General features: G+C 40.5%; 2 protein-coding genes across 2 annotated transcripts in view; both read left to right on the forward strand.

Moving 5' to 3' along the window:
• Mer (ezrin/radixin/moesin family protein merlin) overlaps positions 1-5793 on the forward strand; it is a 19120-nt gene extending 13327 nt beyond the window's left edge. Inside the window, exons 9-10 of the mRNA XM_080270678.1 lie at positions 4475-4718; positions 5650-5793. Of these exons, the coding sequence (XP_080126804.1) occupies positions 4475-4718; positions 5650-5793 (388 nt within the window). The remainder of the gene's footprint in view (positions 1-4474; positions 4719-5649) is intronic.
• Positions 5794-19302: 13509 nt separating this feature from the next.
• Positions 19303-55994, forward strand: LOC145397605 (uncharacterized). Its single transcript, XM_080270646.1, has 23 exons — positions 19303-19468; positions 21680-21837; positions 25942-26068; positions 26920-27029; positions 28271-28414; positions 28981-29124; positions 30329-30450; positions 32309-32423; positions 33130-33261; positions 33922-34044; positions 36058-36188; positions 38768-38858; positions 39644-39763; positions 41275-41365; positions 42473-42606; positions 44126-44212; positions 48214-48344; positions 48951-49078; positions 49563-49665; positions 51018-51161; positions 52072-52239; positions 54334-54491; positions 55790-55994. The coding sequence occupies exons 1-23, from the start codon at positions 19303-19305 to the stop codon at positions 55900-55902; spliced, it is 2940 nt and encodes a 979-aa protein (XP_080126772.1). The 3' UTR covers positions 55903-55994.
• Positions 55995-72089: the final 16095 nt, after the last annotated feature.

The raw sequence follows: 72089 nt of genomic DNA on the forward strand, positions 1-72089 counted from the left end.
CGCCACTTCCTTTAACAGCTCAGCATTCAATAGGGAGAGGTAGCAGTTTTCTGTCAGAGAGTAAGCCACCTACAATTAAAAGTTTTGCTTGGAGTGTGGGATTAGAGTTTTTTTATTATTTTTTTTTTTTTTATAATACAGCCTGGAGATTATTTAATTCACTTTGGGGAGCCTGCTTCTGTCAGGAGTTAATGAAGTTTATATGATATTTAAACTTTCCAATTCAGAAAGTCAGTTCATGTAAATAACATTGTCTGGAGGTATCAGTGTTCATCATCATCATCATCCTGACCTCTTTGCCCACCCAAGGATTGGGTGAGATTGGATCTTAAAAAAAAAATAATAATAGAAAAAAATAAATAAATAAAGAGGAAGAACCATTAAAAATTGCCAAAATAAATAGGCCACACTTCATCCACATGCCTTTCAAGCTCTTGGAATCCTGGCCGGAAATAGCAAGAATAAATAGGGAAGTTGTCATTGTAGTCAGGGGTTTAAGAAAGTACAGTATTTGGACTAAGACTGTTATAAATAACCAGTAATTCATGTTGGAGTTGTGAGAAGCTCCAAATGATAATAAGTTTCCTTTGCTGTTTTGTTTCAGTTTCTCAAGTTCTCCATATTCTCCATCAGCCTAGTAAGAATATAATTACATCTATTTCTGTTTGCTTTTTGTTTTGACTGCTCTAATATGCTTGCCACATGAATGAACTTGTGATGTTTTAAATGCTTGTCTGTATTGAACCTGCAGTGTTGCTCTTTATCAGTCCATCAGACAGCTTTTTTGTATTTCTCTCTAACTTTATCTACCAGGATTTATGTCTCACTTCATCTCTCCGTCTCTTGTCTCTGAATCCTTCTCATTTGTATTTGGTGTTACATCATCTATTTTTTCATTTGTCTGGCAGCAACAAGGAACCTACATGTAGTGGCACTGTGCAGTTTGCACCCTGGGTGGAGCAACTGCAGCATCTAGCCAGAAGGCAAACCTCCTTGTATTTTCCTACACCTTACCATGGGAAGGACCCTGGTCCTACCCTGTTGAGGTGCTGTGTAGCACAATAGGTTGCCTAATCCCTGCATGATGTATTTATTATACTGTACCAGTGGTTGACAGGTCTGCTTGGCCAGACAGACTGGAAGCAACAACAACAGCTCATCTGTCTGTTGAGGGTTCCACTAGGTAGTTTAGTAGCGTGTGTCCACCAGTCCATATGACATTCATACTGTCTCACGGGGGAGTGAACTCAATATTATCCTGTAATATGAACCTTCATTGGTAAATATTATCCTGTAATATGAACCTTCATTGGTATCACATGTTTTCACTCTCTCATGGTCTCCTCAGTGACATTTACAGACCCATTCACTCATAAACGCAGCCACTACATCAAAATTTCCATAACTTTTCCCATCTTACGATCCTCTAAAAGCCTCCACACTTATGCCCATACATGGGGCATTGGGTGGAGGCAGATCGCTCCTCCAGTGATGGAAAGTGGTGTTCCTTGGCCCTATGAATCAGTAACCCATCAGGACCTGTAAGACACAGCGTAAATGTGTATCAGGGAGGTTCCTGCACATATCAGACATGTGCAAGTCACCTGCTACAAAACATTCATACTGTACTTACATATCTGTCAATGTTTCCATGTGTATCCATCAGTGTGTGTGACTGTGTGTGTGTGTGTGTCTCTCTCTCTCTCTCTCTCTCTCTCTCATCCACTTCTTTGCCTACTCGAGCTTGTAAATTATTCACTTTTTTTTTTTTTTTTTTTTTTTTTTAATGCCCCCTTTAATATTGTTCAAACTCCTTTGCTCAGTTTAGCGTCATCGTCATCATCCTAAACATAATTACCACACAGAATCAAGGTGGTTAACTAGAAAATTGGGTGCATTACAGCCAAATGACCATACTACCTCAGTGTATCATCACCATACCTACCGTCCTGGATAGTTTTTGCTCTCCTTTTCCTTACCAACATCTTCATATGCCGTACGACTGAATATATTATCACTAAGCTTTACTCCAGTTAATCTGCTTCTGGTAAGCTTATCTCAGCATCTAACTTCCTTTTTTTTTGCTCTCACCCTTGCACATGCTCTGTTTATTTTGAGTTCTTTTTTAGCCATATCCATATATAATGATCATCTTCATCACCATCATAATCCAGCCTCTACTTCCCACTTAATAAATTGCGTGGGAATGATTTAGAAATGTGAAGCATGTGAATGTACAGTAAACCCTCATTGTACGATGAGGTTCCGTTCCTGAAAACCCCATCGTATAGCAATCCATTGTATAGTGAACCTATTATAAAATGTAGTCAATGGGGATACGTTCCCAGACCTGCCTAAACTCGCACATTCACACACCTTAACACTCACATACATGAAATATCCTTATGTTTAAACATGTAAAGTAACACATTAATAATGAATAAAGAGGGGAAAAACATGAAAATAACAGTATACAGTAGTTCTTACTATTACTTACGTAAATAGGATTGTTGATGTCCCCTCCGAGGCTAAGGGACAGTTAGGGCCTCACAGCCCTCACTCATCACTGGCAGAACTGGCTGACTGGGCAGGTCTGGCTGGCTGCACGGGGCTGGCTGATGAGTCTGGACTGGCAGATGAGACTGGGCTAGCTGGCTGGGTGGGGCTGGCTGATGGGGCTGAACCAATCGATAAGACTGGGCTAGCTGGCTGGGCAGGGCTAGCTAATGAGGCTGGACCGGTGGACAAGTGCGTGTGGTCTAATGCCGACAGTGTGAGGACATTTTTGTTGCATTTGCACATTCGCTGTTCACTGAGCCGCGGATGATCCATCGTTGTTGCAAATCGTTCCCATTGTATAGTGGGCATAGGGTACTAAAATTTTGACATTGTATAAGCGAAATATTGTACAATGAGGCATTGTATAATGAGGGTTTACTGTATATGGGTATGCCTGTGAGGTAGAGTCAGGATTCCAGGGGCTTGAACTGAATGGTAAGTGAATGAGGGAGTGATCCATTTAATTGGACTAACAATAAATGATTCTCCATCTGGTAAGTTTTTTCTTATACTCTTGTTCCTCCCTTCCCCATCCTTGGATGAAGATAGGGACCATGGTAATGATTACGATGATGATGATGATGAAAAGTGAGGCACAAATGTTAGGTAGCCATCAACAGAGTTCCCAGTAAACTTGGCATCCATCCATCAACATATAATTCATGCCTGTGGAATTTAAGCCTGTGAAATTCTTAGCTCCATCCCTCATGCAATTACTTTCTGAAAAAAAGTTTCTTTTATATGCATCTTTATAAATACAAAACATTGGTGACACAGCATAGCCATGGCTCAGAGTTAGCCTTTCCATTGCTGCTGGAGAGGACACCTTCATACTGTGGCGTGTCAGGTACTCAAATGTCCCTCAGCTTTTTTCCTCTTCCTGCATAGAAGGATGGTGGACTGCAAGAAAAGGGCAGTTTCAACCTGCAGTCCACCAGGTTTGCATCCAGATGAACCTGAAGTCACAACAACTTCACAGCAATGAGGTTTTTTGTTGTTTATTCCAGCCACTAGCAGATAATTTTAATTAGCTTAGGAGAGTCCCATGGTAGTGATAGGGATACTGAATGCTGTTACTAACCCCTCCAGATGTAAAAGTCTCTCCTGAGCTTGTAAAGGGCTTCTGGAATAGTTAAGAAAAAATTGTAAAGATATTCTAATGGAGAAAGAGTTAATGCCACGTTCGTCATGTTACCTGATCCCCCACACTCTTGATTCTTGTGATCATTTGTATCATTTGTTTAGTTTATAGAGGCTCCAGCATGCTTGCATGCCAGGCCTTGGTCACCTGATGGTGGCTCTCCACACTGCCCAGTCCCTGTCAGCCTCCCTATTCAGTCCCTTATCCCTGAGGTCACACTCTACGACCTTGTCTCAGGTCATTTTCAGTCTACCACACAGCCTTATCCCCAACATTCACACAAATTAAATATTGTAACTTAGCACTTATGCTCTGTACCAGACTTTGGGTTATTATAGAGTGCTGTAAATATAACAGGCGATGTTACAACCCATTGTACAGGTCATGAATGCCATAGTGTGTACATCATTGAAGGTTATGTGCCTTGCAGTGCTTATTTTGGTTCAGCCACTCGTGCCACATCCTGCCCTTTACAGAGTATGTGCTTGTTCCTCATGAGTATTGTGAGTTAATGATTTTTTGTCATTTCACTGGACACTCAGTGGATAGCTCTGTTGGGAAATAAGTTTTGGGTGAGTTTTACTTTTGTGCTTTCTTGTTCTTGTTGCTGATTACTACCCATCCTTGCTTGTTCCAAATCTTTAATCATTCCAGTCGTGTTCTGTAGTTGGAAGAAGAACAAGGTTGATGATGATGATGTGATGATGTTGAAGGTGATGACAGTGACTGATGATGATGATGATAACATTGATAATGGTGTGTTTCCCCTGACAGTCTTGTTGTTGGAGATGGGACTACCATGGGATCAACGGGTGACTTGCCGGACCTAACACTAGGGGGCAGCACTGACGCCCTCAGTACCAGCTTCGCCCGCCCATCTGCCCTCACCTCCTTAGACCTGCTGAATGACACTGATGTAGAGCAACTGAGTCTGGAGATAGAAAAGGAGCGTGGCGAATATTTAGAGCGCTCCAGACACCTACAGCGTCAGTTGCAGCACCTTAAGTCGGAGATAGAGGTTAGTGCCTTTGTCACATTATTTCAGGAAATGACACTGAAGTAGAGCAGCTTAGTCTGGGAAGAGAGGAGTGTGGGGAATGCCAGGAGTGTTCCAGACAGCCGCAGTGTCAACTGCAGCACTTTAAATCATAGAGATAAGAGTCAACTCCTTCCCTGTCCCCCAGGAGAAGGAAAGTTGACTGCAGGCCAAAGTTGCCCTTACCCTGCAGTCCACCAGGCTCATGTCCAGATGTGCCTGGAGGTGGCCACCCTCATGTGGTGGCACCAGTATAACTTGGCAGCTATAAAACGTTCCTTGTCTCCCTCTCTCTCCCCTGAAAGGAGGATGGTGAACTGCAGGAGGGCAGCTTCAGCCTGCATTCCATTAAGTTCACATTCAAATGAGCCTGGGGTAGTTACTGTCATCTCTGAATTTGAAGGGAATGGCCAGTTATTGTGAAATGTAGCAGTTCTGTGTTTGCTGGCAGTCTAACTTTCTCATGATAGCAACAGTGCCTGCTGAGGTCAGATGATGATACGTGACTGAGAAGAGTCAGAGGAGCCTGGGTGTTTATTACTGTCACCAATAACTCTCTCATGAAGAGAACTACTTAAGTATTGTGTTCCTGATGATGCCAGAAGAGTTTATTAAGAGTCAGTCAAAGGAACTTAAAAGAGTTGCTACAGCTAACAGACTGAAACAAAGCTTTCTCACAGTAGCAACCAGACTAAGAATTCAAAAGAATCATAACTCATAGAACATAGCAAGATGAAGTAGTGTTAGCTGGTGAACCTTTCTGACCCATGCTACATGGAAGACAGATGTAAAACTGATTTAGATAATGATGATAAGAGTTGGAACTGTAGTGTCAAGATTTACTCCTTTCTGCTTCAGTTGCTGAGGCTTGAAGAGAATAGGATTTGTTGAAATTTACTCTTCTTTCTTGCAGGTACTGAAGGTTGAAGAGAACGAGACTGTGTTGGATGCAGTGTATCATGAACAACTGCGTGCCGGGGAGACCAAATACTCCACCCTCCGCCGCACTCGCTCTGGCACCACCAAAACACGTGTGGCTTTCTTTGAGGAGCTGTGAGACATGTTGTGTAAAATACCACCAAGGGTGTAAGTCAATTTCATATTGTGAACTCCGCCGCCACATTCACTCCCAACACCCCGAAAACATTTGTGGCTTTATTTGAGGAGCTCTGAGACATGTTATGGTATGTTCAGTCCTGCAAAATGCTACTGTGGGATGTATGTTGGTCTCCCATCCTTCAGTGATCTGGATTATCGTACTTTAGCCTTGGACTGTTATTTCCTGAAGGATGTAGTATGAAAATGGCTGTTTTTTAATACTAGACTGTGGTAGTTTAGCCTTGGGCTTCTGCACCACTTTGCTTGGCATTCTGTACCACTTTATGTAAATGCAGTACCATGCAGTTTAAATCAGGACTTCATTGGCAGTCTAGGGCAGATATTCATGAAGCAAAAGTCCAACCCACTTAACCCCTTCAGTACAATGGTGCCTTTTCACAGTTTGCTCTTTCCACCCCGAAGCAATTTTGTTACTTTGAAGAAACCCTTTGTAGCGATGGGTTTACAAACGGTACCCATTTAACTCCTTCACTGCCTGATTTCTCTCACTAGATTGGGTGAAATTGTCTGAAGGTAGGAAGTAGAAAAGGAAAAATATATCATCAGACTGAAGGGGTTAATTATTATTGCTTACTTTGCAAGATCTCAGTAGGCTTTGACACTGTTTTTAGACAGAATGAAATTAACTGTTGGCTGCTTTTATGTGTAGCAAGTGTTTTGATGTGAACTCCTAGGTTTCTTTCTTATACATACTTATATATATATATATATATATATATATATATATATATATATATACATACACTTGGGGTAATGTTGAATTGGCTGTTACCCTTTGTATTTATTATGAACTAGTAATGTTGTTCTGCATATCTACTGTTCCATGAGCATTTATAACTGGTGAATTTTGAAAAAATATATATATATATTAAATTTAGATGACTCTCCTGTTTGTGATATATATACTGTGTGAGTGTCTTAAACTGTGCCTCAGACTTCTTTCTGTACCATCATGTATGTGATATTGATACATAATACTGTGCCTCACTCTTTACCTTTTCTCAGTCATCTGTCTTTTGTCTTCATTGAACTTACTGAATGACATACAAATGTGTGAAAATTATTTACCTGAGAGGAGTGTGTAGAGCTGCATGGCGAGAGAGAGACAGACAGACAAATGAGGAAAAGAGGGAGCATTGTGATGTTGATGTGGATGAGCTGGAAAGTTTAAAAATACTTGGAGATGGTTTGGCCATTTGGAGAGGATGGAGAATGAGAAACTGACAGTATATGCAGGTGATGTAGGGGGACAGAAACAAAGAAGAATACTGAGGATGAGATGAAAAGATGGAGTAGAGAGGTATATAAATGAGAGTGGTGTGGTGTGGAGGGTGATGTGCCTGATGGCAGAAGACAGTGACATGGAGGCAGTTTGTTCATGGCCACCCTTTTCGGGATGAACGTGTTTCACTGTAAATACGTAAATAGATAATGCCTGACTATGGTAACCCTGCATATCACTTCCATATTGGAAGTTTATGTTAATGGCATAGGGTTGCTATTTCATTTTAAAATCTACTGTATATTGTTGATGAAATGTAAAGGATTGATGTTTTTATCCTCGTCAAATATCAGCATAATGTAAGTACAGAAAGTCCTCATTATATGTTGCCTTTTTCTTTGTGTTATGTTTAGTAATCAAGTCCATAGTACTGTACAGCAATCTTTCCTATTGATTTTGTATTGCTATGTATAAAGTTGCTTTATCAGTTACCCATCATTTGTAACAGAAAGTAGTGATACAGTATTATGTAACACCTCCCATATATATAATGAGGGCTTTCTGTACCAATGCAGTTGATTATGATTGTCTTCTAGGGTTTGTGTTGGTTGTGGATCTCCTATCACAATCATCCAGGACCAGTGTGCTTTAAAGTGCCTTCCCTCATATTGCAGTGAGATTTGTTGGTTATCAGTAGTAGTAGTTGTGCATTTGAGAGCTGTAGTTTCTGGGTACCTTCAGCCCTTGTCCCTAGCTTAATGGAATTCATAGCTAGGGAGTCATATAATGCCTACTTGTTGGTGGTGATATGGTACTTTTCTAGACTGTCTCTCATTCAGTCTTACAAAGCTTCGAATTACCACCTTAACACAGGACGACGGATCTTTGTTTGGTGTGAAACCCTTGCTGTGACTTCCATCCAAACAGGGATAGGACTTGAGTGTGGATAGACACTTTGGTTCACAAGTCTGTAGTATTCACTGTATATCATGCATCTCTTAAACTTTTCACAGTTTTGGGTTTCTCTGATATGAATGAAATTGTCTGGCATTAATTTGAATGAAAATTTTAAAAAATACGGGAATTAGCACAATTGAAGGGTTGAATTCAAGAAAACTATTAGCAAAAATCATCAATAACATTTGAGCATTTCTTTGCCAGAGTGGCTTTTCCTGAGTGGAAGAGAATGGCTAGACATTACCAGAGTTAAAATGTAAAGTTTGTATATTGAAACGAAAGGGATAAAGCAAGGATGAACTCAGCAATTATGCAGTTTGATGAGTTCATCCTTGCTCTTTGAGTTGCCTTACATAGCTTGAGCTTATTTTGTAGAGATGTTACATTATAAGGTAATGTAGAGGTAACTAGCGTTTTTTCCAACGTATAATGCTATCAGGCGGTTTGCTACCCTTAAATGTTGTGAACCACAGTAACCTAGCCTTCATTCCTAGGATGTGATTTATGTAGTACAGTACAGACTTAAATATGAAAGGTTTGGGTTCAGAGGCTTTATGCAAAATGGAAAATTTTGGTATGTGGAATTATAATGATAACTACTGAGATAGTCACGTGATAATAGTCTCCAGTATCATTAAGAGTAAATACCATGCAGTTCCTTATACTGATTATTTAGTATCTGTACATATATGTGCCCCCGAAAAACTTTACCTCAAAATATGCATTAATTGTGTGAAGACTGGTGGTACTAACACATCCTGTTCCAAGGGAAAGCGTTATGGAAAGTAGAGGTTTTGGGAAATTGGTTTTTCACGTTTGTGAGTGCACTGTATGTATTTGCTGCATGTACAGTGTTTTAATGAGCTTATGATAGACATATCATATTGGAGGAGTTGAAGAAGGACGTATCTAACCTCTCTAGTTTCAAGAGTCTCTCCAGCACTAAATAAAATCCTTTTTATGTAGCAAATATAAGGTAGGAAAGTATGTCCCTGGATTAATGGGATTAACATCTCACATCTTCAAGGGATTGGCTGTTACTGTTATATTGTAGGGTAATGTACTTCATAAACCTTTTTAGGACAATATAAACCAACAGTTATCAGTAATGCCATGTAAATATATCACATTAGAGTTAACATAAGGAAATTTACAGGAATGTCTTTTTTTTTTTTTTTTTTTTTTTTTTTTTTATAATACTGTACACAGGGGTCCCCGATTTATAAGAATTTGATTTATATAATGCTGATTTTGACAGGTCCTGAAGCACACATTGACCCGTTCACACACACATATATATAAATATGTACAAGGACTGAGTTAACTTGCAGTTTTATTTTGGTTTATTTCTCTCATAGTGCCATTTTAGGCTGAGGACTACTACTTCTTGCCTTAAAATGTCTGGACTGATGTGCCAAGCCCTGAGCTCTTACTACACTCCTGTTGGGGCAACAAAGATGTACCATTGTATTCATTGTTACATACTACTGTATAGCATTTTTATGCAGTATGCACATTTGAGTGATATACAGAGTATTTTCTGGTGTTTCAGTAATCGTATGAATAATTTTCAACGTGGGTGTTTTCCACTTTATGTGCTGCCTTCTCAAACTGTTTTCTAGTGGCAGAAAGTGGTGTTCCTCATCAGCCCTTTGGATCAGATGCCTTTCAGGAACTGTAATGCACAGCTTCTGAGGCATGTGCAGATGTGCTGCTACAATATATACATATATGCAATCAGATAAAATTCATACCTAAGGTGGGGTGACCCCTGTATTCTGTGAAAATTAGGTGCTAGAAGTAAAGTATTTTGATATAGTTACTGTTTACAAATGATCTTGAGAAATGAAGAGCACAAATAGTGATGGTGTATATTGCCAAGTTTTTCTCAGCCCACTTGTTAATGATGATTGTTGCACTGCATTGTATTGTACAGGAAAGGATGTAAAACAAACTGGGTACTGTAGATAACAGTGTGATATTTAGTGTTGTGTCACAATCTGTCCCATGTCTTCTGCCCTTATTCTCAGTGCCTAGGAGGCAAGCAAACCCTCTTCCTTACCACATTATTTCTACATGTGGCATGTCATTTTTCTCTTGTATGCTATTAACCCTTGAGTTGGCTCCCTCTGTGTGTATTTCCTACTGCCTGTGGCCTCCAGTCTTTCTGATGGAATGTGTCTAGGCATCTTGAAATGAACTGATCTTGAATTTGGCTCTCTGTTGTCTTGTTTTTGTTTTTCTTGGAAGGAACAATCATGCAGGCCCATGGCCTTTGGTTCCTTCTTCTTGCCCTAAAAGAAAAAAAAAACTTTATCCCCTGTGAAATGCAAAAAAAATTGACGCCTGATGGGTATTAATCATCAGTTGGTGAGGATAGTAGTTGCCTGTTGTTGAACCAGTATTATTGATTGATGAAGTTGTCAGTTTAAGGGTTAATGGTGTATATGCCAGTATTTTAAAGCCAATTCCTCCATCAATCCCACAACAAGTTTTGCAGATTTATTGTTGCTACCTACAGGCAGTTTTATTCAGCTTTAGATGGACTTTGTATATGGAAAGGTAAAAGAATAGTGCATCTTACCTCTCCAGCTTGATATCTCTCCAAAGCTGAGTGTATTTGTCTGGAGGTAGCTTGAATAAAATGAAAGATACAGCATTAGATTAAAGAATAGCATACAAGAGAATGGTAAAATGTAGTGTGGGAAATACAGTAACTCAGTAAGGAAGAGATCTCAGAAATCCTCCGAAACTGATGAGAATACAACCCTTGTATACAGTACTCAGGATCAGTTAACCCCTACACTGTGAGAGGTCTGTCCTTAGCCTTAAATAATCATCACCACCACCACTACTAAAACTGTGACCATTTATTAACATCTGAAGATGGAGTGGGGTAGGAAGAAACAAAATGTAAGACATTATTCTAAGAAGATTTATGGCATTGTTTTGTCACTGTAATTCCATCACCACAAGAGCTAAATAATTTGGTGGTAGTAAGTGAAAGTTAAAAGCCATCATCATACTGTATTGAAGATGTTACTGTAGTGCTGAGTGGCATCCCAGTAATAGTCTCCAGGGTGTATTGTACAGCTGTATACCTTTAGTTTGAATTACAGGAAAGTTGCCCCAGACCCTAATTTTTTGTCAGTTGTATGTGGAATGCCTATTAGTATTAGATGTCACCAGCCAGCATCCCATATTACAGAGTACAGTAGCAGTTGCATTGTTTTTGTGGCCCCAGGTTTGAAATATTAGCTCAATGGGCTGCAGACTGAAGCTGCCCTTCCCCTGCAGTCCACCATTGTCATTTCAAGGGAATGAAGGAGTTGAGGGATGTTTATGTAACCAGGCAGGGGAGTTGCTTAGTTATGTCAGTGTACCATATGAAGGCATTCCTCTCCAGCACCTGTAGTAGTGATATAAGGAGGCCAAGAACATTAAGTCTTCATGAAGTGAATTTTATCATAAAATATTGGGGTGTGTTCCCCTTCACAGTGTGTAATGTAAACCTACAGCCTTTAATCTCATTTGCTCATGTGCCAAAGAATTTTACTGTAGCACTGTTAAGCTAAGAGTGAGAATGTGAGAAATATTTTTATTTCAGTTGCAGTGCTGTTGTTTCCATGTATTTTGAACCCTGTTGACATGCTATACAGTAGTTTTGCTCACCCTATGAAAAGAAAAGAAAAAATTATCATTATCATCATGCTAACTCACTGACCCATATTCACATATGGTTGGGAGAGCTGAACCAGTGTTTTATCACCACCTCAACTAATCAGTATAAAAGGACAATTAAATTAACAGAAGGTAGACTAAATGGAACACAGAACTGTGTTGCGTTAGCTCTCTGTCTGTGGCGGGTTTCTCTTAATGTAATAAAATCATTAGGTGTAGCTGGAATGCAGCACACAGTTTTCCTCTGCCGAAGCGGTAACTAAGGTAGTTTTCAGCGCGTTTTAGTGATAGGTGTGGACGCTTACCATCCACTCACTCGGTGTAGTACTACTCTCGGTTGACTGCCCTTTCCTCTCTTCTTTCCTTCCTTCCTTCCTCTTCTGTCTTTCCCTTATTCTTTCCTCTTCCTTCTTTCTACAGGTGACTCTGCACTGAGTAACAAGCCGAATGGTTTCCAGTACACCAAGAAACCTTTTACTATGCTGGGTGGTAACCATGTAACCAAATCATGGCGCCTGGTGATTTAGTGGGTAATTAAAGCACTCCAACTGGATTGAGCCTATGTAGATTTATATTCAAGGGGTGGTTGGGGTTTATTGCTTATGTAATGCCACTCAGGCTGGTCACTGTCATCTTAAATGTTAGGACCAACTTGCCTAGCCCCAGACTTGTACACTCCTCATGGGGGAACACAGGATTAGATGATGATGATGATGATGATGATTTAACCTGTTTGATCAGAGGATGTATTTGTTTACCATACTCTTTCTGCCTCCAGACGATTTTTTTAACTGTGGAAAAACTCTTTTGTAGTGGGGAGGTTAAATACTGCCTCCAATAACACCTTCACACTGAGATCTCTTCTTAAGCCAAGTAAAATCATCTAAATGTAACATGAGTAGCATTAGAAGTGCATCATCATATTGAAGGGGTCAGCTGGCAGGTTTCTCTGGGTGGAATGAAACTGTTTGATGCAGTCTGAAGTAAAATGTGTAATTCCAAATTGCCATAATGTATCATCATCATCTAATCCAGTGTTGCCCTATGAGGAGCATAGGAACCTGGGGCTAGGCAAGTTGGTCCTGACATTAAAAGATGAGAGTTACCAGCCTCACTCATCCCTGAGTGGCATTACATGAGCAATAAACTCATCAGTATACACTTTTTATGCCTTGATGTTGTACATTTTACCTAGCTAAATAAAATCATTTAGCATTAGCTGGAATAAAATGCCATTCATTGTTTGTGGCCAGAGGATTAAATAACATAATTGGTACAACACTGAGTCTTGATCTGGTTAAGCCCTTTAATTGGATGATGTATTTGTACTTTATTCTTGTGACCTTCGGACCATTTTTTCTGTTAAGGGGGAACATGTGCTAGTGGAGGCATTAGTTAAGATCATATGTAATTTCTCGGGTTTAGATAATCTCCTGAACTGAATGGCATCATGGCAAGATTAAGTAAAAGGTGTATTATAGGACTGAAGGGGTTAATAAACTCCATGATGTACTGTATAGGGACACTTTGTTGGCATGTAAGCACAAGATCTGAGTCTTTTTTAAGATTGTATTTAATAATGTAATTAATGTACAACAAGGCAGCTGATATACTGTATAGTGAAGTAGAGGATGGGGTGGCTTATTTTTATATGATGTTACGATAGTGTGTTTAAGATGGTGATATCAGGTGTTTATTGTATAGCTAAAGTCAGCCCCTTCCAGTAACATAACTTGTTAAGTGATAATTTCTCCATCCTGAAAGATATATTTTTGCATTATGCAGTTCATTATTTTCTGAGTTGACATTTATGTAGCTGTGGTTATCATAATATGGTTGTATTTATTGAAAGAAGACAGGAAACACACTGGATTTATAAGTGCACTGTAATATTGTAGTTAGGGTATTATCTTCTTATTTTTAAAACCACAAAAAAATGCCTTCCCCATTTGGCAGTTGACGTATTTCATTTTAAGAATAAATGTTGTATTACTGAACAGGCTAGATAGGTTTCTATGTTTAATAAATGTAATGCTTGTGTATAGTAGTAAGAGTGCTGAAGCTTACACAAACACTTTGTGGCTGATTTGGTGCTGAGGTAGTATTAATCATCTTGGTATTAGACACCGTTTTCAAGTGTTTAGGATTATCTGGCTTTACTTAGAGTAAAAGCTGCCAGTGTAATTTTGTACTTTAATGGTTAAAAGTAAAGTTTCATTAAGTGGAATTGTAGACCTTCCCAGCTTTCCATGCAGATGTTGTACAGTACAGGCGTTACAGCTAATACATGACCTCCATGAATGTTCAGTAAATGTTACTAGGAGGTACATCACTGTGTGATGACAACCCTTCTTAAATGAAACTACAACTATAAATTGCTAATGTAAAGTGTGCACTTAAAGGTTTATTACAATCCAGTTGACTCTTGTTTCTGAAACTGTAAATCTGCCAGGCCATATTGTCATGCAGTAGTAATATGCCGTATAGACTGATCACATGATGTGCTGGGAGGTATCACACCATCTTTAGAAGTACTGTACAGTCCTGTATGTTTGTAGGAGTAGGGAGAACAAGCCCCATTAGCAGTCTTATACATGTAATATCACTCCAGTACAATCCAGGCTAGAAGTACTGTTGAGTTATTAATAGGACAGTCATAGAAGAGTGATGTATAGAAACACAACATAGGGACAAAACTTCGGGACCATCAGGAATTAAGTTTTATCCCTAACTTGTGTGTTTGTACTTTACCCTCGTAGAAATACTTGTACAGTTAAGGAGTGACCTTAGAAAACAGTGGCTCATATGTCAATATTAAAGACTTAAATGCAGTAATGATAACGCATACTGGGCTGTATTACCACCCCATGTAAGCCATGTAAATATTTTGTAAAAGAATGCTTGCAGGGTTGTGGGTGACTTAAAAAAGTCTTAGGTTTTTATTGTGTAACCATTACTCTAATTTTAAATGGGCTTAGTTCCTAATGATAATGTGATCTCAGCAACTGATGTATGCTTATGTATGTCTTAAAATCTGTCAACATTCATAGTCCTTACTTCACTCAAGGTACATGTTAACCTTGATGAGTCTTATTTTCTTGTGAAAACTTGGCAAGTGATTATACAGTGTTAGGTTATTACTGAATACATAATACTCATCCTCAGTTTGCTAGTTGAGATTTTGACAGTAGTAAGACTCTTATGTTGCGGGTTCTATACTCAGTGATAGCACAATGCAGCATAAGGGAATTAGTTGCTAACAGGCCATGCCTACACAGCTCAAATGTTTACTGAATATTTGTGAGTGTGTGGTTGCAGCTTCTACTTTACAGTACGTGAAATAACTCTTTTTAGGTACTGTTGAATACATTGCAGAAAAGTTGAACCATCAGAAACACGCAACAGTATTGACACACTTCTCAGTGGGTCTCACATGTTTTATATATTGTAATCTTCAGGCAAGACTAGGATAATAGTTGTTTCACTGATTATAATCACATCAGGAGTTTGTTGACACCTTCCATCTGTTAGTGGTGATGGAAGGTATTGTATGAAATATTTTAGTGTAGGGTAGTATTACAAAGCACACAAGAAAACAGTGGTCGGAAGGAAGGATACTCTGCCTATTATTATTATTATTACACGTTTTATTATTATTGTTGTTATTTTTATCATTATTATTATTATTATTATTATATTTATTCACTTAAAGGCTGCCCCTCAGTGTCAAAAGGCCTGAAAATGAGTCATAACTCAGGAACTGGTGGCTCGATTGGACTGGAAATTGTTTTATTCTTCAACTTTGAGCATTCTAACGGTACCTTCCTATATAAACAATTGCACTACTTTCTGAACTTTCGACTGTATTATGGTAGCTTCATTGCCCACAGTGAAAGTGATCCGCCAAGAGGCAGCCAAGTAAAAGGCCAGAAATGAGTCATAACTCAGGAACTGGTGACCTAATTGGACTGGAAATTATTTTATTCTTTATGTTAGAATATTTTAGCGGTACCTTGCTCTAACAAAAATTGCACTATAGTGCGCCATTTTTGCTGTGTTATGGTCAAAAATGGACAAACCAACAAACATATAGAAATCGGATCATGATGATATAGATAACTCCTTAATGGTGGCGTAGAATTATGTCTTGCCTAAAGGTTTTGCATTTTGGTGTGTTCTCATCTGATTTGGAGGCCCTCTGGCACCTTTTTCATAGCAATTTATTTAACCTCTTTCAACTTAGTATGCTCTTCTGGCCTTTTTAAATCTCACTATCAACATAGATTGGATAAACAAAATAATAGAGAATATTAAGGGGACATATGCAGAAGTAATCTGGTAAGGAAGAGGTTCTTGGGAGCTTCCATAAGTGACCAGGGTACAGGCCTTAAAGTAATATTTTGTCTGCATGCTTTGTAAACCTTAAATGGGGCTGATTGTATTGTATAGAAACACAGGATGATTGCTGTTTTGGACAAGTAAAGTAGCTGTATAATTTAGGAATGCTCCATTTCATCCTTGTGTTGGTGCTGATGAGAAACCTACATGTGGTGGTGCTCTGTACCCTGGGTGGAGAAGTAGATGCTTTGTCCACCTAGGAGTAGGAGTCGAACCTCCTAATTCCCTGCACCTCTTCATGGAAACAGCTCTGGTCTCATCTGGGTGAGACACTGTCATATAAGTGTGTGTTCCTGTAGGATGACTTCACAGAAGCATTTGCCTGCTTGTGGTTGACAGGTCTGCTTGGTCGGACAGACCAGGGTTAAGCAGCATCAACAACTTCCGTATGTTACAAGGGAGATCCCCTAAGCTGAATAAAGTCATATGGTCATAGCAAGAAATATTGATAGACATCTTTGTACTGAGGGGGTTAATAAAGAATTTTTCCAACCATTCTCTTTTAGAGACTAAATTGGTAGATATAATTATGTGGTATTATTTGGATTTTTTTTTTTTTTTAAATAACCGCCTCCTGCAGTCTATCTTCCTTTTGAGAGAGAGAGGGAGTTGAAGGATGTATGTATAACTGTGCAGCTGAACCAACTGGCTATGTCAGTGCCATCATGAGTAGGTGTCCTTCTTCAGCACCTAAAGTGAGGATAAATACTTGGTATGACAAAGTTAGTTAATGGAGATACCAACATAACCCCTTCATTTGGGTGACTGTATTTTTGGTCTGTTCTTGTCGCTACCATGTGATGATACTCAGCTAAGTAAGGATCCCTTGTACTGTGGAGGATGTCTGTCCCTTCAGGTTTAAAAATTTGCCACAACCTGAATAAAATTATCTGGTGGCAGTGACAATAATATAATGACGACATCATTACGTGTATACTGAAGAAACTAAGTGATAAATGATTTTTTCTTTTTTAGGAATACAACACTTGTGCCTGTTTTTTTTTTGTTTTTTTCCCTAAAACTTGAAATTTATTAGGGACTTTGCTGTGTGTGTGTGTTTTTTTACCTTCCTACATAAACACACACACACACACACACACACATATATATATATATATATATATATATATATATATATATATATATATATATATATATATTATTGGCAACTCTGATATGTCCTCTCTGTGCCTTTTTTCACAGCTGCCAAAGAACCTTAAGTAATATGTGCTGCTTCCTGCATGTTTGTTTTAGCTATAGTGTACTCTTAACCCTTTCACTATGAGAAGCCTAAAAAAAGTAGCCTTTAGATTAAAAATATTATTGTACTGCATTGGTTGTTGTTGTTGTGGTCACAGTCTCATCTGGATGTGAACCCAGTAAACTGCAGACTTGAGTTGCCCTTCTAATGCAGATCTTATCCCCCTCCTGGAGGATAGGAAGGGAACTGAGGGTTATTTATGTGACATCTGTAGTAGAGCTGCCCAGTTGTATTGGTGCCTCCACATGAAGGTATCCCTCTGCAGCACTGCTCAAGATGAGTACAGTCATATTACTGTATCAAGAATGAAAAATATACGTTCATACTTCAGGGGTGATGGAAGATCAATATTAGCCCCATCACTAGGGAAGGTCCTCTCCAGAAACGAACGTCATAAAAATTACATCATATTGACGGGGTCAAGTTAGGGTATTGTTTACTCTCCTTGTATGAACAGCATAAAAATTACATCATATTGACGGGGTTAAGTTAGGGTATTGTTTACTATCATTGTACTATAAATAAATTTGAAGTGAAGATAGTAAACTTTATCCAGCTGATTAACTTGTATGTTTTATTCATCCCTTTCATAATGACAAGTGGATAACTAGGGTAAATGAGTGGCAACCCCAAGTTGAGAGGAAGGGACAGAGAAGATGGCAAGATGTGAATCAAAGTTTCATGTGGACTGAATAGAATGGACCAATATTATTCAATAGTTAAGAATAGGAGAGACCTTTGTCCGGATGATGATGATTCCTAATAATGAGGTATTTGGGGAAATGTACACGTGGATCCTTTTATGGTTATAATTTTTTGTTAAAGCATACAACTGCATCCGCAGTGTACTCCTGGGGACAGAGAGGGGGAGTTGATGAAAGGGGAATGGGAAAAACAAGGACAAGTAATACATCAAAAGATCTATGTCAAGAAAGGTAGGTGAGAAGGGTAGGAGCTGGAATGAGGAGAAATAGTGAGAGGGAGGGGAAACAGAGCTGGGACACATGGTATGTGAGAGATTTTGACCGCAAAATTATAAGACCCAAATAATTTTAGATGTGGAGGCTGATGAAGCTGACAGTCATGTTAATAATGTACAATAGTCTTTATCATTCTTCTTCTGTGCCTGCCCTCCTCTCTTCCTATTTCTTCCATCTTTCTTGTCATTTTTTATTGCTTTCCTTTCCTTTACAGGTGGCTCTACATTGATTGACAAGCCAAATGATATCCTGTAAGCCAAGAAAGCATTTACAACGCTGGATGGTAACCATATAACCAAACCATATGTGCTCCCTACATGTCAACGAGTGAGTTGGTGGAGGGTTAGTGCCTCTCCCTGTAAAACAAATAACTCATTGTCAAATGGCCACCCCTTACGGGATTATGGAATCTGGCAATAGATAGATAGAATTTTGCCAAGAACCCAGATCAGCTCAGGATATGAATAAGGAACTAATGGGTTTGCAAGTTGCTAGTAATATAAAACTGCGTCTGAGCATAAACCCAAACAACTTCACATAATAGCTGATGTGCTTTTATCTGGTGGAACAGGGCCACTCCGACAACTTGAATACTAAGTTGTGGATGCAGGAAATTCGATTTTATGATACAGGAATGAACTTAATGTTCAACGAAGCTGAAAAAGACTAGGGATCATCGTCAGATCAGAATATACACTATTATGGGGAAGTGATCAATTTGAAACATCCGCCAAAATGTACAACAACGTTTGAGCGTGTACGAAGGCTGCTGCGTGCTATGATGCAGCTACGATAACGCAAAACCAAAACATTGCCACGGCCATAGGGGTTGTGTGCCACTATTTTCGTCATTTATCCTGCCTCTGCGGTAGTGTCAGGAGATCCAAGTGTCAAGATCGGACAAAGGGACCCTTATTGTTCTTGGGGAGCTTGATGACTTGACCGGAGATGAGCACAGAGGGTCAGCAGATTTCAGCAAAGCTCCAGTGTGTCCTGAATCGGTTGGCAGAAACGCAGAGGGACGCGAAGACCCAAGGCTCTGGGGTGGAGGATGACACACTGCTACAGAAACTACACACTCATATACACCAGCAACTCGTCAAAAGTAAGAATGGTAAGTGTTGGTAAGAGTCAGGGCTTTGAGGCGGAGGATGACATACTCGTACAAAAATTACTCGTACACTAAGATGACCAGAGTCCCTCTTTTTTTTATGTATGCCCCGCGTATTGAATTGCGATTAAAATGTCCTGCTTTTTTAGCAAATTATCTTACGTGTCCCACTTTTAGAAAATTACTATTAGATATAAGATGATCTTTAATGAAGGTATGATGAATTAGTGAAATTATGCATAATCCAAACCAAATGCAATACCGAATTGTTAATATAGATTCTGTTATACTCACTGACAACTTTGGTCGGCCATTCACCATACCATACGGTATGTTCGGAGTTTGTCTAAGACTTAGGTGTATGATTAGCACCCTCAGGGTGAGGTGGTGCTGTATATACTATATATATATATATATATATATACACACACACACACACACACACACACACACACACACACACATACACACACACACACACACACACACACACACACTTGACAATGTCCCGCTTTGAGCTCGAGTAAATCTGGTCACTTTACCGTACACATCAGCAGCTGTGGCAGTCAGAAGTGAGGATGGTAATTGTTGGTAAGTCAGGACTTTTGACACATACAGATTACACACCCATACGCATCAGCTCATGAGGAGTGTGGTAGTTCAGTGGTGGGGTGTTGGGCCTGAGACCATGAGGTTGAGAGTTCACACCCGGCTTAGGTAACTGCTGTGCTGGGAGGGGTACTGTAGTGCTCTCCCATCACCCTAGCAGAAGTGAGAAAGGAAGTGGGACTAAGAGATTTGGTACATATTATTCAAAAGATATGGTAAATGCTGAATAGTTTTTTTTTCCCATTTCTTCGCATAATTTCTTTCAGATGCTTCCAGTACGATAATTCAGTTTTTAACATGCTGTCACTAAATTTTTTTTTTTTTTTTTTTTTTTTTTTTTTTTTTTGCAGTAAAGAACTACTCAGTCAGCTAAGGAGTAACTGTCAATAATAGCTGAATAAGATCATTTAGGGGGAGGCGTGGCTGAATCGGTAGAGAGGCGGCCTGCGGTCCTAATGGACCCAGGATCGAATCCCGGCTGGGGCAGGGAACAGTTTGAGGATTTGAATTTCCTAAAAGCAGACTTTCCTGATCTACCAGATGACCCGCCGACATGTCATAAAAATACCCCCGCTAATACCAATACACTAATCCTGTATGAGACAGCCCTAGCATGTATTCAATATGGATGGTGGGTGTTAGCGCCGAAGTGGTGACATGTGGAGGTGTAGGAGGACTACTGGGCCTTGGGATAGGTCAGTGCCCCCAAGCAATAGGCTCTGAAGCCTTTGCCCAGAGTCAGACACATTAAAAAAAAAAAAAAAAAAAAAAAAAAAAAAAAATTGGCGTTAACAAGAATGAAATACAAATGCATGCTAAGACAAATACATTATTATATTATGTTTTTTGTTAGTGCAGTGTCAACTGTAAGTTATATCTTGGTAATCGACCTGAACAGACTGGTCATAACTACAACTAGCAACCCATACTTTTTTTTTTTTCCATGTGGCTCAGTGGGTTAGAGCTCTGCTCAGGCCTAAGGGTCAAAGGTTCGAGTACACCCAAGGGTCATTGGTAGACATCAGGAAGGGCATCAGGTCATATAGTGCTACATGCCCCAAACAACTGTTCTCTACCTAGATACAGTGCCTTAGCCCTCATCGGAAAAGGGGACTCAGCGTAAAACTAAAAAAAAAATATACACCTGGAATACCGGTATACATAAGGGGATAGGCTAGTCATTATCTTGGATGCCCTGGAGTGCAGCAGTGGAAACTGTCCCAACACCTCAGAGAGAAAATTATACAGCTGGCAATTTCAGTATCATATCTTTTTTATTTTATTCTTACCGTACTGTTTCTGAGTAGTTTTACACAGCTTGGGAGAAACTTTTTGAAATGAAGAGGTTGGGTATTATAATCCTTCTTAACCCATACAGCCTAAGGATGCCAAACCAGAATGCAATAAAATAATATAATATTAGTCAGAATTTTAGTATGGTACATTATATCCTGGAATGAGGAAGATAACCCCCTCCACAACTGGGGTATATCTCTGACCTGAATAGGACTGTCTGGTACCAGCATGAAGTATGATTAATGTAAGATTGTCAGGCAGAAGGGATTAATCAGTTCCAAATGATGGCTCTGTCTTCTTCCCTGCCAGGACCTGAGTGGGCCCGTAGTGTGGGTCTGACAGTGTTTGTACAAGATCTCCTGGACCCCACCACCACAAAGGACTCAGCAACAGTGGCTCTGACGCTGAAAATTCTGGCCTCACTTATTTCTGTTGTGGAGAACTTTGATGCTTATCCTGAGGACAAGGTACCGTAAATGTTTTTAATCTATCTATCTATCTATCTATAGCCCGACGCCCTAATCCCGCAAAGGGTGGCCGCAGGCAAAACGCCTCCAAGTCACTCTGTCACCCACCATTTGACTACCCTCCCCCCAACTCACCCCCCCCTCCCTCATATACTTCTCAACTCCATCCCTCCAACTCATCCTCAGTCTACCCCTCCCTCTCCCTCCCTCCACCTCACCTACATACACCCTCTTAGTCAGTCTTTCATTCTCCATTCTCTCCATATGTCCAAGCCACCTCAGTGTATTTCTCCTAATCTCCTCAACCACATCCACATCTACCCCACAACGTTCCTTCACTTCTTCATTCGTCAACCTGTTCCTCCACGTCACTCCACATGCTCCTCTCAGGTAACTCATTTCCACTGCTCTCACTCTTGACTTGTTCCCCTCTTGCAAGGTCCACGCCTCGCTTCAATATGTCAGGGTAGGGATCACGATACCATCATGCAGTGACTTCTTAACTTCCATACTCACCTCCCTATTTCTCATCACTGCTTTCAGTGTACCAACAACCTTCCTTCCCTGCTGTACCCTTTCACGCACTTCATCCCCCAAAGTTCCATCCTTACTCATCACACTACCCAAGTACTTGAATGCACTCACATTCTCCATATCCTCGCCATCCAACCTCACTGCACACTCTGTGACTTCATTCCTCTCAAACACCATAACTTTACTTTTGTTTACATTAACTTTCAGCTTCCTCCTCCTACACACTGTCCCAAATTCATTCACCAAACCTTGCAACTCCCATTCATCTTCACTCAACAATACTGTATCATCAGCAAACAGCAACACCAAAAGCTTCCAAATCTCACCCTCTTTCATTAGGGCCAGCCCCACATCCACTGCCCTACCTTGCACCTCCTTTTACAACCCCATCCATATATATATTAAACAGCCATGGAGACATCACACACCCCTGTTTCAGTCCCACATTGAGATCAAAGAACTCACTCAGCTCACCATCCACTCACACCGTAGCCCTAGCTCCCTCGTACATACTCTTCACAGTACTCAACAATTTCCCCTCCACTCCATATATTCTTAATACCTTCCACATACCTTGCCTATCTATTCTGTCATAAGCTTTCTCCAAGTCCATGAAGGCAGCATACGCTTTCCTTCCCTTCTCTAGATACTTCTCCACTAAACATCTTAGAACAAATATCTGATCTACACACCCTTTTCCCTTCCTAAATCCCCCTTGTTCTTCTCCAGCTAGCTCCTCTGTCATATGCCTAACCCCATCAATGAGTATTCTACCATATATTTTACCAGTCACACTAAGAAGGCAAATACCCCTATGGTTACCACATACTTCTATCTCCCCTTTTCCTCTGAACAGAGGAACATTTATACCTGATTTCCAGTCCTCTGGAACCCTTCCCTCTTCCCAAGCCAATCTACACAACTTCCATATCCACTTCACAACAATCTCACCCCCATACCTAAGCATTTCACCACACACTCCATCAATTCCTGGGGCCTTTCCCAGGTTAATCTTTTTCATCGCTTCCACTACTTCCGCCCTACTGATCTCTTCCTCCCTTCTCTCATCTCTTCTTCTCCTGGCCATTCCCCAACCACTTATACTCACTCTGCTCTCACTCTACATTCAACAAACCCTCAAAGTGCTCCTTCCATCTCCTCAATTTCTCTCTCTTCTCCACCAACAATCTATAATTCCTATCTTTCACTCCCCTACTATTTCCCCTTTCACACTGCCTTACTTTCTTTACCTCCTTCCAAAACAATTTCTTACTCTCCCTCCATTTCACACTCAGATTCCTCCCAAACTCTTCATCCACTTTCTTCTTACTCTCCTTCACTAGTCTCTTAACCTCCATTCTCCTGCTCACATATACCTCTCTCTTCTCTCTCTCATCTTCTCCCCTACCTCTACTCACCAACCATTCACTATATGCCTTCTTCTTATGTTCCACAGCTCGTTTCACCTCATCATTCCACCATGCTGTCCCTTTCTCACCCTTGCATCTCCTCCTCACTCCACAAACCGCCTCACATGCTGTGCCTATCTCTTCCGTGAATATCTTACATATGTCTTCCACCCCTTCCATCTGCTCTAACTCATACCTTCCCAATCTTTCTTCCACTATGCTCTTATACTCTGTCATTTTCTCACTATCTTGCAATGTCTCCACTCTTCTCACAGGAGCTGCTTCCTCCTGTCTTCCCCTTCGTCTCCTCAACCACTTTCTTTGCAACTCTACCTTGGCCATCACTAAGTGATGGTCCGAGACTCCATTCCCCCACCCTCTCCACACTCTTGTATCCAACACTTGTCTTCTCATTCGCTCATCCACACACACATAGTCTATCATTGCCTTTCGTTCAACAAGTTCACCATCCATCCTCCTCATTCTCTCCATGTATACCGGTGGATCATCTTATGACGAAAGTAGGTGTTGGCTATTTCCAACCCCTTACAATCACAGATGTCCACCAAAGCACTACCATTCCCATCTACTTCGGCTGGCACACCCCACTGACCAACCACTCCATCCACTCGTACATTCCCAACTTTGCCATTCGTGTCTCCAATCAACAGCACTCTCTCGCTCCTCTCAAACTTGTCCATACGTGCTTCTACTCTCGCCCAAAACTCATCTTTCACTCTTGCCACTCGATCCTCTGTTGGAGCATACACACATACAATCGCCCATGCATGTATACCTACTTTCATCCTCACCCATACAATCCTTGCACCCACTGTTCCATACTCTCTTATATTCTCCTTCCACTTCTTGCTTATCATCAGACATACTCCCTCTCTTGCCCTCTCATTCTCACTGACTCCCGCACATATACCTACACCATATTCCCATTCCCTCACCCTTCCACCTTTCCATTTAGTTTCAGTCAATCCACATATATCCACTTTTGCATCCTCAAGCACCTGAACAGTCTCTCTCTCTTTTACTTCATCATTCACTCCTCTCACATTCCATGTTCCCACCTTAAGAATGTCCTTTGTCCGTTCCTTAGTCGTCAAGTATGGTCCGTCCGGGTCCGAGGCGCTTTGTTCGCTTTTTTAGTTAGTTCTTTTTACGGGGTGGGGCACTAACCTACCACCAACCCTTTTAGTCGCCTCGTACGACAAGCAGGGATACTGGGGCATTATTCTTGAAACCCCCCTACCCCCAGGGGGGGGTATTTTATCTCTGTCTCATTAAAATCTTTGTACCACATTTGTTTCTCTCTCTTTACTGAAAATCTTTGTCCTATGGTACATCATGTGTTTATTGAAATCATAATTTCACCTAGTTGCATTGAGTTGAATTTCGGTGTCTAAGTAAAGGACAAGGTAGATGTATTTAATGTATGTGGTATTCTTTCTCTTTGTCTGTTTTTAGAGGAGAATTGTAATGTTTAGCTATGCCAAGGACAAGTCAATGTAGCTATGAATATAATGTGTATATATTCTGTTTCTTTTACTGGAAATCCTGGCTTCACATATTTGCATCTTGGTGAACTTCAGCACAGTACTTATGTTTAGGACAAGGTTAGTTTGTTGGCATGTGCAATAATCTGTCTGCATGTTGTCTGGTGGTGCATCTTGTAAGGAGTGTGCCAAAGACAAGGACAGTGATTCCTTCAGTCCGTTGATAAACAAACTGTCAGATTTGGGAGCATTGTGGTGCGTGTAGATGTGCTGGAGAGCATTAGAATTAGAAGTACATTACCATACCAAGATAGTCTTGTTATGTGCATAGAATGGAGAATGCAAGATTGACAAGGGGTATGATATGTATGTGAGTGAGGTGGAGGGATGGGATGGAGGGGTGCATGGATGAAGTTGGTGTGAGATGAAGGGAGGACAACGTGGTTTGGCCCAGATATTTGCGCCTTTGCAACTTATTTTACATGGCTTAATGGCAGGAAAAAAAGTGCCACAGCTCAAGATCATTCCCAGAGCACTACTTCATGATTAGCACTGTGTTCTTGTGTTAATCTCTTGTTATAGTTCAGCATTCAAGATAGTTATAAATTTTAGGTCAAGTTTAAAAACTATTGTGATTTTTGTTTGTATCATTTCAGGTATTGTGTCACTTCCTGGTGCTACTACCCAGTGTGCGCTCAGATCCAACACTGGCCTCGGCTGCCCTCACTCTCGTCCAGGCTATCCTCAAGCACAAACCTGGCCTCTACTGGCTCATTAAGAATGGTTCGTTACGTAACCTGGACCTTTTGTTACCAGGGACCATGTTTGTGTTAGCTCAGGCAGCTCCGTAGCACCTGTTCGTTATCAGTATTTCTGCTTATTGAGTGTTAATATTCTTCTTGATGTCATTTAGGTTGTAGATGAGTGACAACCATTGACCATGGGGGGTACTGTCATGAGAGTGAGTCACGAAGATGCACACATAGTAACAAAATCTCAATTCAGGTTTTAGATTCTTTTTTTTCCCAACCTCTTCTTGCTTGTAAGAATGTTTTGTTACTTAACACTGAACACCATCACTGTCAAGTGTTTCTTATCATCATGTCCCCAAAATGATGGTTTAATATCATACTTCCAGAAATGGAATTTGTTTCCCAAAGACATCCAGAGGCAGTGAACCCTACTGTCTCACTTGCTCTAGTTGTATTCCCATGATCACATAATCTCTGTCACTTTAAAATTTCATGTATCTTTCACAGTAAGAGAAGGCAATCTCAGACTGCACAGTGACTTAAAATTTATCACATAGTATGGACCTACATACATTGTTGTCTTCATTAAAGATGATGTCATGTTTTGAAGTGTTTATGTTGTAGTGAATATGATGATGATCAGATGATATTTGGCATGGAGGATGAAAATAATTGAAAGTAGCAAGAATAATATGAACAGTACATCATCAGATTGGGATGTCAGACCCTTGTGATGTGCTCTTCTGTACATCCTCATCCAACCAACTTAGTCGCCTGTCAGTTCCTTAGCCTCACCAATTTCCATATCACTTTCTCACAGAGTTACCACCTGTATATCCATCCATATGTATAGGAAAATGGTTATTGTTTTTCATCCACCAGGTGTATGGGAAAAGATGCTACTGCCATGCTTAAGGAGTCCCAGCATCTTTGTCCAGCGTGAGGGCATCAAAGTTATCACCTCCTTTGTACTTGCCCTCACTGATACACAGGTTTGTTTATAACAGGTGCAAGTATAGTTACATTTTTAACTTTAACTTGACCTAAAATTGCCATCTACATCTTGATTGCTGAGTTGTAACAACAGATTAACAATCATGAAGAAAGCTATGAAAAGGATATTGACCCATGGCAATGCTTTTGACACCATAAGCAATGTGAATTAAGGTGCAAGTGGACAAAAACCTGGGCCAGGGTAAGGTTAAACAACCATAGTCTCATTTAAAATTATAATCAAGGAGTCACGGTATTTCACCCAATCTCAGGACATCATCATCATCATCTACCTTGTACTCACCCTCACTGACGTACGAGTGAGATGCATTGTTTGCTAGCAAGTATGAGTATACAATTTAGTACTCATTTAAAGTTACTATTTCATTATTAAGTTGCTGATGAATTAACACCTGTTCTTTACTTAACCCTTTGAATCTAGGTGATGTCCTTTGTACTCACCCTCACTGACATGCAGGTTTGATGCATTTCTCATAACTGGTACAAGTCCTGTATACATTAAGTCTTCATATATAATTTTTTTCTTTATGTTGCTGGTGAATTAATGCACGTTCAGAGCCTATTCTCTTGATTCCAGATGGTTGTCCTAGTTTCATCTTGCTGCATTCAGGCAATTTTATTCAGCTTAGAAAAGAATTGTCAGATTCGGAGGGTTTTGAAGACTATATCAAACCTTTGCTGGTCAGATGGCTGATCCTAACCTGAATAAAATCATCAGGAGATGGCATTAGAAAGTCCCCAGACTCATTTAATTAAAAGTCCCTTGTATATCTATCTATAACCAGTTGCCATAATCCTGTAAGGGGTGGTCATTTGTCATTAAATTAGTTGTTTTACAGGGATGAGCACTAACCCTCCACCAACCCACTTGTTGACACTTAGGAAACACATATGGGTTGGTTATATGGCTACCACCCAACAGTGTAAATGGTTTCTGGCTTACAGGAAATCATTAGGTTTGACGCTTAATGTAAAGTCACTGAAAAAGTAAACAGGAGCAATAAAAAGCGAGAGGAAAGATGGGAGAAATAGGAAGAGGGGAGGGTAGTCACAAAAAAAGAATGATAAAGGTGAAGGAATAAGTAGGCAGCACTGCATGAAGTGCCTGCACACCTGGACTTTATGTGATTGCAGTTAGATTGCAAATAAACATGTACTGAATTGTTGTGTGTTGGGGGGGATGTGCAGTTAAAAAAAAAAAAAAATACTTTTTCCACAGCACTTTGGTCCATTATTGAAAGACCTCTACATGATCTCTGACAAACTGTGTGAGCTGCGACGGCACCTTGGGCAGGCGGAGGGAGAAGATGTGAGGCAGAGCAATCTGTGTGTCCTCAGGGTCATCAAGCAAATACATTTCCAGGTATGTTATCAGTATTTAGAGGGGAGTTGGTGATTAAGTGAATAGAAATGTGATCTGTTGTCTGGAAGGAGGCAGTTTTGATTCGAGGTTGGGGTAGGGAACAGTTTGATTATTTTAATTTTGTTAAAACTGGTATTATTGATCTTCCACAAGACCTACAGTACCATGTCATGAAAATAACCCCACTAGTATGATCACGCTAGTCCTGAATGAGGCAACTCTAGCATATATTCAGTGGGGATGGTGGATATTAACACTCAAGTTGTGACATGAAGGTTTGTGGTGCTTGGGAGGGCCTGTGGGAGCAGACAACCAAGTCTTTGTCCAGAGTCTGCATAGTGACCTTTGTGCAGGATGAAAACGGTATCAGCAGCAACACCCATTATAAAATCATCAGTCACCTGCCTAAAGACACTTTTTTTTATCAAATATACATAGGTGACAGGTTGCCTACCATGGAGGTGTTAATTTTTTATTTAAAAAAAAAAAAAAAAAGCTGGATGATGATGATGATTGTGGTGGAGGCATTAACAATATTCACCCTTGTTGTATCTTTTCCCCTGCAGAGTCTGGGTAGAGAGGCGGTGTATTCACATATCTGCAGTGTGGGAGATTGTGCCTCACGATTGGTGACCCTCCTTCAGGCCAATATCCCCGCCACATCTGTCACACTCATCGCCGATGTCCTCCTCCTTAACATCATGCACAAAGTAGCTCTATTATTTATGACTGTTATTCTTTATATTAATATGCAGAAGGTCTGCAATTACTTTTTCATTTAAATTTTTGTTCTTGTTTTTGTGAATGACTCCTTTTCATTTCTGTGTACAGTATTATGTAATATTTGTGACTGAACTCATTCCTTTTCTCATAATGAAAGTTTATTATGGAGTTTTGATGTTCCTGTTCTCAGTTTCATGCACTGTCTGTTATCTGTGGCTGATGTTCATATTCTCAACATCATGAAGTGTGTCTGTTACTTTTGGATATGTTCTCACTTGTCAAATGATGCACAAGATTTGTCTTTTCCATCACAAGCTGAAATTTTCATATTGGCTTCTCTATTCGACATGTCACATTGTCCTGCTAGCTAGCATTTCCAAGCCGAGAGAAGCTTGGTATATTTCTTTGGCCATAGATGATATTCTAGCACATCTTGCATTGGAGAGGAAAGTGATGGACATGTCCTAAGTGTGAATTAAACAGCAGATAGGTCAACTTTCATCACCAGCTGTTTATAGGACATCCTTTCTCAAATAAGTGAGCCATGTACTTGTTCTCCCAACCTTTTGTGAATGTGGAAAATTGGATTAGGATGAGACTACTATCCTTCTGTAGTTCCTAGAGCAAGTTAATCAAGTGAAGCACAGTGCTCATGCATTTGAGGTCTTGGGAATAATTTGTAAGAGTTCAGTAATGAATAAAGGAATATAGGTATATAGTCCTTTGCATAGGCATTTAAATGAGTCTTCTACTCTTTTATGTCCTTTTCCTATTTCTTGATCATAGCATCCCACATGTTTGTATGAAAAATGGCAAGGGTGATTGTAATGATAATGAGGGACACTATTACAACCTGTAGAATCTTTTGCCATAATTACCTTGTTGAGAAGTTTTTAGGACTGCAAGACAGGTCTTCCCATCTAAACGTAAGGCAAGTTAAGGTCCAAAAAGCATGGAAAGAAAAGTATTGTGGAGGCAGAATAGCAGTATGCCCAGTGAAGTAGGCCACACCCTCATTCACCCATCATTCAGGCCCATAGAGTTCTGACTTCTTCACCTCACAGGTTTAACCATCTGCAGATGTGTTTGTGGCTTTTTTCCCATTTTACATGCACTTCAAATTACTTGTTGCATTATGGGTGGAATTTGCAGTTCTTTGTTGACTAAAGTACACTTTTCATGCTTGTGCAGTTCCAGGATCGTGTGGTTGGTTATGGACTGGTGGAACAGTTTCTGGTTGATGGCCTCTCTGCAGACACCATTGCCCTGACCAGACTACTCTTGCAGAAGGGACACCTTGAGTCTTTCCTCAGGTACACTGCCCTGTTCAACAATCACAACACTGATGCCTGTATCCTAGAAATATATATATATATATATACATTTTCAATCTTATCCTTGCAAGCCTCAAGCCCCTACACCTTGCAAGAGGTTATGTGGGGCTCGGTGTTAGTATTTTATTATCATCAGCAGCATACCCACTGGGTAGGAACATAGTCATTCACAAATTTTTTGTTTGTTTCTTGTAATATTTTTTTTTTCAGATGCCTGTTTATTATATGTTTATATAGTCTGCTGAAAATGGGCATAGCCAGTGTCACTTGGATCACCATGCATACATTGTTCTTCCATTTCACTGCTTTGTCAATTACTGTAGTTTGCTTCCTCAGTCTCCACACCTTGCATTGTCAAGTCATTTACCATAGTTAGTCATCTTTCTTTAGCTTCTTCACCTCTTCCTCTCTTTTAGCTCATATACCCTCTTCACAGAGTCCAGCTCATATAACTATATCATCTGTGCATACTCTTCTGTACCTTCTTTTCAGTTGACTTTCTTACTGTGGTGACTTTCTCCTGTTTCATAGATTATTCAGTTTATGCATCCCACTCTATACAGTACATATTAGCAGTTCCATCTCTACTACACACACATGGCCTTTCACATTCATCCTGTACCAAAGTTTCACATCCATACATTAATGTGGACAACAACACACCTTCATGCTGTCCTCTTGTGGCCTTGGTGCAGGTACTTAGTCATCTGTTTCACATGAAGACTATCTTAAGTACAAACCACTTTTCTTTATTGAGTCATTGTAGTGCCCACCTCCTTTACATATTCACTTAAACTCTTCCACAAGTTCAAGTCAAGCTTTATTTACCAGCATATCACCTAATAAGTTTACGTCTCTGGACAGCCACCACTTTAATAAATTTTTAAACCAATTCTGACATTGCCATCTTAACAAGCACCACATTTCTTTTCTGTGCACCACTAAAACCAACCATTTTACCACTATTCATCTCATCATTTCTATTCTTTAGTTTTTCACATTCTTTTCATCTCCATATTCTGCTTCCAAAAGTACTGTAAACATCTTACAATCATTCCCTTATGTTGTTTTCACAGTCTGCCTTGCTGCAAATGTTTGAATCTTATACCACAACTGAAACCACAGTATTAAGCATTTCAATAGAATATTGTATTTGATGGTCCATCTGTGCAATGAAGCAAAGAATGTCATTGTCCTGAGTGATGAGTGAGTGAATGAATGGCCCATTTCACTGGTCATTTTGTGTAACTCTTGTACACTTCCAAACTCATATTTCTGGATCCTATCTGTTTATCTATAGCCATAAGCCTCAGTCCTGGAAGGGGTGGCCAAAGTTGATTTGTCATCATGTCATTCTGTCCTCTGCCATTAGGCTGGCCTTTCTTCAGGTCACACACCCTTCACACATATACAGTACACCTCCATCTTATCATTGATCTTACCCACCCCATTTAATAGTGGGAAATAGGGTGATCATGATTATGATGATGGTTTACTAAGTACTGTACATGTAATATTAAATACATGTACTGTGTTGTATGACAATGTTTGTGCACATTGCAGGAGATTGAGTGCATCATTATGCTAACCTCCTCTGTCCTGTTACACCTTTTATATGTTATTCTTCCTTCCAGTGGATTATTTTGCCAAGCTTAAGAGAGCCGTGTTGAATTGTAGGGTCCAGATATAATTTTCATCAATTCCTTCACAACATGAGTCTAAACTGTATCAAATCATCTGTTTGGTAGCTGGAAGGAGAGAAATGAGGCATCATTATAGTGAAGTGTGATGGTGATGATGATGATAGAAGCTGATAATGATGTTTATTTATGTACAGGGCATCAGTGAACATTCATCAGTACTGGAGCATCCTGGTACACAACCTGAAGGAGACCAAGAATATTGATCTTACATCAGTTGAGACTCTTCTGCACATTGTTACGTCCCTACAGGTGGGTGTGTGCAGTGTGCTTTTGTGGGGGGGGGGGGGGAGGTGTCAGAGGGAGAGAGATTTATTATGTTTAATGATTTAGACTCTTGGTAATCTAGTAGTTAAAGGCAGCACCCCTGCATTATCACACTGAATATCAGCATACACAATGGTGATACTCAGACTGCTTCTTTAACAGGATGTCATATTGTTTCTCCTATGTTGATGTTATTCAAACCATCCTTGGTTCACAGACATTCCTTATTTGGCTGAGAGAAAGGGGATGGAGCCTTTATAAACAATGATTCTACAAATGATACTATGGAAAGTGATATGGTCAGCACCTCAGAAATATCCTTGTATTTGCCCCGCTTGTCGTAAATGTCTGTAATGCTGCCCAGAGACAAGAAAAAGACTACCCTTGTCTAGTGCAGAGTTAGCTAGCCCCAGAGCCTGTATGTTCCTGTCTGTCTGCATAGCTATAGAGCTGGCCACAGATAAAGTGCCTCCATGTCACCCTGTCTTTTGATATTAGGCTGCCCTTTCTTCAGCCAGACCCCCCTCTCTCATATGTCTCTCCACACCATCCCTCCATCTCATCCTCAGTCTCCCCATCCACCACACTCTCATATACTCTTTATTTACTAATATATAAACATATACTTTTTTATACAGAACAAAATTGGATGAAGGATGGCTAGTGCTGATGATATATTTGTGTCCCACAGATGACCACACTGCTGGTGTTGTATCAGTCATGTCTAAATCAGCTGCTGAAGGTGTGTCCAGAGAAGGCCACCATCATGGCCCGCTGGAATGACGAAGTACTTAGTCGCATCAAAATCAAAGAGGACATCAAGGTAGGAGTCGGCGTTAACATTAATTCAAGTTACGCTTTACTGTAGTTTAACTCAGATTGACGTGAACTGTTAGCTTGTTCAGTACAGTGACATGCTTTTAACTTCATCCTTTATGCTACCAGACAGTTTTATCCATCATCATCATTATCATTCCAGTGTCTTCTCTCACCTAAAGATGCAGTAAGGTGGGGCCCTGAATATGAAAAGAGAGAAGAACTTTATAGGGGGAAAACTAGACAACAGCATGCCTGTTGAAATGGGTCACACACTTTCACTCCATTCATGACCCCCAGAATCCTTACTCCATCTCATAGATATACAGTAACCATCCACATAGCCTATGTGTACGTCATAATTCCTATCAGATGGAGTTAGATGCCTTATCAGGTAAAGAAAAAGGGGGGGGGGAATCCGTGTCATACATTCCTCCATACAAAACTCATCCAACCATCTTGATCCCTTGTTAATTCCCTAGCCTCATAAATTCCATACTTCAGGTTCTCACATACATATTTACCTTATCTCTCCACCTTCTTCGTGACCCACTTCACTACTAGAGGTCTGTCCTTAGGTAAATAAAATTGTCATAGAATAAAATAGAAAATTATGTCATGGGCTAAAGTTGATACATTCCATATTTACATAACTTCTGTGGTGTAGGCAGATGCCAGGAAGTTAGAGGGTGAGATGGTTGAGGCCCTGGAAAAGGACGAAAGCCAAGCAGTGAAGATGGCTGTTGTGACTGTGTCCGGCCTTACCGAAGCAACATGCCATCTCAATCAGGTTAGTCTCTCTTTTTCTGTTATCATCCTGTAACCAGACATTGTATTCCTGGAGAGATGTTGAGGCCTTGAAGAAGGATGGCAATTGTTTGGTGAAAATGGCTGTTGTTACTCTACCAAGAGGCCATTTCAGTCAAGTGAGTCACAGGGGAAAATAATAATCAGCTTTTTTAAAATATCCTTCAGCTCCCTCTCTGTCCTCTGAAAAGGAGGTGATGAACTGTCAGAGAAGGCCAGCTTCAGTTTGCAGTCCTTTGTGTCCACAACCACATGAACCTGGGATTACAGCAGCAAGAATAGCAGATACACAAGCAACAGAATCCATACAGCATGTTTTTTCTAACCATACAAATATCCATGAACCCTTCCAGTGCTGTTGATGGCCAGGTGTAGTGGGACTCATTCGTACTCCATAACTAAGGTTTATTGAATTTCATGCAACTACAACTTAGTGTTAAAGTCAGCCATAGCCACATTCTACGTGGTTATGATCTTAATGTAAAATCTTGAGTGACTGTCCAGTTTGAGTCAAGTTTATCATGAAAACAAGAGGTAAAGACTTCATATAAACATTCCTTGGTACAGTACTCGCACATTGATTAGACAGTATTTGCAGTGTGAATGAAAAATTGCAGGGTGTCCAGTTTTTTCATGATTCATAGTAGGTAAAGTGTGGTCAGTTGGTTAGAGTGCCCTCCATTAGAGTGATAGCCTTGCCGCAAATATCCTTTTATGGAGTGCTGTCGGGGATACATATTGACTTATATTAAATGTTGTGAACAGTGGTTGTTTTATCTCAGGCCCTTACACTTCAGCAAGGATAAAATGTGCATGACTTACCATAATTGTTAACGTATATTAAAATTACAATGTGTCCAAGTTTTTATTTTGAAGTTTAACCCCTGCAGTCCAATGACATATTGTTCATTGTAGTCTTGTTAATTACAGGCGACTTTATTTGGCATGGGAGATAACTTTTTGAGCTGGAGGAGTTAGATATAGATTTCAGCAACCCATTCACTGCTAGATGTCCTTCCAGAATTGAATAAAATTACCTGTTGGTGGCTTGATGTAGCAGAAGTAGGTGTCAGTGGATTCAGCAGGTCAGTGTATTTGTTTTTCGTAAAGAAGGTGCCAAAGAAGCCAGGCAGGGATTGATATTTTTTGTATTCTCAGTATTACATAGTTGGCTAAGGAAATTGTGGGGCCTATTTTACATCATCGTCATCATCATCGTCATCCAGACCTCCTTTCCTACTCTACGGTGGGGTGAGGTAGGGTCTAGAGTGCCAGAAAAAAACTGATAGAGTGAGACACTAAATTTTGTTGAGTTGAATGAGCCACACTCCCATTCACTCACCATTCAAGCTCCCAGAGCCAAGGGATAGGCTATTCAGTCCTAACAAATAAGGCAAGAGTAACCAGTCTTGTTTGCCTCTGAATGGAATAATATGAGCTATAAACCCCAGCCACTCCTTGGATGTAAACTCAGAATCCCATCTTACTGGAGCGCCTTGACTCACTACACTATCACATGTCGTTTAGTCATATGGTCACTACCCAACATAGTAAATGGTTTCCTGGGCAACAGGAAAACTTTTTTGCTTGTCATTCATTGTAAAGTCACCTAAAGGAAAAAAATTAAAGAAAATAAAAGAGAGCCAGATTCAAGATTTAGCTTCCAGTCTATTTAAAATATCAGCTGTATCAAAGTCAGCTTCAGTATTGTACAAGGATTCCTCAAGAGGAACCTCGGTATCATTTGATTTGATTTGAAGCTATTCATGATATTGGCCCATATTTTAAGTGGCATAGGAGGTTTTATAGCACCTCTTTCATAGGATTTTATTTTTCATGTTACAGTTAAACATTATCTTGTACAGTAACTGCATCACTTTAAACTGATATGTTTGCCTCAGTAACGTACAAGAAGATTATTGTTGATCAACCCTGGTCTTTCTGGCTGGGCAGACCCATCAGCCACAGGCATGCAGCCTTTAATCTCATATTACAGACGTGTGCAGTGACGATATTCCAAGGACTGGTGTTGCTCCTTGGTTCCCACACCTGCCCGAACTCACCCATACGCAGTCATGTCCCTCTCCAGCGGGCTGCAATTGGTGGTATCCGGGTGCTGGTGGAAAAGTGAGTGTCTTGGCTTCAAATGAACCACTGCAGATATACTTTTTCACTTTACCATGGCCTAAAATTACCACCTCTCTGTCCTGAAAGCAGAGTTATAACAGTAGACTAACAGTATAAGTAGGGTGCTAATCATTAAGAATTGCTATGGAATGGATATAGAGCCACAGTATTGTCATTTTCTTTTATTGAACTACTGTACATGAAATAAGCTACAATGCAAGAGAATGAAAGTCTGGGCCAAGTCAAGGTGAAAAAGGTATACGTGCTGAAGAGGGACACCTTCCTGTGGTGGTACCAACATGATGGCATCTCCTTTGTCAGGTAATACAAATGTTTAACTCCCTCCTTATCCCCCAAAAGGAGGAGGATGGACTGCAGAAGAGCATCTTAAATCTGCAGTCTACCAGTTTCACATTCAGATGAGCAGTAGACCTACACCCTCTCAGTAACAAAGGCTTTTCCCAAGTTGAGTAAAATTGTTCTTTATCATCATCATCATCATCATCATCTCTCATGTCATCATCATCATCGTTAGTCACCATAATTTCTGGCTTTATGTAGTAGTAGAATGGATGTGGAAGATGTGCAGATTGGCCTGGGAGGAAGGTAGCACTCATTCATCTCGGAGGATGTGAATCAGGTATAATTATTCTGGTGGTTGCAAAGGAAAAGGGGAAAAAGAAGTGTGTGGTAAAATAGGGGCATTTGTCTTCTTAGTATACTGAGGGAAAAGTGTAATGGTAGGATAACTAATTCACAGAGTTAGAGAAAGAACAGAGCTAAGTCTGGTTGGAGAAGAACAGGGAGGCTTTAGGAAGGGAAAAGGTTGTGTAGATCCAGCCATATTCATTCTCAGATCCTACATGGAAAAGTGCCCCATGAGAGCGTAGGAGCCCGAAGTTGTAGGCAAGTTTCATGGTCCTGACATTTGACAGGGTGGATAGCCTCACTCATTCCTGGAAAGTGGCATTACATGGAGTAGATGGGAAAGATATTGAATGCTTAAGAGTTAAATGGTGCGAAAGGCTGCAGTGTGTGTGGATGGTGAACTAAGTGAATTTTTCTCTGGGAAATCGTTGGGTTGAAACAGGGATGATGATGATGGCTGTGATTTTGATGATGAAGTGATGATGGTGATGGTAAAGATGCAAGATTGTAGTAGCACTGGTTGAGATGAGGATAGTGTTTGGAAACTCCCTGTGCTGTCATGTTTGCAGATGATACTGTGTTGTTGAGTGAAGACGGAAGAGCTGTTATGGCTATCGGTGGATGAGTTTGGGAGATGTTGTGTAAGAAACGGAATCTAAAGGTGAAGATCCAGGGAAGAGTAAAGTGATGGTCTTTGAGAGAGGTGAAGTCAGTGAATGCACAACAGCGAGGTTGGATGGTGAGGTACCCTTGGATAATGCTGTTTTTAAGTACTTGGGTAGTGCACAGTGAAGTAGAGAAAAATTGCTTCTTTAAAATTGACTGCTGCAGTTAAAGGTTGCTGGTTCTTGTGAAAGCAGTGATAAGAAACATATGGTGAGCATGAAGTGAAAGCAAGGCAGTGTACTACAGATGACCCATCATTGTGATACTCAACTCTAACGTACGGAAGGAGGATAGTTGGAAGGACAGCAGATGCAGGACAAGTTTAGCCTAGCAGTGGAAATGAGTTATTTAAGAGGAGACTGTGGAGTCACATGGAGGGACAGGCTGACGAAACTGAGGATATAATTGCATTGTGGTGTTGATGTGGATGTTTAAAGCCAGTTCCTTACTTCCCTGAGGTGGTTTACAGTACCATGTGGAGAGGATGGATTGGGTGAGAAGACTGACACAGTGTGGTGCTATGTGTACCCTGAGGTGGAGGGGGAAAGCAGGGAGGGGGAGGCCGAGGAGCCAAACCTTCTCATACTACCTTCACCTCAGCATGGGAAGGACCTTGATCAAACCCTTGCAAAGCACTAACACAAGGAGGCATTGGATCCCTACTTGGAACCTAACCTTCCCTAACTTAACTGAGGCGTCTGGCAATAGATAGATAGATAGATGTCTGTCTTCCTATAGCATGGGTCATACAAGTTCACCTGATAGCACTCATTCATCTCACTGTGAATCAACTTATCTGGTGGTTGCAGGAATGAAATTAAAAAGGCATATGATACTGAGGGAGTTAATGGAGATAACTAATTTACAATGAGATAACTAAGCTAAGTCTGGTGGTGGAAAGACTAAAGCAAAAATCCATCCATCCATCATCCAATCCTACATTGCCCCATGAGGAGCGTAGGAGCCCGAGGCTAGGCAAGTTGGTCCTGACATTTAAGATGAGAGTGACCAGCCTCACTCATTCCTGAGTGGCATTACATGAGCAATAAAGATATTATTTGATTAAATGAACTGAGGTTTTGAAACACATTTTACCCATCACTTGTCTTGGGACACATCATTTTGACCAAATGCCAGCCTCATTTTGATAATTTTGAATGACTGATGAAACATGATGATGAACACTGGTAGACGATAACACACACTCTGTAGTAGCACTGGTTGAGATGAGACAGTTGATTCTGTGCATGTCATTTTCCACACAGATTTAACATTGACTGGCGGAAGTGTTATGTATCGGTGTGTTTGATGGGGATGTTGTGTGACATGGTGAAGATCCAGGGCATCACTACACAGGTAAACAAAATACAGTGCTGCACAACACAGGTTTTGTTATAGGTACCCTTTATAATGCTGTTTTTTTTTTTTATCTTGGAATGCACAGTGAAGTAGAGAAAAATTGCTTCTTTAAAATTGACTGCTGCTGTTAAAGCTGATTTTGTGATGGAGAGGGATGCCTTCATGTGGTGGCATGAATAAAGCAAGGCAGTGTTACAGATACACTGCACAGTTTCCTCCTGACCCCCATAAAGGACCCATTCTGTGTTCAGCAGATGCAGGCAGGTAAAAGGCCTACAGTCCATTGGGTTCATGTCCAGATAAGCCTAGGACCACAGCAACAGGGAATCTGAAGTAAACTAGAGAAAATTGCATGAAATTTGCTCATGTTTAAGCCAGTTCCTTACTTCCCATAGTTTACAGTACCAGTGGGTATTGGGGAGAAGCCTACAGGGGTGGGAGGTGGGGCCCTGGGTGGAGCAATGCAGCTTCAACATCGGCTGGAGGAAAGAACCTTCTCAATACTACTCACCTTGAAACAGCATTGGGAAGGACGCTTGATCAAATGCGCGGTATTCAAAATATTCACCAACACATTTGAGAATGACACCCATGGTTTGGAACCAGTTTTTCCCTAACTTAACTTCCAGTACCTGACCTAACCCTAAGTTGTCTGTCTGTCTTAATGTAACTTCATCATATCCAACATAACCCAATAAAACATTGACTGGTAATATAACCCAAACATAACATAGCTAAAGCTAACCAGGTGTAACTTTCCCTTATTTTTCCATCTGTCACAGGTAAAAGTGATTATCCTGAAGGCCATGAACTCTTGCATCACTCGCTTTATCCCGCCTGTCATGTCCATGCTGGTCAACAGTGAGAAGCTCGAATATAACAGCATTGAGATGATGGGACAGGTATGTAGCGGAATGTAATTACCCTTTTGCTGTTCATGCACCATGGTATTTTACTCATGCTGGATTTATCTATATGGATGGATGGTGAATGAAGAGTGTTCTGTATAGTGCTGTATATATCTACAGTTTATAAATAGATAAAGTGACTCAGTGTACATCTTCTGTTGTTAGATATGTAAAGAGCTTGGTGACTGACGATGTGACTGTGACTATGGCATTGTTTTCACATAAATTTAAAAATGCTCAATTTTCATCAGTTGCCAGACAATATATAGCACAGTACAGTACCCAGTTCTAATAAATATTATTCACAAAGGAAAATTCGCAGTTATACAGTGTTTATGAATGTTGAAAGAAGCAGATCCTTTGTGGAATGGAAAAGAATATAATGACACATTGTTAAGAGAAAAAGATGAAGACAGAGAAACTGAGAGAATTATATGAAGATTAAGGAGCCTGGAGGTGGTTTTGTCTTGGCCATCCCTTGTTGGGGGGTTCCCAGGAGGGAGCAAGGCATCAGAGATGATGATGAAGAAGAAGGTTGTTTTGGTGGTGGTTGTGATGATCATGACTATAAACTGAATTTAGATTTTTGCTACATTTATGCTACTGTCAACCATTCCATAGCCTTCCCTCAAACTCTCCATACTTTTGACGTGCCAGCTTAACTTTTCAGTGGTATTTCATTATTGTATAGGGTCTCTTTCCAGGTGTAGATGCTTGCTGGTCTAGTGAGCTTAATTGCCAGTCAGAGCAAAAGTTTGTTGGGTGCCCTTTACATCAGTTTGCACCTACACAAGTTGGCAGGAAATTTTTCATTTATATAATACAACCAGTGACCCAGTCCAGTTACATAACCTTAATTAGCCTCAGGCATCTACACATCACAGTGGGTAATACACCTCTCCCCCACTATTCGACAGGGATGATTTCCATAAAAAAGTGGTTGAATAATTAATTGGTTGAATAACTTTCCAGTTCCCATGCATCACAATGGGTATTTTGTGAGACAGAATGTTTTTACCAGTCTAGTGAATGTTCACTGTAAGTCAGAAATGTGTTCCAAAGTGTCACAACTTTTTACTTACAGCTGGTACTGTAACTTGGGGGAAATGAGCACATAAGTTTTATAAGTAGCAGTGGAACTTGAGAAAGTAATTCTAAGCTGCAGGAGCTTCTCCTGGAGCAATCTCAGGTATATGTATCCTGCAAACAATATTTGGACTTCAGTCCCATGGACTTTAGCAACCTTAGCAAAGCCATAGCATATTACACCATACCACACTGCCACACCACACCACACTGCACAGACCTACCCTCCCACACGACACCACACTGCACAGACTTACTGTCCCACACCACACCACACCACAAAGGGCATTAACCAAAGTGCCCTGAAGCTCTTGTATTTAACACTTTTGTTGTACTTGTTTTATAATTTATGTTGACCTTCCAAGAAAACATCAGAGAAGGCAACTTATAACAACGATATATTTTACTCACCTGTGTAGGTATTGACGATCTACCTTGGAGACATGGAGTGGGAAGTGAGGGACTCTGCGTTGGAACTCCTCATAACATGCATGAAGCTGGCCAGGGAGAGTATGTCACTGCAGTTGTTGTGTAGTTAGGGCCAGTGAATTGGAAATAAACATAGATTTAGCAAGTTTTAGCTCAGTAGAGAGTGGGGGAGGGAGTTAGTGAATTGGATAAATAGATTTAGCAAGTTTTAGCTCAGTAGGAAGGGAGGGGAGGGAGTCAGTGAATTGGAAAATATAGATTTAGTAAGTTTTAGCTCATAATTTGCAAGAGGGAGTAAGTAACCTCCATTGGTCGGTGAATTAGAAAGAAATCCATTTAACAACTTATGCATTCCAGGGAAAGTAACTCACCACTGTTGTTTTTATAGTTTTGTCAAGTTGAAGGAAACAAGTGGATGTAAAAAGCTTGTGGAGTGTTTGGTAAGGGATGTTACAAGTAGGACTGTGTGGGGGAGTAAGTGGATATTGACAAGTTTAAGGTGCTGTGAGTAACCCCTTCAGTACAGTGGCATTTAGTGATCCATTCTTGCTGTCTCCTGATGATTTTATTCTGTTTCCAATAGATTTTTCACACACAGCAACAGCTAAACGTCATTAACCCATTCACTGTGAGAGGCTTGTCCTGTGTTGAGTAAAACAATTTGAGGGCTACAAGAATAAAATAGAATAATACATCATCATACTGTGTGTGGTGATGGAAGGCTGTCAGCAATTGTACCGTGTAAAGAAAAGATCAGCTTAATGTGATATGGAGGTAGATGAACAAAGGAAGAGTAGTAGAAGTAGATAACTCTGTCTGTCTCTCTCTCTCTCTCAGATAACCTATAATTTATGGAATGGTATGGCTGTGAAATGATTCTCTTTCAGTCCCCAAATCTCTCTAGTTTGTGGAGTGGTTGGTGTGGTATGGTTTGGATGAGGCAGTGGTTATGGCATTGAGCTATGTGGGTTATATCAGAGACAGTGCTCTCACTCTCCTTACTTCTTGTCTCTCTGTTTGTATCTCCCTTTCTCTTTTCTTATCTCCTCATCTTGCCTCTCCGTGTCTTGTCATCTGTTCTGTTCTTTGTGATACCTCCCTGTTTTGTAGTGAGAGATAGGTTTAAAGTGACTTTGATGATGATGATGATGATGGTGGTGGTGATGATGACCGTATTACCTCCCCCAGAATACCCGTACTTTGTGGACTGGTTGGTGCGGTATGGTTTGGACCGGGCAGTTGTTGTGGCGCTGGGGGATGTGGAGGGTTATGTCCGGGCCAGCGCTTTAACTCTCCTTGCAACAATAGTATCCATTGATAAGGTCAGCACCAGATATGTTGCACTGGCTGTGTGTGTGTGCATGCATGTGTGCTAGAACTGTACTCTTGTGAGCTCAGGAATCTCCTGGGCATTTCATCTCTAGGGACTAATTTTGCATATCACACCTTAATATTGTGTTCTGGGTTTTATCTGTTTAGTTTTAATAGCAAGATAGGTTGCTGGAGAGTCTTTATATACTATATTCGGAAGCAAAGCAGTGCAGAAGCCAAGAATCATCACAACCCTGATTTCCATCAAAATTGGGTAGGTAGAATCCAGAAGTTAAAGAACTATTGGCAGTCTGCTGAGTGAAATGAGTCTCAGGTATTCACATGCCATCCACATCCTCAAAATCTCACTCCACTTAAGGAGAACACACCATCCATCCATATTTTACAGTTCTCTTATTCCACCACTTGTGCCTCTCACTACTTTCTAGTGGCTAACCTTCCTAGGATGAGAGGCTGGGTGTGACACTGTGCCCAAAGATGATATGATTCAAGAGGAAAGAAAGTAATGGACATAAGCTAAGTGTGAAGCTGATCTCACCAATATTAGGAGAAATTCTGCTCCTGATTTTACATTCAAGGTAATACAGTACAGTATATATATTATCTAAATAAGGGTGTTGGCGAGAGGGAGATGACTGAAAGCTTGGTTGATGAGTGGACAAAGTATGAATCCTTAAGAACTACAGTACTCATGTTAGACATTAAGTGGAAATTCTTATCCTTTAATTCCTTGTAGGATTGGGTTCTGTTGTAGCAAGTTAGGGACATGCCAGAAAAATATGTCACCAATATTTATGACTGGTTAGACTTCTGTGCATGGTGTTTCAAAAGTTCCCATGTGTGAGTTGCTTTATTGCTGATTCCCACATATTTTTCTTGCCCTGCACATGTAATATGATGTAGTGCTTGTGCTTTGGAAAATGTTATATGCTTTGTAGATGATTCCTTTCTGGCAGTACTTGGTAGTGTAACTTGAACCCTGCTTCATGATCTTTCCTAAACTGAAGAAAATCTTTTGATGGGCTGTCCCTCTCTTCAGGGTCAAGATATTACCAACAGTCTCCAGTAAATGCTAAGGGTTCGTAGTATGTGTCATGTGTTAGGATTGTAATGCTGTGTGGTAGTGAAACCTGGGCAGTAAAGGAAGAATATTCATAGGCTTAATCATACGGATTTGACAGTGATTATATGGATGTGTTGTGCATCGATGAATGCAAGGCTTGGAGGGGCTAAGTTTACAATTGAAGATGCCTGAAATGGATATACAGGCTAAGTAATGTCCAGTCTCTTCTTTTACTGTACCTGGAGAGGGCAGTGGTAAAATCAAAGCTCTTATAACCCATTGATAAACACCAATTTTAGTACACAGTATATGTGTACAGTATATTTGAATACTGATGGCACTGAAGCAAGACATGCACCTACGGTATTCACACAGTAACTGAAACTGTCTCCTCCCTCCTCCTCTGCTTCTCTCCTTTCTTTCCACTTCCTCCTCCTATCCTGCAGAGGAGATGGTCGTCAGTGTGCAGTGATCTGTCGTCCAGAGATAACACTAATCACAAAGTGGCCTCAGGCTGTTCCAACAATAAAAGGGTAAGGTTATACACATGCTGGCTTTGGTCAGTTGTCTCTAAACATAAACATAATGTAAACCAGTTTGGTGGGTAATTTAACCCTTTGGCTGCATCAGGTTCCTCTAAACCGAGTATAATTATCTGATGTTAGAAGTACCTGTATATAATATTGTTGGGACTGTAATTCTTGGTCTGAAAGTTTTTCCAGCAGCTTTTGGGAATGACTGCCATCTCACAGTTAATGAAGGGCTGTGTTGCTGAAAATCATAGTTAATTGAATTATTGGTGTTACTGGATCTGTGGGGGCTTACATTGCTGGGGAATACTTGTGTTTAACCCAAGTCCAAAACTATCCAACTAAAATTCCTGGCAACCTAAACACCGTACACTACCAGTCAGCCGCTGGTGGTGAATGAGTCATGAAGGATAGTGAAAACAGGCACTTTAGTTAATGTGATGGTGAAGACTTACCAGGCCAAGCTGCACTTATACTTATTCGCACCTATGTGACTGTTTTACACACATATCACTCACTTTTCCACTTTACAGCTGAAAAAATATTATTGTATTTTTGCCTTGAAGTTATCATTAAAAGTAACAATAGAGTACTGTTAAGTGGAAAGGAGCATCAGAAAATTTGTAGTGTAAAAGTGAAATAGCCTCAGTGAGAATATCAGTGTGAGGGGTAACTGTACAGTAATTAGCTGATATTGGCAATTAGTGACCATTGAGCCTGAGGATGTTGAGTTTATTCTTGCTGCCACCATATGATTTTGTTCAGATTTGGAGCGCAACTTAGTACGAAATGCATTAAAGAAGGCTGTATCTGAACTCTCCGGTTTGAAAAGCCTTTCCTTTAGCCTGTAGATGAAAGGGGGGTTGGGGACATCATTGGATTCGATGGGCTAAGTTTCTAGTCCACAGAAAAGATCAGTTGTACTGTTGACAACCTCAGTGCAGGAGGCATCATTTGATTTAAATTGGTTTGAATACTAATGAAAATAACTTTTAATCACTGCTGCGTTGGTATCTGGCCTGAATAAAATTAAGTGGTGTTGACTACAGTTTGCTGAGATTTTCATCCTTTTGCAGCCTGTCTCCCCGAGCTCAGGGACAGACACTACTATGCTGTACATCCTTTTCATAGCAATTCATCGATAATCCCTTATTCTAGCATCACTCTGTCAGTATTCAAGATGGAGGGGTGGCAGATTTTTGCCTAATTAAAGAGAAGAGAGTATAGACTGTGTATAGACAATAATTCCGAATTATCATTCGCAGCCAGAGGGTTAATAATTGGGTCTGGTGATGGTTGAATTTAATATCAGCAGCTGAAGTTCTGTCACCTCCCCTGGCTCTCTCTCCATGCACTTTGAAAATCAGGCTTATATTCTGGGTGGCACACAGGGCTTGGTATCACTTCTTTTGTCAGTAGTTTATTTTGCATATTGCTCTGTTAATATTCTCTTGCTGGTTTTCATTTATTATTTTTATATCAACCTGGTTTGCATCAATAACAGACAAGAGGATATTGGGGGGTAATGTGCATAATAAATCACTAAGGAAGAGACGTTGTGAATTCTCAAAGATCACTTTCAGTTTGAGCCTTACGTTAATGAATTTGCAGCAGCAGACAGTGATGTACCTTTAATATTATTCCTTCTACTACCAGGTGCTTTTTTTTCCAACTCAAGATGTAAAGTGAAGGAGTTGGTGGAGAATATATCTAACATCTTTAGTTCAGAAATTCCCCCTTTAGCTGAATAAAATTGTCTGGAAATAGTAGGAATAAAATATAATAAGTTAAAGCCATAATCTGTTTATCTGTACTGTTGCCAGATGCCTTAATACTGGAAGGGATCACCACAAATGACCTGCAGCCATTGTCATTCTGTCCTCCACTATCAGGCTTTCCACTCCCCAACTCACAGCCTTACTCATATACCTCTCCACTCCATCCCTCTTGTCTCATCCTTGGTTTCCCCTTCCCCTCCCTCCCTCCACCTCACTCATATACACTCCATATCAGTCTCTCATTCTCTATTTTTCCCACATAGCCACACTGTCTCATGGTAGTTCTAATGCTTTCCAGCACATCTCCATTTGTATGTGTGTCTGTATGCTCCTCATAGGTAACTCATTTCCACACCTCCTACTTTTCAACTTGTCTCCTTCCATCATCATAGTCAGGGTGTTTAAAGCTGTGGCAATGCAAGAAGAGCAGGATAGGCAACAGGACTTTAGGTGCTGATGGTATTGGAAGCATAAAGCTCAGTCACATAAAGCTTACTGCAGTGGGGATGCTGTAGTGGATTACTGTATCACCTTTTGCCTCTTGCATGAGAATTTTACAGCTTGGTTTGCTTAAGTGGATAAACAGGTCTCCTTATTTTTTAAGTGCAGTGCTGTAAAGTTATTTAATTCATTGGCATGATGTTCCTGTAATTTTTATTATAGCATGGTTTGCCTGACATAATGTGGGTGAACAGGTCATCTAGTTTGTAAGTACAGTACTGTAAAGCTATTTAATACTTTGGCATGTTGTAAGTGTATATTGCATTTTTGCTATCTACAAATAATTTCATGCAGCATACAGGAGAGTTTTTGAGCCAGGGGGGTTAAATATAGCCTTTACACTCCACTACTGCCTGGGTGCTTTCCTAAGCTGAGTAAAGGTATATGAACATAGAAAGAATGAAATAAGCAAATCATCATCCTGAAGAAGTTAAGACGTTTGTGATGTGAAGGAGGGTTGAAAAACTAATACTAATGAACAAAAAGAAAAGCCTGTACACACAGTGATGTTTGAATTAAGCAGCTGGCAATGTATAATTACCGGTACTTTTTCTGCCTTGCATAGTAACAGTTCTGTATTTCTTATCTTGCTGAATAGAAAGTACTTTTACCTCTGATTCATTATGCATGTGTATACGTTATACTGTACTTGAATGTTGTGACCAGATGATTTTTGGCTCGGGAATGACCTCACATATTCTCAGAGGCTTATTGAGGCAATATTTAACCCCACTTGTTTGAAAAGTCTCTTCCAGGCTGAAGAAAATCATTAGGAGATAACAAGTATTAATAGACAGAGAACACAGAGAGTTCATAGTGATAGGTGCGATACAGTGAGAAATACAAGTGCACTTATTTAAGTAATTATTTCTTCCATACCACACCTAGCTGATGGTCAGTTTGTTATCACCTGACAGAACTAGGTCACACCCACATCTTGATTATTAATTTGTAGTTGCATGATATTTCTTTAACCTCAGCCATGAGGAAATAATGAGTCACCTTGATTACTTGTCAAATCAACCCTACACTCTGACTAAACATGGCCATCAACAGATCTGAAAAGGGTTAGAAATCTTTATAAGGTTATAGGGTGATTAAAGAATTATGACTTGTGAGTGCACAGTATGGATGCAGTAAATGGGACAGCGATGAGTGTTTGATGACAATCCTTTGCCAGCCTTATGTCCTGCCGCCCATATCTCTCATTCTTTCCCAGAGTATCTTTGCTTCTCATTCTTTTTTCAGTGTGTGCCTTGTCTTGCAATCACATAGTATGTGTAACACCCTCCTGTGGCTCAGCTGGAGGAGTGTCCAAAAACTTTTGCTGTTACTATACATCACAGTGGTTAGGTTGCACATGCCATCATACATGGGTGGGCAGTTTTACAGTGCAAGTTCAAACCATATATGAAGAGCAAACGATAAGCAGGTGTGAGGGATGCCGCTTTCAGTCACAGAATTACCCACCTGCACTCATGCATTGTGCTCAGGTATAGGTGAGGGAGGTTCTGTTGGAGTGTTGGGTGAAAAGTATGTTTGGTCACATGCTCCATTAGAGCAGTACTGACTGTGGACAAGGGCTAGTGTATACTTTATAAGAGCACTCCCATTGGTTGCAAATGTGTGAGGACACTTGTAAGGACATACTACTGCAGACAGGTGTATGGTGGTGGTGCACATGTGTGGTGACAGGTGTGGTACAGTGCAGGTGTGTGGTGGCAGGTGTGGGAAGGGTTGGACGGAGAGAATCTGGCCCACCGTGGACTGTGGGCGGTGATGAATGAAGGAGAATCACCCGTCAGAGCTGCCGCCATCACCCTCGTACACCAGCTGTTCCTGGCCGGCAAGTACAGGTGAGCAGGGAACACTCACCACATCATCATCATCATCATTGGCATTGGCATCCACATCACTCATTGTCACCACAACTCTTACCACATTATTATGTATATTTAACATTTGTTATGGTAAGTTAAAGAAAATAATTAAGAGGTCAATATGCATCATTTGTGGAGTTTGGTAGATAGCCTGGATACAGTAGTAGGATGATGCAAGATTTCATCCCACAGCTGAAAGTAACAAAAGCTAAGATATATTTTCCCATCTTCTTTGTCAGAGTAGATCCAAGTTTATTTCCAGCACAAATACAGGTACTGATGGTTAGATCACCACCACAATTATCCTTGCCAGTAAGAATGACTGAAACAAATATATCTTGATCCCTGCAAAGGTTTTCACTTAGGTAAGCTACTTTTCTGCCAGGTTATACTTTGTTGTGGGGAAATCCCTACCCACTCAAGGATTATATTTATTAAGTACCACAATCAAAACACTTTGGCATTCTGTTAACCTACCTGCCCAGTTATGACTGCAAAGAAAAGCTGCCTTCTCCATATAACCATCACCCCAGTGTTATTTCCCACAAAAGTGTGTTGGTAATAATGTTGTGTGAATGTCAGTGAGGAGGAGGTGGATGGTCTGGTGGTGAGGGTGATGCAGCGTGCCACAGATGATCCAGATGATGAAGTGAGGTTGGCCGCTCTCGAGTTCATCTGCTCACACATCCTCTGGGCCCTCAACAGACATGGTGAGCCCATCTGATGTACAGGGGGGTCCACAGCTTGCATTATGGTGCTGTTTGTGAAGGTGGAATGTTAGTCAGAAATTACACACAGTAAGCCGATTATTATTGTAGAGGTTACAGAAAAAATTTAAGCAAAAGGAATTAAAACATTCAGAAAGCTACTGTACAACTCAGAATGTGTATACCCTGTAGTGGATAAATACAGTACATTGTTTATTATGTAAAATATATAAATACAATACTACAAATGTGTGAAACTACAGTTCACCTTGCTGTATATTCTAGTGTTTCTTATGTTCAGAAGAGGTTGCACAAAGTTAAACTGACTTAAAATGAATATATATAAGTTGGCAAGCTCCTGTACTGGGAACTGACTTCATTGTGAGATGTCCATTGCTGAGGTGAATGAAATTGCTGAGTGGTAACCAGAATGAAATACAAAGGCTGTCATGGTAGAGAAGGGGTTAATCTTTTTGTTCTCTGTCAGGCATGGTTGACGGGGAGTTCCCTTCAGTTACCTTCAGCCGGGGGAAGATCACTAAACTTGACAAGAATGAGGTTAAAAATCGTGTACGCAGCATACTAACATGGTCAGTATATTCGTATGCAAACTTAATTCCCTTTCTCTGGTGCAGTTGGGTATTTTGTCACGTTTTCTTTGTCCATAGATGGATGCTGTAATCACAGAGGCCGTGGCCAAAAACAGATGTTCTTCACTTCACCCATGTCCTGTGCCATCAGGCTGTCCTTCCTCCAATGCATACCATCCTCATACCCTACCTCTCTATTTCGTCCTCAGTCTCAGCCTGCTCTTACCCCACCACCTCACTCACGTACACTCTTAGTCAGTCTCAAACCATCTCGGGGTACACCTAACAATTTCCAACACATCCACAAGCTATTTCACATCATCATTTGTCTGCATCTCTTCGTACTACATCACATGCTCCTCATAACTAATTTCCACTCCTCCCAGGCTAACACCTAAAATTTTTGCATAACTTTTGAAGCTTAGAGAATTCTCCTACATGGATTCCAGTTATTTGACAGCAGCCAGAATATGATAAAATGCCACTAAGGTTGAGTAACTGGTCATTCTTGCCTTAAATGTTTGAACTGAGCAGTCTAACCTGAGGCTTGTGCACTCTCTATGAGGAAATGGAAGTGTTAAAAAAATGATGATACAGTCAGCACTCACATAACGTGGGAATATTGTCCCCGGAAGCTCCTGTTTTATGAGAATTCCACATTATAGGACCATATGTTTTACATGTTAAAGGTTTCATGGTACCTAAACCCAAGTTCCAGGGTTTATTTCCAGGACATTTACCAACCTAATAAAGACTTCATTACATACAAATACTGGAGAATTCCTCACCTTGAATGGAAGAGCTTATGGGCTTGCTGGGGGGAGGTGGAATGGGGTTCCATGGCCAAAAAAAGAGCAAAGATCACATAGAGCATGTTCAGCCAGAGTGAGGGAAGAGGATCATTGGCCTTGTAGTATGACTTTGAAACATAAACTGGGGCCTCCCGCCACATTATGTCCATTGCTACCACTTAGTCAGGTTCCGTAAAAAATGACCTGCTTCCTCCAACCACGTTATATCTATTTTTTCCGTGTTCTGACATTATTGGGACACAAAATGGCACCTCCTGTGTTATGAGAGGTTTGTGCATTCTGGTCATGCGTTATGTGACTGCTGACTGTACTATAATTATTGCCGTCCTACCTGTGAAGTGAAGCCATGATTCCAGAGGTTTGAGTGGTGAGTGAATGAGTGTGAGATCCAAATCACTGGGTATGCTGTTAATTAATTCTCCTTTTTATTTATTCTCCTTCCTTGCTTTTTGGACCCAACCCCACCCTGTCATTAGGTGGGAAAAAAAGATGAGGAGGAGGGGAAGGGAGATGTCTGATTAGATTGTTTGTCACTGCCAGGATCTGTGAATGTGGGTACCTGTGTTCCCTTCTGACGTGCCTAAAGGACCTCGTAACTCCAGTAACAGACAAGACTCGGGAGATCTTCTGTTTCCTACACGATCTCATTACCCGCTACGAGATTCAGCTCGAAGGCAGCAAGAGGTAGGGAAGAGAGTGGGATGGAATTTATGAAATGGATGTTGTGTAGTACAGTTAAGATCCTTTTGCTTTCTATTCTATATACAGCATATTTAGGGCATATCCATCACTTTCTCTTCCAGACACATCATATCAAAGAGCATCATCAGAGGGAAAAGAAATACAGTATACCAAGCCTTTCTCTGCTGTTCCACTGTCTACTACATTCTTATGGCATGTCCTTCACCTTCACATTCAGAGAGAGTCATCAATGGGCAGAAAAAAATGTACAAAGTCTCTCAGTCGTAAGATATTAACCAACAGAGGAAAGTGACATGAATAATTGATGAGAAAATAGACAAACTCTTGTCCTTGACTGTACCTGTGTGAATATAAAAGTTATTGAGAGGAGAGAGATGAATGCATAATGTGGAAATAAAAGGTGTCATGATCATTTGTGTACAGTGTTTGCTTAGAACTGTATCAAAATGTGAAGATATGCAAGATTCACTTTAGAGGCATCAAGAGGCAGGAGAGGAGGATGTGTGGTGGGACTATAAAGTAGATGCAGTATTAAAATCTTCACTTAACAAGTGAGTTGTGTCCAGGCAATATGATACTTTAAGTTAGACATGCCTTTGGGTGATAATGATGATTGCATTTGTCTGGACAGTAGTGTGAAGCATATCTGTAAAGGAAAATAAATGTGGAAATGGTTATGCCTGTGAGCTTAGCTGGAACAAAGATTCTGTGAGCATGAATGGTGAGTAAATAGGTGTTTGGCCCATTTTATTAGGTATGCTGTGGACAGTTCTCTTATCATATTTTGCCTTTCTATTCTGAGTCATGCTTAACCCAATCCTTAGGAGGGGCAAATGAGGTGTGAATGATTATGATATTTTTCATTTATTTATATATTTATATGTTTTTAAAGATCTGAGAGCGTAACACCTGCTCCTCGGCTTGGTGGAGTGCAAGTGGCAGAGAATGAGGTGACAGTGGACCAAGGGCTGTGTGATGTGGACTCGGCAGCCAGGGAGGATGAGATTGACCGCACCATCAGTGACATCTTGGCTGCTTCATCACTTCACACTGTCAACATGTAAGTTTTAGAATGTTAACCCCTTCAGTTCAGTGGTTCCTTTGTTTAGTACATTCTTACTCTTTCCTGACAAAGGAGCAAGAATGAACTAAGGGTTGCTGAAGGGGTTAAGGAAGACAATTCAGAAAGATTCGTTAACACTGAATTTGTCAGGAGATAACAAGAGTAAATTAAAAGGCCACCACCAGATTGAAGTTACGAGAGCCTGGAGGTGGTGAGAATATAGTACACTAAGGACAGTATCATTATATCTGAGTGTAAAATTCTGGAGTAGCCTTTAAAAGTCTTTTCATACAGGTAGCTTGTAATTTTTTCATGGTTAACTCTAGCGTGGTAACCATATAACCAGATTATGGCGCCTGGTGGTTTAGTGGGTAATTAAGGCGCTCCAATCGGATTGAGCCAGTGCAGGTTTATATCCAAGGGGTGGTTGGGATTTATTTGCTCACTATAGTCACAGCACACAACTCTGAGGTTAGCATTATCGTACCCTGGCAACCTACCATTCAGATGTGCGTCCGATTTCGTATCATATTATACACGAATCATATTACAGTATTATGCTCGAATATATTATAAACGAGTATTATCATACACAAACATGTTATACACGAATCACATGTGTCTCATATTATACACGAAATCAGACGCGCTTTTGAATGGTGGGTTGCCAGCACACAATAACAACAACCTCAGAGTCGCGCGCCGCAACTATAGATGCCACTCAGGGATGAGTGAGGCTGGTCACTCTCATCTTAAATGTCAGCACCAACTTACTTAGCCCCGGGCTCCTGCACTCCTCATCGTGCAACATAGGATTGGCTGATGGATGAACTCTAGTGAGAGTGAGAGACTGACAAGGAGAGTGTATGTGAATGAGGTGGAGGGGGGGAGAGGGAGGGGGAGGCCAAGGATGAGATGGAGTGGAGAGGAATATGAGAGAGGGGGGTGTGAGCTGGGAGCAGGGCAGTGAAATGGCGGGGGACAGAGCGACATGGAGGTGATTTGTTTGTGGCTACCTCTTATGGGATTAAGGCATCTGGCAATAGATAGATAGATAGAACTCTAGTGACACGATGACATTATTTTTTTTTACCAGGATGTTTGTGTGAAGCTGCAGAACGTGGTGAATGTTGTTGGCGTAACTGATGGAGCCAGGATTCCGGGTGCTTGAATGATGAGTGAATGGAAGCGCGGCCCATTGGATTGGGCAAATTTGGACTGTCTGGACATTGCTACTCCTCACCCTGCTCTTGGGTGGGAACGGAGGTCCGGATGATGTTTGTGATGCTCTCAGATTATTATTATTATTATTATTATTTTTTTTTTTTTTTTTTTTCCCCCCCCACTGTAGGATAGGCTTCTTGAACTGGGGGGGTTACATACCACCAGCATTAATGCCTTGGCTGCCCCACTATGTCACATCATCAGCATACACTTTTTACACCGGGCCAGTGTATGGCCCGGCCTTCACAGTAGGTGGAGGTTTTCTTCTAATGAACGAACGAATGCTTTTTACTCTAACTTGGCCTAAAATTGTCATCTCTCCATTTCAGTTACTGATTTGGTAAAGGAGATTTACACTACAGTATGATGCTAGTCAAGAAGAAGTGCTATAGAAAGTTTATAGAACCTTAGTATTGTCTCTTTCTGCCACTCAGTTATGTGAAGTAACTTCCAAAAGCATGAACATCTGGGCCAAATTAGTATAAAAGAACTACAGCCTTGGATGAATTATAGGCATGTGATGGCTTAGTGGCTTCAGAGGCTTTCTGGCACTACTTTGTTAAGAGGAACACTTATGTCCATGGCCCTGCTCATCCACTCCATACCCCTCATCCCCATGCATTTCCATGTTCACTTTCATCACCCCTTCCCTCATTGCCCTTTGTCATTCATTCCCTTGCCCCACACCATCAATTCTGATACCTCTCATCCATGTATTTTTGTCCATCCTTGTCCACCATCATCAACTGTCCACCTACCCTCATGTCCACTTCCTTGTCCTTCCCTTTTCATTGTCTTGCCTTTCATCCATTCCCTTGTCATCCCTAATCCACTTCCAAGCCCCTGATCTGTGTCCCTGCCCCTCAGGATCAAACGGCCTTATTCGATGGCTCTGGGTGGTCCTGCACCTCCCCGGCCACTGCTGTTAACCCTGGACGATGTACCCCCAGCCAATGCACCGCTGCCACTCGCCACACTCCTAACAAACATACACCAGTTCTGCAGTTGCACTGACATTAATGAAGGTAAGTCATTTATTATTTATCTTTTAATTTATTAGCACATCCACTCATCACATACATACAGTATATACGTACATACATAGATACTTGCCTGTATACAGTAAGTTCTGTTACTGTTACAATGTTAATGACGGTATTTGGTTGATTTATTATTATTATTCATTTATTCATCATGTAACCCAGTGTTGCCCCACGAGGAGCATAGGAGCCCGGGGCTTGGCAAGTTGGTCCTGACATTTATTATTATTAACCAGGGAGTAGCACCCCAGGAGGCTCCCCTGTAAGTGGGTGTATACTGTAATGGCAGGGCAATTACAGTGCCAAGGCATGCTTGGGAGGTGTAGCTGTTCTGGCAGGGTGCCCTAAGTTCACTGCCACAGCCTCTGGTTACAGTTGGTGGGCTGTGGGTTTCAGTTCCCATGCCTGGACTTGGGACTGTGTGGGTAGGCAAAACCTGTGGTCTGTTTCCTCCATTGGAAAGCCACCATTAAGTGACCAAAGCCAGCACATGTAAGCATGTTGGAGTCTTTATAAATGATTCAGTGCCTCCTGAATCAATGCATCATAATTTATACTCCAAACTGTCATCGTTGTCGTTGGTGTTGTTTATATTCATCCGTGGATTGCGAGCCACAGTTCAGGCTGTGCTGGCTGTGCATCAACGTAAACACTCGACCCCTATATTTACGCATGGTGCTACGCAAAGACGGAGATAGAGAGAGAGATTTTTGTCTTTTCATCAGATGATGCCCTGGATGTTTATCATCAAGTTTATAATAAACTTTTTTTTTTTTTCCCCACTACTGCCATACGTTAACTTATGCATGGCCCCACGTAAAGATGGAGAGAGTTTTTTCTTTTCACCAGATGATGTCCTGGATGTTTATCTTCAAGTTTATAATTTGTACACCACGGGGTGCGAAAAAAAAAGGGTAATTGCACAGTCCATGGGTTAATTCACCCAATCCATTGCTATGAAAAAAAAAACAAAAAACAATAATTAGTATCATTAGTATCAATACAGTATTATTTAATTATGTGCAAATAGCTCTTTTTTTTTTTTTTTTTTCTGTGTTCTGTTTTTAATTCATAGCACTTCTTTTATTAGTGGGCAGTAAACATAATGATGGCATAAAATAAATGGAGCCAGAGTTTGAAAAATGAACTGATCTTGAATTCAACTTTGTTCGCTTTTCTTTAGAAAGGTCAGATTGCACAGGCTTTCAGCCTAGATTTTGTTTTTGCAAAAAAATAAATAAATAAATAAAAATAGGAATAAGCCCCATTAATATGCCTTTCAGAGGAGCGTCAGCGTGTAAGTGACTTCCTATCACTGTTGGATGACATTCTCCTGGAGGGTGGTGACACCCAGCCCACCCACCTTGATGACCAGCATCTCAGGGACTGCTACTGAACCACTGAGGCCCAAGTCCGTCCATCTTAACTCGGTGTAGATGTTACATCCTTTTGCAGGTTATTTTGTGTAGTCTAGTGGCAGACTGAGACTACTGGTGTTCGGTATGGTATCACTGACTTGTTTCAAAATGTGTTAATTGAAAAATTTTTAGTTATTGTGAATGTTAAGGTTGAAAAATATTGTTCTAGATGTTAGTGTCCAGAACTGCCAAATATTACAGAAGTTGACTGAGGTACATTGAGATGGTTTAAGGTATGAAGGCAGCATGATACAGCTATAGAGCTTATATTGATGAGTTTTGCCTTTTGTTGCAAATTCTGGGAGTTTGAATGATATTTGAATGATGGTTCATATCACAAACATGCTAGTGATAGTTTTTCCACTTCCATGCACACTTTTTTCCGTGTTTCTGGACCTTACCTCATCCCATCCTTGGGTGGGATTAAAGGTCAGGATAATGATGATGATGAGTTTTGCATAGAGTGGCTGTTGACGTACTTGGTGATTCTGTGACTTGTTAAGATTGAAAGATGCTGAGAAATTGTAATCTTCAGTTGTATCATGTGCAAGTAACAGATGCTGCAGTGATGCTAAAATCAGATGCATGCAATTGATATGCTGAAAGCTGTCTATTGCAGTTAAGAAAGAATTTGTATAGATATGAGGCTCTTGTCTGACAGGTAAGTATGAAGTGCACATTTGTGGAAGGTGTGCTTGTGAGCTGCAACCAGGATTCTAGAGGCTTGTATGATGAGTGACTGAGTGTCTGTCCCTAATAGATCACTCTTTGGTTAGTTCTTGCTGTCAGTTTTTTCTTGCTCTCTGGGTTCTGTCTTATCCAATTCTTGGATGAGAAGGGTCTAAAAAATTCCTTACCTCTTCCCTAGGTGGGAAGGGCTGGGATGATGGTGTTGACGATGCCAACTGATAATGTACTTTGAAAATATTGAATAAAATAAATAAAATGCTGATAGAAGCTGATTTCATGTGTAGGAGGCAATCATTGTTGAGTGTATTATGGTGATTATTAGGTGGATGAAAATTCTGTGGGGGAAAAGTGCTGAGGAGTCCCGAGTGAAACTAATAAGGCTGCTGAACTGTTTTGAGTGCTGCTGGACAGCTTTAAACGTTATTAGAGTAAAAGAGAGTTTGTAGATAGTTAAGTGAATTATGTTGGGGTGGAGCTTTTCCGTTCCAGATTTCAGTGAAGGTATTTGATGGTATGGAGAAGGTGCTTTAGTTTCTCATGGTGCCTTGTGTCAGTAATAGCCTTTGTTGTGGACGTTGTTTGAAAACACCCAAGGGGTAACTGGAGGTGTTCTGTTGGCTCAAAATTGCCAAGAGGTGACTGGAGGTGTGAATATGTGATGCCACCAAGGGAAGTAGGCAGGTTAATCTATCACTAACTTTGCCGAATTATAATGGTGTAGCCTCAAGTCCTTACACCTCAGAGTGGGCCTGATGGGTACTGGGGTTGGCTATGTCAGTTACCATGTCTTCAATAGCAAATACAAACTGAATGATCTCTAGTGAACTAAAGAAATACTGTAACTATCAACACCTGTTACTCATTAGCAAATCTCTTATGTCTTCACAAAAAAGAATTTTTCTTTACTCCTGCTCCATAGCATATTCAAAATACCTTCATTATTCATAGTATTACTGAATATTTTTAGTGTGATGATTTCCACATGTTGATCTGGTTGTCAATGGTTACCTTCACATTACTTTCACTTGCTGGCTCAGTGGTAACACTCTTGCCCAGCATCTGCTAAGATAGGATGCGAAAAGTTTCACTGACAAAGCGGGTGATTACTGTCCCCCTTGAGCAAGGAGATGAGTGTGTGCATGTGTGAAGGTCATGGCCTTGCCCTTATATCGGACTATATGAGCTCTCAGCTCTCTTCCGGGTGGGTAAAAGCTGACGATCACGACCATCATGTGATCCTGACTGACCTGGTGAGTTACACACACACTGTATTTTCTTCTTTGCTCAAATTTTTTCTTGGTTGTTGTGATACAAAATTCAGTGACTTATTGCTTTTTACTTTTGTACGATGAAGTCTTAAGGTAGTTTTGTATTTTTAGCATATGTTGAATATTGAAGAATTGAAATAGTTTTATATATATGTGATTTACCATTGCATAGTCTGTAATTACAGAAGTTACGTTAGCCATTTAGATGTTTTATACAAGTTACCAGCTTTTCCAATACTGTATGCACTTCATAGTTATTTCCATGATATACCATGCCAGTACACTTTTCATCAATGCCTGGGGCCATGTTCACAAACTTTCTTAAGCCTGAGTTGTGTGTAAGATTGCATGTTTATACATTTAAGCTCACTCACACCAGCTGATCAGACAGACATCAAGCACTTCACTACAGATCTAAAGTGAATAATAAAGTGAAAAAAATATACATGACCAGGCAGTGTAACTTCTGATGGTAATTCAGTTCTTTGAAGCTGCAGTGTTAATAGAAATTGGTAGGGGTACCAGCCATCCACTCACTCAATGTAGTGCCGTCAGTCCACCAGGTTCACACTGAGAAGAGTCTTTGACCATAACAGAAAAGCCAGTTCCTCTGGGCTGAATAGAATCGTCCTGTTAACCGGAGTAAAATACAAAGTTATTCATTGTTTGCCAGAATGTAATTCAGACTTTTTCTTCAGGTAGGTTTTTCAGAGATAATTAACATTGTTTGACACAGCTGGAGTAAAATACAAAGTCCATACCAATGCAGCCCAAGAGTTAACCCCTTCAGTATGGTAATTTCTCAATATTTATAATTTTGTTAGTACCAGCTTGATTTTGCTGAGGGAAGGACTTAACATATCCTTTCTGTACAGTGGGATTCTTTTAAGTTGAATAAAATAAACTAGCAAGAATATCTCACATGAGACATCACTGTACTAAAATGGTGAACTCTGTGGCTGTTGAGCTGAATAAAATGGCCCATCAAAGGCAGGAATATGGCCCATCAAAAGCTGGAGTAGTGTAGTCTTTTGTGTCAGCCCAAACATTAACTGTGATAATACATTTGGTACCCTGGGTATTTCAGGCATTGCCAAAATGCAATATAAAGTAGGTATATTGCAGCTGAAGGTCAAGGAACCAGCTAATAGGTCAGTAATAACTCTAAGCCATGGGCCATAACACAAGATACTGTACTGCAACATTGACTCAGTTGGATAAGTTCTCTTGCTGGCCTCCACGCACTACCTTCACTGGGTCTGCAAATGTGGAGCACAGTTTCATAGAAGAAGTTTTTACCTAATAATGCATAGAAGTTGTAAGAAAATTAATAAAAGTTTTGTATACATGTGTAACAGAAGTTTTCTTGTCATGTTGCTGCACAAGCTCTGGAAAAAAAAAAATGATAATAAACAAGTGAATGGAGATTTCCTTTGCTTTATCACTGTTATTATTCCTGAAAACATGTCATTTGTCTCGGGTGAGGGCATTGCCTACTCATTGAACCCTCATACTGTGTGTACAGCTTGTGTACAGTTAAGTTGCTGTAAGGCTGGCTGTCGAAGAATGTAGATGTATTTGCAGTGTTTCTTGGATCAGTTTTTAGCAGGAGTGCTGTAATAGTTGACTCTTTCTTTGGTGGTAGCAGTTGTACTAAGAGGATATCACATGGAGATGCAAAATTAGTAATCCCCCCCCCCCCCATAAGCTGTGTCTTGACGAGTGTTGGAGCTATCTTTTGGCCCAGCCTTGAGATCAAGTCAGGGGATGATGTGCAGCAATCCTGCTGTAGCTGTGTATATTTATAATTTAGTGGAGCAACCAAGTAGTTAGGGAGATACTACAAAAGAATGGGATCCTAAGAGGGATGGGTGTAGTAATGTATGATCAGTGCTAGATATGGGTGCAACATGACGGAGGATGATGGAGTTGGCTTACAGCTCAAACTTGGTGAAGTGATCTCAAAAGTGATTCACTGGACCTGTCTCCTGGCTAATATTGGTAAGTGATGGCACCATCCCCAGTATAGTTTTGTCTGAGCCATTTTTCTAGTTTGGGAGTAGAGATGGTGGAGATGATGGAACTTTGTCAGTGAGAGAGGTGCTGGCTCCTTGAAAATAAGAACATGAAAGATGTCTTGTTATTGTATGTTGGTGGACATTTTTGGCTAGATGAATCCTATTGAATTTTGTACATCTGGTGAAACAATCTCCTGGGTAAAAATGTTGGGTTGTCTCCCACATGGAACTTTGTGATGCTAAGCCCTGGCTGCCTCAGCTGTCTGGTTCAGTCCCTTGGCTAAGTGTTGTATTCAGGATTTGGCTTGACTAGCAATCCTGATGTTCATTACTGAAAATGAGGTTGTTTGATGACTGAACTGCACTTCAAGTTTTCTGAGACTTTTACCAACTGTTTAATGGTAACGTGGTGGCGCTCACCATCCACTCACTCCATGTAGTGCTGCTCTTGGGTGTCTGCCCTTTTCTCTCCATATTTCCTTCCTTCCATCCTCTTCTGTCTTTTTTTCCTTCATTCTTTCCTCGTCTATCTGCCTACGGGTAACTTGACACTCCTTCTTCTGTCTTTCTTACCTTCATTCTTTCCTCTTCCTTCTGCCTGTGGGTGACTCTACACTGAGTGACAAGCCAAATGGTTTCATGTACACCAGGAAACCATTTACTATGCTCGGTGGTAACCATATAACCAAATTTTGGTGCCTGGTGTTTTAGTGGGTAATTTTTGCACTCCAATTGGTTTGAGCCGGTGAAGGTTTATATCCAAAGGGTGGTTGGGGTTGATTGCTCACGTAATGCCACTCAGGGATGAACGAGGCTGGTCACTCGCATCTTAAATGTCAGGACCAACTTGCCTAGCCCCAAGCTCCTAAGCTCCTCATGGGGCAACGTAGGATTGGATGATGAATGAAAAAAATGAATTAATGGTAACACATGCATACTGCAGAGATACACACCTGGCACCCAGCAGTAAGATGTTGCAGCTGTATTCACTCATATCAAATCTTTCATCTGTATCATCTGCTTGTAATAGTCTGCACCACAGCAAACTGAACTTCCATAATCATGTCCTGTTGACTCCTGTGTATTCTGGTCAGGTCACCACTTGCATGTTACATTACATTATTTGAAAGAAAATAAAGATGGAACCTAATTACATCTGAATCTGCTGACTTAACTAATGGTCTGAGCTATAAAAAGTGCAAACACACACAAAATCAAACTGAGGTGTTAAAATCTATCTATCTATCTATAGCCCGACGCCCTAATCCCGCAAAGGGTGGCCGCAGACAAAACGCCTCCAAGTCACTCTGTCACCCACCATTTGACTCCCCTCCCCCCCACTCACCCTTCCTCCCTCATATACCTCTCAACTCCATCCCTCCACCTCATCCTCAGTCTACCCCTCCCTCTCCCTCCCTCCACCTCACCTACATACACCCTCTTAGTCAGTCTTTCATTCTCCATCCTCTCCACATGTCCAAACCACCTCAGTGTATTTCTCCTAATCTTTTCAACCACATCCACATCTACCCCACAACGTTCCTTCACTTCTTCATTCGTCAACCTGTCCCTCCATGTCACTCCACATGCTCCTCTCAAGTAACTCATTTCCACTGCTCTCACTCTTGACTTGTTCCCCTCTTGCAAGGTCCACGCCTCGCTTCCATACGTCAGGGTAGGGATCACAATACCATCATGCAGTGACTTCTTAACTTCCATACTCACCTCCCTATTTCTCATCACTGCTTTCAGTGTGCCAACAACCTTCCTTCCCTGCTGTACCCTTTCACGTACTTCATCCCCCAAAGTTCCATCCTTACTCATCACACTACCCAAGTACTTGAATGCACTCACATTCTCCATATCCTCACCATCCAACCTCACTGCACACTCTGTGACTTCATTCTCTCAAACACCATAACTTTACATTTGTTTACATTAACTTTCAGCTTCCTCCTCCTACACACTGTCCCAAATTCATTCACCAAACCTTGCAACTCCCATTCATCTTCACTCAACAATACTGTATCATCAGCAAACAGCAACACCGGAAGCTTCCAAATCTCACCCTCATTCATTAAGGCCACCCCCACATCCACTGCCCTACCTTGTACCTCCTTTACGACCCCATCCATATATATATTAAACAGCCAAGGAGACATTACACACCCCTGTTTCAGTCCCACATTGAGATCAAAGAACTCACTCAGCTCACCATCCACTCGCACCGTAGCCCTAGCTCCCTCGTACATACTCTTCACAGCACTCAACAATTTCCCCTCCACTCCATATATTCTTAATACCTTCCACATACCTTTCCTATCTATTCTGTCATAAGCTTTCTCCAAGTCCATGAAGGCAGCGCACACTTTCCTTCCCTTCTCTAGATACTTCTCCACTAAACATCTTAGAACAAATATCTGATCTACACACCCTTTTCCCTTCCTAAATCCCCCTTGTTCTTCTCCAACTAGCTCCTCTGTCATATGCCTAACCCTATCAATGAGTATTCTACCATATATTTTACCAGTCACACTAAGAAGGCAAATACCCCTATGGTTACCACATACTTCTCTCTCCCTTTTCCTTTGTACAGAGGAACAATTATACCTGATTTCCAGTCCTCTGGAACCCTTCCCTCTTCCCAAGCCAATCTACACAACTTCCATATCCACTCCACAACAATCTCACCCCCATACCTAAGCATTTCACCACACACTCCATCAATTCCTGGGGCCTTTCCCAGCTTAATCTTCTTCATCGCTTCCACTACTTCCGACCTACTGATCTGTTCCTCCCTCCTCTCATCTCTTCTTCTCCCAGCCATTCCCCAACCACTTATACTCACACTGCTCTCACTCTCTACATTCAACAAATCCTCAAAGTGCTCCTTCCATCTCCTCAATTTCTCTCTCTTCTCCACCAACAATCTATTATTCCTATCTTTCACTCCCCTACTATTTCCCCTTTCACACTGCCTTACTTTCTTTACCTCCTTCCAAAACAATTTCTTACTCTCCCTCCATTTCACACTCAGATTCCTCCCAAACTCTTCATCCACTTTCTTCTTACTCTCCTTCACCAGTCTCTTAACCTCCCTTCTCCTGCTCACATATACTTCTCTCTTCTCTCTCTCATCTTCTACCTACATGTACTCGCCAACCATTCACTATATGCCTTCTTCTTTTGTTCCACAGCTCGTTTCACCTCATCATTCCACCATGCTGTCCTTGCACACCCTTGCATCTCCTCCTCACTCCACAAACTGCCTCACACGCTGTGCTTATCTCTTCCGTGAATATCTTACATACGTCTTCCACCCCTTCCATCTGCTCTAGCTCATACCTTCCCAATCTTTCTTCCACTATGCTCTTATACTCTGTCCTCTTCTCACTATCTTGCAATTTCTCCACTCTTCTCACAGGAGCTGCTTCCTCCTGTCTTCCCCTTCGCCTCCTCAACCACTTTCTTTGCAGCTCTACCTTGGCCATCACTAAGTGATGGTCCGAGACTCCATTCCCCCACCCTCTCCACACCCTTGCATCCAACACTTGTCTTCTCATTCGCTCATTCACACACACGTAGTCTATCATTGCCTTTCGTTCAACAAGTTCACCATCCATCCTCCTCATTACTCTCCATGTATACCGGTGGATCATCTTATGACGAAAGTAGGTGTTGGCTATTGCCAACCCCTTACCAGCACAGATGTCCACCAAAGCACTACCATTCCCATCTACTTCCGCTGGCACACCCCACTGACCAACCACTCCATCCACTCGTACATTCCCTGACTTTGCCATTCATGTCTCCAATCAACAGCACTCTCTCGCTCCTCTCAAACTTGTCCATACATGCTTCTACTCTCGCCCAAAACTCATCTTTCACTCTTGCCACTCGATCCTCTGTTGGAGCATATACACATACAATCGCCCATGCTTGTATACCTACTTTCATCCTCACCCATACAATCCTTGCACCCACTGTTCCATACTCTCTTATATTCTCCTTCCACTTCTTGCTTATCATCAGACATACTCCCTCTCTTGCCCTCTCATTCTCACTGACTCCCGCACATATACCTACACCGTATTCCCATTCTCTCATCCTTCCACTTTTCCATTTAGTTTCAGTCAATCCACATATATCCACTTTTGCATCCTCAAGCACCTGGACAATCTCTCTCTCTTTCACTTCATCATTCACTCCTGTTAAAATGAAGCAGATAATACTTTACCTTTAAAAAAATGACGGGTGTTCAGGCCTGACTACCAACAGCCGTGGAGGGCTGGATGGTGAGGGATTTTCGTGGCTGGACTTTGAGGGATTTTGATGGCTGGTTGTTGAGATTATTTTAATGGCAGGATGCTGAAACTTTTTTAGAGCTTGACAGATTTTGACAGCTGCATGTTCGGAAATCTTCATGGCTGGATATTGACAGATTTTGAGAGCTGGATGCTGGGAGCTTTGGAAAGCTGGACGTTGACAGATCTTGACAGCTGGATGTTGACAAATTTTAAGGACTGGATTTTTAGATCTTTTGAGAGTCTGAGAGATTTTCAAGGCATGATGTTGAGCACTTCTGAGAGTTGGATATTGAGAGGTTTTGTGGGCTGGATGTTTGAAGCTTCTGAGGGCTATAATCCAAGGGTTTTTAAAGGCTGATGTCCGAGGGTTGGTTTGGGCTGGGTGGCTGGAGGCAGGAGAGAGGGGGATTTGGGAATATTTGCCGTGACCCAGTACGGTAAAAGATCGCTTACTCCACCAGGCTGTTTGAAGGAAAAGAACATCATTAGTCATCATTATAATTAATAAATAGTTAATGATAATAATGATGGTGATGACAATGATGCCCTTAACCTTAATCAATTCGTCTGAGGCAAGAAAAACAACAATCACAATGAATGGGTCACTCCTTGGCTGAATAAAATCATCTGAGTGGAAAGGATAAAAACAACGGATGGATCATTTCTAAACTGGGTAAGACTAAGGCAAAAATGTACAAGAACAAAGCAAATGGGTACCACTTAGCTCAGTAAACTCGTCTTAGTGACAAGAATAAAAACCAACGAGTACCTCGTATGCTGAATAATATTTTGCGTGAAAAAAAAAAAGGAAAATCATAAATAAAAAAGGTCACTGTAGTCAAGATGGTAACCTATTCTGTGACACGACTCTTGTTTTATTATTGCTACCGTCAGACAAGTTTACTCAGTTTAGGAGGCCTCTTGCAATGAATAGGAGAGGGGGGGGGGAGGAAGAGGAGATGCTAGCAGAGGAGGAGGAAAAGATGAAAAAAAAAAAAAGAATCAGCTAACTGCAATCATCATAGAAAAATTTCTGCTGTAGATTGTTCATAGGTAAGGTTTACACAGACACATTCATGTTGTGTTTACAGGTACAACACTTTCGGGACAGACTTTGACCCACATCAGACATGTACGACACTATGTACACCAGAAGAGGGCACCAAAGAAGCTCAAATTGTTGCTTCACTTGCACAGTTTCAGTAAGTGCATGTAATTCTTAAAGGAAGTTACATGAAATTTGAAATATACTCACTGCTTCGCCTGATGATGTCTCGTTGAGGGTGGACAGGATAAAGCTGCACTGAAATTAAGAGGTAGGAAACATTAAAACATTATTTTTGTGTATACAAGAATTATATATATATATATATATATATATATATATATATATATATATCATCCAATCCTGTATTGCCCCATGAGGAGCGTAGGGGCCCGGGGCTAGGCAAGTTGGTCCTGATTACCAGTCCCACTCATCCCTGAGTGGCATTACATGAGCAATAAACCCCACCCACCCCTTGGATATAAGCCTACACAGACTCAATCCAATTGGAGCACCTAAATTACCCACTAAACCACCAGGCGCCATAATTTGGTTATATGGTTACCACCCAGCATTGTAAATGGTTTCCTGGTGTACGGAAACCATCTGGCTTGGCACTCAGTGAAGTCAACCGTAGACAGAAGGAAGGGGAAAGAAAGAAGGAAGAAAGAAGGAAAGGACGGAAGGAATGAAGGAAGAAAGAAAGGGAAGCCACCCGAAAGCAGCACTACATCGAGTGAGTGGATGGTGAGAGCTCCCACCTACCACAAATATATATACATACAGTATATATATATATATATATATATATATATATATATATATATATATATATATATATATATATATATATATATATATAATTATTATTATTATTGCTCATGTAATGCCACTCAGGGATTAGTGATGCTGGTCACTCTCATCTTAAATGTCAGGACCAACTTGCCTAGCCCCGGGCTCCTACGCTCCACATGGGGCAACGTAGGATTGGATGATGAATGAATGAATTATTATTATTTATAATAATTATTATTATTAATGAATAATAGTGGTACCATCCACTCACTGGACGTAGTACTGCTTTGGGTGTCTGCCCTTTCCCCTCTTTCTTCCTTCCTCTTCTGTCTTTCTTTCCTTCACTTCTTCCTCTTCCTTCTGCCTACTGGTGACTTTACACTCCCTCTCCTGTCTTTCTCAGTGGCGTTGCCAGGTTTTTCTCAGTGAGGGACCACCAGGGGGACACCAAATCATGGAAAGGGGGGGGAGGACACCAGGGGGACACCAAATCATGGAAAGGGGGGGGGACACCAGGGGCAGGGGGACACTAAATCATGGAAGGGAGGGGGCACCAGGGGGACACCAAATCATAGAAAAGGGGGGGGGCACACAAATACCATCGTGGTGTTTGTATATTAACATTATAATATATATATATATATATATATATATATATATATATATATATATATTGCCAAACTCCATAATCCCGTACGGGGTGGCCATTTGACTCCGAGTTATTTGTTTTACGGGGAGGGGCACTAACCCTCCACCAACCCACTTGTTGACACGTAGGGAGCACGTATGGTTTGGTTATATGGTTACCACACAGCGTTGTAAATGGTTTCTTGGCTTACAGGAAACCATTTGGCTTGTCACTCAATGTAAAGCCACCTGTAAAGGAAAGAAAAGCAATAAGAAGTGACAGGAAAGATGGGAGAAATAGGAAGAGAGGAGGGCAGGCACAGAAAAAGAATGATAAAAGCTAAGGAAGTTGGCAGCACTACATCAAGTGAGTGGATGATGGTGAGAAATAGGAAGAGAGGAGGACAGACAGAAAAAGAATGATAAAGGCTAAGAAAGAAGTAGGCAGCACTACATCAAGTGAGTGGATGATGGTCGCCACCACCTACCACAAATATATATATATATATATATATATATATATATATATATATATATATATATATATATATATTGTGTGTGTGTGTGTGTGTGTGTGTGTGTGTGTGTGTGTGCAAATATTCAGAGTGGATTCAGTTCCTGTGTCGTCATCCACTCCATGGTGATATTGTTAAATGGCTGTAAGGGTTAAAAGTGTGCTTAGGATAACAAATCGTTTGAAAAAGGTGGACTATTTATTATTGAAACATAATCATCACTCTTGTCCTAATCCTATGTAGGTGGATTGTGGACATAAACGTTAGTGCGCTGCACAAAAACACTTCATAATCTTTCTATGTAAGTAAACTGTAAAACCTGAGAGTGCCACTAAAATGCAAGGACGTAATTAACACTCTAGAGTGACGGATCCTAAAATTATAGTATTAAAATCATCAATGGTTTGCCATACGAGAAAAATCAAGATATATTTTTATGGTATGAGAAACAAGAATCGTTTTTTATTAGCTAATCACAATAGAAAATAAAAATAGCTATCAGTGTATTGGAGGTGAAGCTGGAGATACGTATTAACCCGCTGAATAAGACAAATACGGTGATGTATTAAGCTGAATAAGTCTGATAGCAGTGAAAATGAAACTATTTTCACGGCTCTGTAAGGGTTAAATATTTGTTCTTATAGGTCTGTTTATACAATAGATAAATTAATACATCTTGATATACAAACTATACAGAAACAGGTGCAGCTGAGACTAAATTGAAATAGGAAGACAGATTTACTTTAGCAATATTCTTCGGTTCATGTGATTTTCTGCAAACTTATTTACAAATCATTCTAAATCAAAGAAGCCTACGAGTACTGTATATAGGCCAGTACCCAAAACATTGCTGGTAATGGTCGATGCTGGCCTTAGCATATCCAGTTGGAGGCAGTTGCATTTTCTCAACAGCTAACCATGGAACTTATGGAAGCATTAAAAATACAAAAATAATCGTACCTCCTTGCAGTGCCTCTTGTACCACTACCACCGACAGCCTCCCTCCCTCCTCTACTCCACTGCCAACAATGAAGTTTGAAAATTTAACCAAACATCAGGGCTCTCACAACAGTTGATATGAAAATCCCTAGGTTTGGTGCAAAAAATCCCCAGATTGGACAAAAAATCCCCAAATATAAAATACCAATATAAATGTACTTACACATAGAAAAATACTATTTTATGAAATAATAAAACAATTTTTTTAATACACATGAGGTATATTTTTTTCAGTATCAAGCATCAGCTACGTAAATTTCATCAATGAACCAATGAAGAGTATAAATTATAGCTCTGCTTTGGTTACAGGAGACAGTCTGCAAATTGATAAAAATAAATTCAAAAAGCCCTCACTCAGTATTGTTTTACCAAAGTGAAACCTCTGGGTCTAGGAATTTGCAGAATAGGCCTACTAAAATGAAATTAAATCCTATTTCTGACTAGACGGCTGAAAGATAATAATGAAGAAAAGCATGAGAGTTAAAATAAAGGCAGCAGAAGTGTACTCAGTGTACTCAATGTATCCCTAGTGATTTCTGAATATGGCCCAAAATCATCAAAATAGGCTACGTGAAAGCGATGAGGGCTGTTAGCATTCGCCAACAAAAAGTTACATCACTCACCGTACTACACGTTTTCCACGTTATGTCATGACATTCTGTTGTCATAAACTTCATATACAACCCTTATTTATATGTATGGGGGTCTGCTACGAAGTAACATTTAATGTTAGGGCTAAAAACTCAAGTAATTTTTCAGTACTTACTCAGCGTGTGTGAAAAAGCTTGCAACATGGCGACCTATAAACAAACTTGAAATGCTAGCTCGTGATTGGTTGAAACTGTAATACGTCTGACCAATTAAAACTTCCAAAATAATGTTCACAAACAGCTGACCACAAAGAAAATACTATTTTGGCAATATTTACAAGCTATTTACCCTTTTCACCCATTACTGAGGGCATTCTATGTCAATTATAACAATAAGCAAAAATCCCCAAATAATCACTAAATATGACCAAAAATCACCAAAAAATCCCTAAAAATACAAAATCCCTAAATTTGTCACTAAATGTACTGAAAAGTTCCAATCTAGGGACAATATCCCTAAAAGTGAGAGCGCTGCCAAACATCCACTACTAGCAGTCGAGTCTTTCGAGAATTATAAAATTATTACACAATCTTAATCTATTGTTGGTCTCTTATATAATAAATTACTAAGCATTACAAATGTCGATATACATTTAACTAATCATTCATCTAGTTAATTATTCCGAATTTCAATAAGAGATTCGACATTGCATAAAATAATGTACCGGTAACGAAAGACAACTGACTTTCTTGAAGGTAAGTAGAGGCTATTTAATTTTTCTGCTACTTCTCCGGTAAAATATAACATCATCGTACATAATAACAGTTATAGTTTTCATATGATGACTAGATTATGTATTTAGAAAATGTAACTAATGATAATTATATTATACCCGTACTTTTGTTCAGTACAAGGCTTATTTGAAACAAGACCTTAGATGAGCCGTGAGGGGGCACAGGATTCTCACGGGGGACACGTGCCCCCCTTGGCCCCCCTTAGCTACGCCACTGGGACTCTGCTTCATTCTTTCCTCTTCCTTCTGCCTATGGGTGACTCTACACTGAGTGATAAGCCTAATGATTTCCTGTACACCAGGAAACCATTTACTACGCTAGGTGGTAACCATATAACCAAATTATTGTGCCCGGTGGTTCAGTGGGTAACTAAGGCGCTCCAGTCGGATTGAGACTGTGCAGGTTTATATCCAAGGGATGGTTGGGGTTTATTGCTCACGTAATGCCACTCAGGGATGAGTTAGGCTGGTCACTCTCATCTTAAATGTCAGGACCAACTTGCCTAGCCCCGGGTTCCTACGCTCCTCACACGGCAACATAGGATTGGATGATGGATGGATGAATGGATTATTATTATTATTATTATTATTATTACTATTACAACCACACGATCTTTTTACACAAATTAGGAACGATTTCAGCTATACTCCTTTCACCTTAACTTGACCCAGATTTTCGTCCTTTTGCAGCTTATTTCACGTTGTTCAGAAGCAGAATGACACTACCACTGCTCTATATCCTTTCCAAAGCACTTCTTCGTGACAAGCATCATGTTCTAGTGTTAATCTATTGTTACAACGCAGCTTTCAAGACAGGGAGATGACAGTTTAGGCCAAGTTGGAGTGAAAGGAGTACTGTGAGTTTATTGAAGTCATAATTAAATCCTCCAGTAGTAGTAGTAGTAGTAGTAGTAGTAGTAGTAATAGAAGTAGTAGTAGTAATGAAAGAAGTAGCAGTAGTAGCAGCAGTAGTAGTAGTAGGAGGAGGAGGAGTAGTAGTAGCAGTAGTAGTAGTAGTAGTAGTTGTTATAGTTGTAGTAGTAGTAGTAGTAGTAGTAATAATAATAATAGTAGTAGTTGTAGTAGTAGTAGTAGTATTAGTAGTAGTGGTGGTGGTGGTGGTGGTGGTGGTAGTAGTAATAATAATAATAATAATAATAATAATAATAACAACAACAACAACAACAATAATAATAATAATAATAATACCACCACTACTACTACTACTACTACTAATAATAATAATAATAATAATACCACCACTACTACTACTACTACTACTAATAATAATAATAATAATAATAATAATAATAATAATAATACCACCACTACTACTACTACTACTACTACTACTACTACTACTAATAATAATAATAATAATAATAATAATGTCTTACCCAGCAGCAGTAACACCAGGACGCGGATCATCTCAGGTAAGGCAGGTGGTACCCGGAAGTAGGCTCGTCTTACCTGTAAAAAAAAAAAAGACGTGCAGTACATTATTATTATTATTATTATTATTATTATTATCATTATTATTATTATTATTATTATTATCATCTGCACCATTATCATCACCACCACCACCATCATCATCACCATCATTACCACCATCATCATCATCATCATCATCGTCACCACCATAGATATACACTAGAATAAGGTGCTATAGTCACGAAGAAGTGCTATGGAAACTATGTATATATAAAAGTACCCGTTCTACCACTGAGCTGTAACGCGCTAGTCACGAAGAAGTGCTGTGGAAAGGTATTGTTATTCGCCCCACTGAACTATAATAGATGAACATTAGAAGATGCTAGTCACGAAGAAGTGCTATGAACAGGATGTAGGACCATAGTATTCTTATGATGCTTGTCACGAAGAAGTGCTACTGGAAAGAGTAATTTTTTGAAGTTATCCATCTATCTATCTATCTATCTATCTATCTGTCTGTCTATCTATTACTTACTCTATGTCCTTCGTGTGGTGTAGTGGTGTAATGCGCCGATGGGGGGTGAGGTGTGACAGGTGTGGAGGTGTGCTGTAGACTGGGAGCTACTCTCTCTCTCTCTCTCACACACACACACACACACACACACACACACACACACACTTTTTCTATAACTTCACGCAACTTCCCCCCTCCCCCCCCTCTCTCTCTCTCTCTCTCTCTCTCAGGACTTTTGACGCTGACTACGAGGGCTGACTCCTTTCTCTTCAAGTAATGGGACTCAGGACAGAGCGACTGGTCACTCTTGCCTTAAATTTCTGAACTACTTAGCCTAGCCCCGTGCCCCTACGCTAGATAGATAGACTGATAGATAGATAGAGGAGGTAATAAACTGAAAATCATCACCGTCATCATCATCATCATCATCATCATCATCATCATCGTCTTCATTATATTGTTTTCTTTATTATTATTATTATTATTATTATTATTATTATGATTATGATTATGATTATTATTATTACTGTATTATTACGATTACTGTTATTACTATTATATTATTATTA

Source organism: Coenobita brevimanus, chromosome 42, assembly GCF_032717465.1.
Source record: "Coenobita brevimanus isolate Jiangsu-jjx chromosome 42, ASM3271746v2, whole genome shotgun sequence".
NCBI lineage: Eukaryota > Metazoa > Arthropoda > Malacostraca > Decapoda > Coenobitidae > Coenobita > Coenobita brevimanus.

Excerpts from the sequence above, each read along its gene's own strand:
- LOC145397605 (XM_080270646.1), top strand. The coding sequence starts at position 19,303 with ATGAGCACAGAGGGTCAGCAGATTTCAGCAAAGCTCCAGTGTGTCCTG. Across the intron at positions 32,424-33,129 it reads ACATTGTTACGTCCCTACAG|ATGACCACACTGCTGGTGTT; the intron begins GTGGGTGTGTGC and ends TGTGTCCCACAG. Across the intron at positions 39,764-41,274 it reads GCATTGAGATGATGGGACAG|GTATTGACGATCTACCTTGG; the intron begins GTATGTAGCGGA and ends TCACCTGTGTAG.